This window comes from Miscanthus floridulus, chromosome 8, assembly GCF_019320115.1.
Source record: "Miscanthus floridulus cultivar M001 chromosome 8, ASM1932011v1, whole genome shotgun sequence".
NCBI classification, from domain to species: domain Eukaryota; kingdom Viridiplantae; phylum Streptophyta; class Magnoliopsida; order Poales; family Poaceae; genus Miscanthus; species Miscanthus floridulus.
In genome coordinates this window covers 160,400,431-160,472,519 of record NC_089587.1, presented here as the reverse complement: position 1 = coordinate 160,472,519, position 72,089 = coordinate 160,400,431, and the positions used below count along the sequence as shown (strand labels likewise).

Here is a 72,089-nt window from a genome sequence, read left to right as displayed (position 1 = left end):
CTAGTAGCTGTAAAAATTTGAGCTTCATTTGACTTCTAGACTGCTATCAGATTTCAATTCTTCCACCATTGTTACATGTTGAAAACTGCTACACTATAGCTGACAAGATCTACTCCAAAACCGAAGCATCTCTATCCAATTCTCATGAAATTTGTACAGCATCTTATACCATAAGTCTGGAGCAAATACACCAATTTTTATGTCAATCCAATAAGTTTGGATCACTCAAACATGGCTAAGATCACAGCCTACTCAGATTTTCAATATAGGACAGATTTCAATCACTTGAGCTATAATTCATCAAATGTGAATCAAACTTGAAACTAACTTGTTTGAATACTTTTATAAAATATAAATCCATTCAATCCACTTACTAGATATCATCTTATAAACTTATCCAACACAAATCAATCCAAACTTGATTACTAAGCTATTTATCCATTCAAACATCTTGTAGCAAGCAACATTCCATATTTATCCAATCCAATCAACTCATATGCACCTAAATGAAATGATCAACAACAGATATACCTTGGTTAGCTTATGATCATCTAACTAGCAAGCTTCAACTTAAATATTTTTGCAAGCCATCGAATAATCCAATAAATCACCACAACTTGAATATGATACTTGTATGTTGTAGCACTTTTGGACTTTACTAATTCTTGGCTTGGCATTGGGATAGGATATACACTAAGCTTCACAACTTGACTCAACATACGATGATCAATATGAAATCAATTGAATCAAGTCTCCAATGCCGATGGTACATATAATCAATCATTCACCTTTTGATGGTACCCAAATAATTTTGAGTCCTCTCAAGTTAGGAGCAACATACTTAGGCATAGCCTTAGTATAAGTAGCGGAATGTTTTGCAATAGCAACCATAAAGGTACCATTACCATCCTTCCTAAGCATAGAATTATCATCCATTGAAATACGCTTAGGAGTGTTACCTAGAGGACATGAATATGCCATGTGTCTCCTTTCCCGGCATGAGTAGCACTTTCTCTTTGATTGAGCCTTCTCTTCCTTGCTCATGTGGTGCTTATCATTGCCTTGCCTCTCATGGATTGCTTGAGCCTTCTTCTCAAGCTTGGTAGGACACTTAGAGGCAAAGTGTCCTATACTTCCACACTTGAAGCACTTAATGTGAGCATAATCTTTCTTCTCATCTTCATTCTTGCTCATCATCTTGGCATCTTGAGTTTGCATTGGATGCCTTGCCTTTTCACCCCTTCTTGTTTTCTTCTTCTTTATCATCAAATCACCACCATCTTCATGATTGATCTTGATTTGCTCTTGGGGTGTCTTCTCTTGCTCAACTTGTGGCTTTGGTTGAGGCTCTTCTAGTTGCTTTACCAATTGCTTGGTCGGGCACATTGAGGTAAGATGACCCCATGTGCGGCACTTGAAGCACTTAACATGCCTTAGCCTCTCTTCTTTCTTCAACTTGAGTTTTTCTTCATTTGGGCAACCATTTGCAAGATGTCTCACTTCATGGCACTTGAAGCACATGAAATGAGAGAGCTTCTCTTGTTCTTGCTTCTTCATCTCTCTTTCATATCTTCTCTTGCCGCATCTCTTCCCTTTGATCTTGCTCTTGTTGAAGCCAATGCCCCTCATGTCATTGCAGCTTTCTTGATGATTGACTTTGCTAGTCTTGAAGCCGACACCACTCTTCTCACCAAAGTTTCTTTGAGTCTTCAGCATATGCTTAAAGGTGACTTGAGAGTTGTAGCACCTCTCTAACTTGTTGCTTAATTTCTTCACTTGTTCATTGAGCTCATTGTTCTCCTTCAAAAGGTTAGTCTCACAAGACAGGAGTAGAACAAGAATCTATTTGTGAAGAATATGGGATTCTAATAAATCATCACAAGAGGTGGATACATGATTCTTGCCTACATCATAAGGGTTAGCAACATTTTGCAATTTATCATTTGATCCATGTGATGAGCTCTTATTATTTTTAAGTTTCTTTGTAAACACTTCAATGAGATAAGCATGTTGTTCTCATAATTTATCATGAGATGCAAGTAGTGTCTCATGATTCAATTTTAGCTCATCATGTGAAGATTTATAAGCATCAAGTAATTTCTTATGTTCTTCACAAGAGTTCTTTAGAAATAAGTTTTCATTTTCTAATTTTATTGTTTTAGCTTTCTCATTTTCTAAAGACACGGTCATGCTAGCAAGTCTACTAACAAGCTCATCATATGAATCAACATGATCAACCACATTATTATTTGATACCTTTGTGTCACCTTGTGATATGAAACAATGTGGTATAGTTGGAGAGCTTGTAGTAGCATCATCATCATGGCTTGAGCATGAACCAACATCGTTAAGATCACCACCAAGTGTGCTTGAGGTAGAATCTTCATGTGCAACACTAGTGGCATCATCATCAACCTTGTCAAGTGAACTTGTAGTGGATCGATCATCATCAACATCACATGACCATGAGGTGGAGCAATCTTCCACAATCACCAAATTGTGGTTATGCTCAACACACTCATGTGCCTCCATCTTGTGATCATCCTCCTTCTTGAATTTGCCATCATCACTTATGGAGGAGTCACCGTAGAAGGCTTGGAGTACCATCTGCATATCATGAGCACTCTCCAAGTTCCACACACGTCTAAAAACATCGCCATGTAAAGCACACATTAGATAATAAAGAGCACGATGATCAAGTTGTAAGCAATCCTCTTGTGCTTGGGTTAGGTTGTCCTTATCCAAAGCATCATGAGAAAAACCAACAACAATGATCCACCATGCCTTGGGACCCAATTCATGGAAATGATCAAGCATATGATGTTTCCACCGTGCATAGTGTGTGCCATCAAAAATGTGTGAGCCACAAACAACTTCTAGCCCAAAGTTCGCCATCCTCTCGGGTCGGTAAAGACCACAAATGAGAGACCAACCTCTGATACCACTTGTAAGGTCGAGATGGCGACTAGAGGGGGGGTGAATAGTTACCATACCGGACGTGTCCGGTCACTCCGTGACTAGCACGACTAACTCCTTTTCTTTACCAACTTCTTCTCCTTTGCAAATGTGCCCAACACCACCAAGTGTACACCACTATGTGTATGTGTGTTAGCATTTTAACAAACATTTTCAAAGGATTAGCCACTCAACTTGCCACGCCACTCGATCCTAGCGATGATGCAAAGTTAGATCACTCGAGTGGCACTAGATAACCGATATGCAAACAAGTTTGCCCCTCTTGATAGTATGACTATCTATCCTAAACCCGGTCATAAACTTCTCTACACACCTATGATTGGTGAAATGAAATGCCCTTGGTTATACCTTTGCCTTGAGCATTCCATTCCATCTCCTCCATTGTTGATGCAACACATGCACCAACCAATCACCAAATGATATGATCCACTTCATATCATCACGTGACCGTATTGGTTCATTGATCTTGACTTCACTTGCTTTTCACTATTGCCTTTGTCCATCGGTGCCAAGTCTTGCTCAAGCTTCACCGCCACGTGGTCCATCGCTCCAAAGCCTCTGACTTGCCCTTCACACTTGCAACCGGTCCATCAAGCCAAGTCATGTCTTGATCTTATCCACCTTGATCACATGACTCAATGTCATGTCTCTTGTGCAATAAGCTCCTTCATCATCACATGTGTAAGCTTTGCAACATTTCTGAGCCATTTCCACCTTCATGGCATATGTTGCTCACACACATGTACCTGTGGACTAATCACTTGTGTATCTCACATAAACACAATTAGTCCACCTAGGTTGTCACTCAATTACCAAAACCACACAAGGACCTTTCAGATGAGAGGTGGGAGCTCGGATGTGCACTAATGGCGACCTTGACTCGGTGAGCGGGAAGAACGGATCGCTGCAATTGTGGCTAGCGGGCACATTATTTAGTGCTCTCATGAACAAAAGAGGGAGGAATTCAAAGAATGACACAAGAGACATAGAGCTCTTGAGCAATCCTTTGAAGATAATTTGGCTACTCATGAGGCTCTACTTGACTCTAATGAGAAGCTCAAGGATGATGCTCACTCCTTTCTTCATGCTCAAAGGGATGAGACTATTGCAAAAGATAGCATCTAAGTCACTTGTGATCTAATTGTTGAAAATATTTGTGCTCCTATTGTTGTTGCTAGTAACCTTTCTTGTAGCACTAGCAAAGCTACCCCTTTGAGTGATCCACCGTTGATTCATCTCTCATTATGGAAAATAAGACCCTCAAGAAGGAGGATGATGAGCTCACCCATGCATTGAACAAGGCATATATGGGTGAACCATGCTTGCAGGAATGTCTAGGGAGCCAAAGGTTTTGCCTTAACAAGGAAGGCTTAGGCTATGTCCCTATGAAATGCATGAAAGCCTATGTCTCTCACAATAGTTAGTGAAGAGCAATGGCAAGTATTGCAACAAGTGCAAGCAAGTGGGGCACTTGGAGAGGGAATGTAAGAACAAGACTAACACCATATACTCCATCAAATTTTATTCTTGTTATTTACTTTCCAAGGGTGCTAATGGTGTTCATGCTAGGTTCATTGGTATACATCTCAATTATGCATCACTAATTAGGTGTCTCCATTATTCTGTTTCGGCATAGTGATTGTTAGTTTGGACCCCTTTTTTGATAAAGACCTCAGAAGAGTACTTACAAAAGATGAACAACATGACACAAAACAACCTCTAAAAAATAACAGTATATTAGAAACTAATTTGGTTATCTTCTTTCTTCGATTGTCCACTGAGAGCTTGAAAATCACATTCAAAAGACAATTGTCATGACCCAATCTTGACACACCTAAAATCATCAGCATCGTGACCATTATTGCATTTAAAATCCAAATTCTAGAAACTTGACTGCACTAATATATGCATTTAGTTTGCCCACTGTTGATTTGACAGATAGTCCGCCAGCACTACCGAACTATCTGCCACATCATCTGCACTATCAATTAAACTTCGACACCATTGGATGGTCTGACAGAACAGCGGACTATCTGGTATACCAACCCATGCAACAGATGTGAGGTGTCACTTTAGGATCTCACTTGGCCCCACTTGTCATAACACATATCTAGCTCATAGAGCACCCAAACCAGGAGCCTTACCAGCTCACCCATTCACTCTTGAAAGCATCTAGGCCCCTTGTTGGGTTTCGGTGATTAATGACAATACAAGGTTACTATGACTAACATGTGTTTTGCAGAGGCAATTAAGTTAGGTCATGGTAATGGAGATCAATTGGGCAATCAAGGTTGCCATGCCCCTACGATGGAAATCGTTTCGGTTTTCAAAGGATGGATGACAAGGTTAAGGATGACTAGTTCTAAGTGTCGATTGGAGTTGGAGTAACACTTAGAGTAGTTTAGGACTTTGTTTTTCCTTTGGCCGCACTATTAAGGGGGGTATGGACAGGTAGCTTGACCTAGATGAGTCTAGTGAGTTAGTTGTGGTGCACACTTGTTAAAACTAGCACTAGGTAGCTCCACAACAGCCCTATGATCCTATGGAGCAAACTTCATTCACATATGTTCGAGAGTTGGAAGTGAATGGAGGGTCAAATGCTGATCGGACGCAGGCTCCAGTGCAACCGGATGCTGGCCGCAGGGTCCGGTCAGTTCATTTGATCAAGAGACTACGTTCGGTGTGACCGGACGCTGGAGTGGTCAAGTGACCGAACGCTGGGAGGTGGCGTCCGGTCGACTCCAGTAAGGTTCTAGAGAAGAAAATCTATGACCAGACACGTCCGGTCAATACTGACCGGACCCTGAGGATCCAGCGTCCGATCGAGTACAGTAAGCATCTAGTGAGGGTTTAAAGTGACCGGACGCGTCCGGTCATTGGTGATCGGACCCTGCCAGTGTTCGGTCAACACTTAAACACTGGAATGCGGGTTGAATTGACCAGAGTGTCCGGTCAACATGACCAGAGCGTCTAGTCACCCCGCAGAAGCTCATAACGGTTCATTTTTTAGGCTGCCTTATAAATAGAAGCTCCACTCATGTGTGGAGTTACTTTTGCTCATTCCAACAGCTAAGAAACACATTTGTGAGTGCCAAGAAGAGCAAGGTCCTAGTGAGGTGATTGAGATTCATGAATCCAAGAGAGTAGCCTCATTAGTGAGTCAAGAGTAGCAAAGTGTGCATCCACCGTTCTCATTAGGCTTCGCGTGGTTAAGTGAGAGTTCGTGCTTGTTACTCTTGGTGATCGCCATCACCTAGACGGCTTGGTGGTGATTGGGAGCTTGGTGATCACCCGGCAGAGCTTGTGGGTGACCCAACTCAAGTTGTGAGCGGTTTTGGGTGATTCGTCGCGATGGAGTTTCAAAGAATCAACCCATAGAGAGCACTTGATCCTTGCGCAGATCAAGGGGGAGCTACACCCTTGTGTGGGTGCTCCAACGAGGACTAGTGGGGAGTGGTGACTCTTTGATACCTCGGCAAAACATCGCTGTGGGGAGTTGACCCTTGCTCTAAAGGAAGAAAATAAGAAGTTCAAGTTGGAGAAAGAGCATCTCAAGATTGGGTTGAGCAAGTTTGCTAGAGGCAAGCACCTCCAAAGTGAGCTACTCATGAACACCATCATGAAGATGGATAGAAGTGGCATTGGATATGTGGCAAGTGTAGAGAAGAAGAAGGCTCAAGTTCAACAACAACAATCAAAGCCAAAGCCAAAACCAAAGAGATGTTTTGAGTGTGGACAAGAAGGCCATTTTGCTCATGAGTGTCAAACTCCACCACCACAACCCTTGCCCAAGCATGCTAGACCCTTTGCCTTCAATGCTCACTACATGCTTAGAAAGGATTCTAGTGGAAAGATGAAAGTCATGTTCTTAGGTCCCCCTAACAAGAATATGCCTAAGAAGATTTGGGTGGCTAAGTCACTTATTGAGAAGGTGAAGGGCCCTCAACAAATTTGGATTCCTAAAGCTTGAATCTCTTGTGTGTAGGTGAACTACAAGACCGGTGGAAGTCATTGGGTTATTGATAGTGGTTGCACTCAACATATGACCGGTGATCCTCGTATGTTCACCTCACTAGATGAAGAGGTAGATGGACAAGAGAAAATAACATTTGGAGATAACTCAAAGGGCAAGGTTAAAGGATTGGGCAAAGTGGCAATATCAAATGATCATTCCATCTCCAATGTGCTCTATGTTGCTTCATTGAGCTTCAACTTGCTATCCGTTAGACAATTGTGTGATCTTGGCTTCCAATGCTTATTCACCGAGAAGGAGGTTGTTGTATCCAAGGTAGATGATAATCAAGTGATATTCAATGGATTTAGATACAACAACTTATATCTAGTGGACTTCACCTCCGAAGATGCAAATTTGAAGACTTGCCTATTCACCAAAACAACACTTGGGTGGCTATGGCATAGAAGACTTGCTCATGTTGGTATGAGTTCACTCAAGAAGCTTATGAAGAATGATTTGGTGAGAGGGTTGAAGGATGTGAAGTTTGAAAAAGACAAGCTTTGTAGTGCATGTCAAGCCAGCAAGCAAGTTGCAAATACTCATCCAACCAAAGCTTTCATGTCAACCACAAGGGTGCTAGAACTCCTACATAAGGATTTATTTAGACCTACAACATACAAGAGTTTGGGAGGGAATCTCTATTGTCTTGTGATTGTAGATTACTATTCAAGGTATACATGGGTATTCTTCCTTCATGACAAATCCGAAGTTGCATCCTGCTTCAAGAAGTTTGCCAAGAGAGCTCAAAATGAATTTAAAGTGAAGCTCAAGAAGATAAGAAGTGACAATGGAAAAGAATTTGACAACACAAACATTGAAGCTTATTGTGATGAAGTTGGGATCAAGCATGAAGTCTCCGTAACTTATACTCCTCAACAAAATGGTGTAGTTGAGAGGAAGAACCGGACTTTGATCACTCTTGCAAGGACAATGCTAGATGAGTACAACACCCCCAAAGCTCTATGGGCGGAAGCAATCAACACCGCATGCTATGCATCAAACCGCCCATTCCTTCAAAAGTTCCTTGGCAAGACACCGTATGAGTTGCTCAATGGGAAGAAGCCGGACGTCTCCTTCTTTAGGGTGTTTGGTTGCAAATGCTACATCTACAAAAAGCGGCAACACCTAGGGAAGTTTCAAAGATGTTGTGATATTGGTTTTCTTGTTGGTTACTTATCAAAGTCCAAAGTATATAGAGTATTTAATCATGCCACCAGCTTGGTTGAAGAAACATATGATGTGGAATTTGATGAATCTAACGGCTCCCAAGGAGCACATGAGAATCTTGATGATGTAGGTGATGAACCATTGAGGGAGGCTATGAAGAATATTTCAGTGGGAGACATCAAGCCAAAAGATGATGAAGATGATGTACAAATCATTGATCAACCTTCTTCATCAAGTGTGCCACAAGATGGTAAAAAAGATGAGAGAGTAGAAAATGAAGATACTCATATCTCCCATGAGCAAATGGTGGTACAAGCACAAGATGTTGATGCTCCACAACCTCCTCCTCAAGTGGTCAATAGAAGAAATACACCTCTCCTATAAGATCATCCACAAGATCTCATCATAGGGAGTCCATCAAAGGGTGTAATGACTCGATCTCAAAAACTTACTTCATTTATTGCTCATCACTCTTTTGTCTCTTGCTATGAGCCTACCAAGGTAGAAGAAGCTCTCAAAGATCTGGATTGGATAAATGCCATGCATGAAGAGTTGAACAACTTCACTCGTAATGAAGTTTGGACTCTTGAAGAGCGACCAAAAGGCGCAAGGGTCATTGGAACAAAGTGGGTGTTCCGCAACAAGCAAGATGATCAAGGTGTTGTTGTGAGGAACAAGGCAAGACTAGTTGCAAAGGGGTTCTCTCAAGTTGAAGGTTTGGATTTTGGAGAGACCTTTGCACCAGTTGCAAGATTAGAAGCCATCCGTATCCTTCTTGCATATGCATCACATCATGAAATGAAACTATATCAAATGGATGTGAAAAGTGTATTTTTAAATGGCTTTATTAATGAACTAGTCTATGTTGATCAACCTCCTGGGTTTGAAGAACCTAGATATCCTAATCATGTTTATAGGTTATCCAAGGCACTATATGGGCTTAAGCAAGCCCCAAGAGCTTGGTATGAGCGCCTTCGGGACTTCCTCATTGAGAAGGGCTTTACCATTGGGAAGGTCAACACCACACTATTCACCAAAAAGCTTGATGGGCATATCTTCATTTGTCAAGTATATGTTGATGATATCATCTTTGGATCATCAAATGAAGACTCATGCAAAGAATTTGGTGAATTGATGTCGAAGGAGTTCGAGATATCCATGATTGGTGAGCTTACATTCTTTCTTGGTTTTCAAGTCAAGCAAATGAAAGAAGGCATCTTCATCTCTCAAGAGAAATACACAAAAGATCTTCTCAAGAGATTCAAGATGGATGAATGTAAGCCAATCAAGACACCAATGCCTACCAATGGACATCTCGACCTAGATGAGGGAGGTAACCCGGTTGATCAAACTCTCTATCGTTCCATGATTGGTAGCTTGTTATATTTAACCGTATCTAGGCCCGACATCATGTTTAGTGTCTGTATGTGTGCTAGATTTCAAGCTAATCCTAAGGAAACACATTTAATTGCCATAAAAAGAATCCTTAGGTATCTTAAGCACACACCAAGCATTGGCCTTTGGTATCCCAAAGGAGCTATATTTGAATTAGTTGGCTATTCCAATTTGGATTATGCCGGTTGCAAAGTTGATAGAAAAAGCATATCCAGAGGGTGCCATTTGCTTAGTAGATCACTTATGTCTTGGTCCTCCAAGAAACAAAATAGTGTGGCTTTGTCCACCGCCGAAGCGGAATACATTGTCGTGGGTGCTTGTTGTGCACAAATTTTATACATGAAACAAACTTTGCTAGACTATGGTGTAGTTCTAGAAAAGGTACCTCTTTTGTGCGACAATAAAAGTGCGGTAAAACTTGCAAATAATCCGGTTCAACACTCTCGCACCAAGCACATAGATATCTGCCATCACTTTCTAAGAGATCATGTTGCTAAAAATGATATATCACTAGAAGGTGTAAGAACCAAAGATCAATTAGCGGATATCTTCACCAAACCGCTAGATGAGGCTACATTTTGTAGATTACGGAATGAGCTCAATTAGCTTGACTTTAGCAACTTCACTAAAAATTGAGCTTGTGTTGTCCCTTGCATTCATTGTAATATACAACATGTTTATTTTTGGTAATGCATATAGGGCTTGTCTAACATGGTTAAGATAACCACCAAAAAGCATGTGAAGAAGCTTAACCTTGGATCAAACTTGACAAGCAACTAGATTTACTTACAAAGTATTGCATATGCATGGATGTTGTTTTGTCGTTTTGTTCCATTTGCCCTCTTATTGCCTATTTTCTTAAAATGAATTATAGCCTAAGGCAAAATATTTTGAAAAACTTGAGGGTTTGAGAGAGGTCACTCACATTAGTCCCAATTGGTGTTTATTTGGATCTTATTTATGTTGGGACTTGATTGGGAACAGGCAGCGTGGAGGAACATTAAAGATTTGCTAGAAAAGAGTGACCGGACGCTGCACCGGACTCTGTTGTCCAGCATCCGGTCAGTTCACAGGAGGTGAGCAGAAGCTGAAGGAGTGACCGGACTCTACGTTTGGGCGTCTGGTCAGGAAGGGTTCTAGTGTCCGGTCGATCTACATGGCGTTCAAGGCAACTGACCGGACCCTGCCTGCGTCCGGTCATGGACCACCGGATGCGTCTGGTTGTGATTCCAGAGGGATTGGACCTCTCTGGAATCGACCGGATGCTGGGTGGTAGCATCCGGTTGCTACCACCAGAGCATCCAGTCAGTAGATCTCGTGCGGCTTTAGGACTCTTTATCCGTTTCCTTTCTTGTCGCGTCGGGGGATCTATTTAATCGTGCGGCCGTACCTGCTAACCTATTCTGCCGCCAAGCCCTAATCGCCAATGAGCTCCACTGCCCGCCGTGTTCGCAAGCTTCCCGCGCGCCTCCCATGCCAACGCCGCCGTTCCTCCACCACCACCGCGTCCGCCCTGCTCTTCCCCATGCCAGCTCGCCGCAGTCGCGCCCGTGCATCAACGCCGCATTCGCCCGTGCAAGCTTCGCGCGCACGCCGTCGCCCACTCCCACGCCGCCATCGTGCATCTGCCACCGGAGCCTCCACTGCAGCATTCTTTCTCCTCTCCACTGGTAAGACCATGCCCAAGCACCCACTGTGTTTTGCCCATGACCTAGATAGATTTCAAAGCATTGATTTCAAATCATCCAGGGCCACCGATTCATCGAAGTGCTTTGCAAACCCTAACCCTAGTAGTCCCAGTGATCCCCCACATGACGCTTCTCTTCTTTTTCTTCAGATAGTCGGTTCGTTAGGTAGCAAGCCAATCACTTCAATTTTGTACCTACATTGCTTGCTCTCATAGGGTTTTGCATCTTTTAGATATATTGTATTCACTTGTATATCCATCTATTCCATCGTGCAGCAAGTCGGTGCCGTTGAGGTGACAGGTGTAGTTGTCAGTTAACTCAGAGCCAAGCTCGCGAGTACGAATCGAGGCCAAGCCTCAAAAGTGTCAGTGGACAGTTGATCTTGTCAACGGTAGTTTTTCTCTTGTCAGATTAGATGGCTCACACCAAGAACGTTGGTGGTGGTCCAGGAGATGATGATCGAAGGCCCCTGCCTCGCTTGCCCATAGGAACCAAAGGCAAGGCGATGAAGCAGGTTACATCAAAGAAGCACAAGTACCCTGATGCAGAGACAGCGAGAGCAACAGCAGTCGCTAAGGCCACAGAGCGTGCCGAGAGAGGCGGTGCTCGCAGTGGTGTTGTCATTGTAGATCAGCAACTTACACCAGCATAGAGGGCAGCAGTTGAGGAGGCTGAGTGTTGTCATGGTGGTCCACCTGGGACTATCATGATGGCAGGATGTCGTCTGGCTATTGAGGAGCCTCAGCCTTAGGGGGAGTCCTAGTAGGAGCCACAGCAGTAGCCCCCACCAGCAGAGCTTCAGCCAGCTTAGGAGACTCAGGAGGGCCAGCAGGCCGAGGAGGCCGAGGAGACCGAGCAGGCACCCTAGCTACGCCACTCTGGTCGTACCCGTGTTCCAGTCTCACCGAGGCCGCCGACACAGCGGAGGGGATCGCGTCCACCGCCTAGACCACAGGGTCCGCCTCTAGTGGTACATCTTGACTTGAGGGCCGCCATGGCCAGGCAGGTTCGGCAGCTGAGATTTGTAGAGTTTGAGGTGTGGTTTCCTCTGAGGAGGGATGAGAGAGCAGTAGAGGGTTTCTACATGCCACTGCAGGAGGATTTCTACAATGCTTATCTCAACAGTGGGGCAGTGTTCAGATCTCAGAGAGTCTGCATTATTGAGGCTATTGTGGCAGCAGCCGGAGAGCATATCTGCCCTTACTTATCATATTTGCTGGGGCTAACAGATCTGATTGGCCAGACAGGATTTTATGTACCATCTTGGGTTTGGCAGTTCTATGCTTCACTCTACGTTGACCCGTAGCATAACTTCATACACTTTGCATTCAGAGGCAGAGACTACAGGGTGATGAGTTTCAGGGCCAGGGAGATACTGAGGCTATAGGAGTAGCCTATTAGATTACATGAGGTATGTTATGGACAGCAAGAGCCTCCTAGGCATCCTCATGGAGGTATGGTGCCCCCTATAGATCTTGTACGCCATTGCTTCAAGGAGCCCTTTGGTGAGGGGTCGAGGAGAAACCCCAGTGACCTTACTCCTACAGCTCGTGTGCTAGAGGCTATCATCAGGAGGACACTACTTCCCAGGTTGGGATACAGAGAGGGTCTGACTCGCCTATAGCTCTGGCTCCTCAATGCCCTGATGCAGTAGACAGTGTTCAATATTTGGGACCTCCTTCCATCAGAGATGGAGGATACTATAGCTGAGGGCTTCAAGGGTCGCAGGCAGCTTCCATATGCACATTGGATCACTTTCCTGATGCTTAAGGTTGTGCAGGTTAGGACCCCTAAGATGGTTGCAGAGTACAAAGGTGCCACCACTGAGTTTCCAGCTTATAACATAGCACAGAGGATCAGGCATAGCACACCACAGGCTCCCACTCAGCCTTGCCATCGTCCAGATGTACCTGAGTCCACAGCTCAGTAGGACAAGATTATTAGAGGCATAGCCGCTACTGAGGAGGAGCATCTTGAGGCTTAGGAGGAGAGGACTGAGTCTAGTGATAGTTCAGATGATGACTACCGGCCTATCCCTCAAATGACTCCACGCAGACACGATGCAGAGGCCGGTAGTTCTAGCTCAGCTCCACTTGCACCGCAGATGGACCCCGCTTTGATTGCTATTCTTGAGCGGATGCAGCAGGATCAGGCATGACAGGCTCAGGAGACCGCTGCAAACTTTGCACAGTTTCAAGGCTCATTAGGATGAGTTCCAGCGATAGCAGCAGATCCTCCAGCAGCAGCAGTAGCAGATGCATCAGCAGTAGTTACTCATGCAGCAGCAGCTTATGGGATTTATGCAGCATGTAGTAACAGCACTTGGGGCTCCACTGCCACAGCCTTCACCCCAGCTTGCTCAGCCTGCCACCACTTCGATGACTCCAGCAGTACAGCCCAGTGGGCTTTAGAGTTAAGGATAGCCTACAGCTCCGTTTGCTTCTCCCACAGTACAGGTGTCCCAGTGGTTGTCCTTGCTAGTAGTAGCCCTGCTGTTCACACCATATCATATAGGCTTCTCACCGGATCAGTCATCCTCGCTATTTGTGCCTAACACATCAATCTCCAGGAGTCTTGGAGCATCCTTCAACAAGTTGACAGGCATGCCTACACTGCCACATATGTATACCGTCGGTCCTTCTACAGCAGCCCCTGTCACCGTGACTACTCAGAGGCTCCCTTCATCTATCGCCTCTTCAGATCCTACGACATACGTACCAGCAGCATCACAGGCTGCACCTGCCTCAGCTCAGACCTAGACCACTTCAGCGACACTTCCAGCCATAGAGGGTCAGTCAATATAGAGCTCAGGGTCAGATGATGATGGTGCCCAGTTTCATCTTGCTCCTCGTACCTTAGTGCCCGGCTCGTCCGCTGCAGCCCCGCCGACCGACCCTTAGGTTTTGGTGTTTGATGCCAAAGGGGGAGAGGGTTCGAGTATGTAGACTCAGGGGGAGCGACTTTTAGGGGGAGCTAGTTATCTAGTATTAGCTTATTATCTATTACATTTGGAGTTTCTATGTGTGTGATACATTATGCATATTATTATATCTATGTGATTGTGATATATGACATGTGTGCTCTCTACTTTGTATTCATTGGTATGTCATATCACTTGTGTTATGCTCATTTGCTTTGCTTTCGCATTTATACTCCGATGCAAATGAGCTTTACTACTTGTACTCATGCTTATTTCATATCTTTTGAGTACATCGTGTTTGCTTGGCTCATATAAGTTTGCCTAACTCTTTTGTTCTTATTGACAAAAGCTTATATGAACCAAGCATAACAAAAACCTCACTCTTTCACATACTTGAGGTGGTATTGTCATCAATCACCAAAAAGGGGGAGATTGAAAGCATCTAGGCCCCTTGTTGGGTTTTAGTGATTAATGACAATACAAGATTACTATGACTAACGTGTGTTTTGTAGAGGCAATTAAGTTAGGTCATGGTAATGGAGATCAATTGGGCAATCAAGGTTGTCATGCCCCTACGATGGAAATCATTTCGGTTTTCAAAGGATGGATGATAAGGTTAAGGATGACTAGTTCTAAGTGTCGATTGGAGTTGGAGTGACACTTAGAGTAGTTTAGGACTTTGTTTTTCCTTTGGCCGCACTATTAAGGGGGGTATGGACGGGTAGCTTGACCTAGATGAGTCTAGTGAGTTAGGTGTGGTGCACACTTATTAAAACTAGCACTAGGTAGCTCCACAACAGCCCTATGATCCTATGGAGCAAACTTCATTCACATATGTTCGAGAGTTGGAAGTGAATGGAGGGTCAAATGCTGACCGGACGCTGGCCGCAGGGTCCGGTTAGTTCATTTGATCAAGAGACTGTGTTTGGTGCGACCGGACGTTGGAGTGGTCAAGTGATCGGACGCTGGGAGGCAGCGTCCGGTCGACTCCAGTAAGGTTCCAGAGAAGGAAATCTACGACCGGACGCGTCCGGTCAATACTGATCGGACCCTGAGGATCCAGCGTTCGGTCGAGTACAGTAAGCATCTAGTGAGGGTTTAAAGTGACAGGACACATCCGGTCAGTGGTGATCGGACCCTGCCAGGGTCCGGTCAACACTTAAACACTGGAATGCGGGTTGAACTGACCGGAGCGTCCGGTCAACATGACCGGAGCGTCCGGTCACCCCGCAGAAGCTCATAACGGTTCGTTTTTCAGGCTGCCTTATAAATAGAAGCTCCACTCATGTGTGGAGTTACTTTCGCTCATTCCAACAGCTGAGAAACACGTTTGTGAGTGCTAAGAAGAGCAACGTCCTAGTGAGGTGATTGAGATTCGTGAATCCAAGAGAGTAGCCTCATTAATGAATCAAGAGTAGCAAAGTGTGCATCCACCATTCTCATTAGGCTTCACGTGGTCAAGTGAGAGTTCATGCTTGTTACTCTTGGTGATCGCCATCAGCTAGATGGCTTGGTGGTGATTGGGAGCTTGGTGATCACCCGACAGAGCTTGTGGGTGACCCAACTCAAGTTGTGAGCGGTTTTAGGTGATTTGCCGCGACGGAGTGTCGAAGAATCAACCCGTAGAGAGCACTTGATCCTTGCGCGGATCAAGGGGGAGCTACACCCTTGTGCAGGTGCTCCAACGAGGACTAGTGGGGAGTGGCGACTCTCCGATACCTCAACAAAACATCACCGCGTTCCTCTCTCTCCATTTACTTTGAGCATTTACTTTGAGCAATTCAATACTTGTCTTTACATTCATAGAATTGCCATGCTAAAGTAAGTTTGGAACATAGGTTGAAAGTTCGTTGTGCGTTAGATTAATAGAAACACTTTTCTAGGCACAAGGGGTTAATTGGGCTAACCGTAGGATTTAATTATTGAAAGAAAATTTAGAATTAGCCCAATTCACCCCCCCCCTCTTGGGCATCTTGATCATTTCAACTCTCACACTCCCACTCTCTCTCTAGTTCATCCCTCTCTCTCTCTACACTCTCTCACACACTCAAGCAAGGAGAAGGAAGGGAAGGAGAAGGAAAGGAGGGGATGATTGGAGTTGCAGCAGTAAGATATGGCCATGGAGATCACCTAGAAGCTCTCATCCACAAGAGTTTGGGGTTGGAAGAGGGAGGAGCCCTCTCACCCTCACCACAAGGAGCTAGGAGGAGAAGGAGCCAAGAACAAGAAGATTTTGAGTCACCAAGGGAGAGATCTAGCTTCTCCAACATCTTGGAGAGCATATCTTCTTCCTTTTGTAGCCCTTGGTATGAATCAGACCAAGCAAAACCTAGATTTCACTTTCATGAGCCAAAACCTAGGAAATGTCAATTTGTGACCTAACTCTAGTTTGCAACCAAAGTAGATAGATTCACCTAGCTAGATATGCTCCATAGAACACTAGAAACATACCCTAGTGATGGTTTACACATGCAAGTACCATAGGTGAAGATTTAGATTTCGAGTTGGTAGAAATGTTCACTATCAGTGATATGAGGGAGAGTCTGATGCATTCGCTAGAGTGTCTGTCAACACTGAATGTCTGTAAGTCTGCACTTAAACCAAACACATTATAATTCACCGGAGTGTCTAACATATTTATCGGAGTGTCTGTTGCATTATGATTCAGAGATAGAGATCCTAGGCTATAGACTTGGTACAACGGAGTGTCTGTCGATTTCACTAGAGTGTCCGCTGAATTATTAGCCAGAGTCAGTAAGAAACCCGAGTGTGACTAGTTCCTATCGGACAATTCGTCACCTCTGGTGGAATGTTCCGATGAACTTGAACACTTAGCAACACCAACACCCTATAGACCAAACCTGATGGATGATCTATCACCCTGACAGAACATTCCGTTGAATTATAGCGAAACCCAGAGAGAATTCTCAAAGATACAAACCTAGTAACAAAGAGTCCGTGTTTAGTCGCGAAGAGTTCGAAGGACCCAGTGCTCTATTCTCACTAAGTCCCTGAACCACCGGACGGTCCGATAGTTACACCAGACTATCCGATGATTCATGCCGATAGTCCAATGATGTACACTTGAACACTTACACATACATAGTCAAACCTTAACTAAGTAATATCATTGCATGACATCCCATAGCATGTACCTTATGCATTTGCACTCATCGAGCATCATGCATGTATAGGTGATGAGATTCCCATGGAGGCCGTGGTTGAGGAGGAACCTCAAGCGGTGGAAACCAATGAGCCAAGCGACAAAGTCCAAGACAGGCCCCTATGCATCCCTATGCTTTGCTAAATGCATAATGAACTATGGTTATCTATTGCATCAATATGTTACTATATGACTAGATAAACCAAGAGTTACCTACTTGAGCTATCATACCTTGTTGATGCCACAACACTCAACCATTGCTTGAATTTCTTTATTAATTCATGCTTAGTATGCTTAGATCCTAGAGTTGAGTTAATGATGGATTTCACATTACTCGCGTGATGTTAGGCATGATCGTCCACTAAGCAACATTAATGGAGAATGATCTAAAACTTGACCAATGATGAACTTATGTTGATGAATGGTCGGCGAGGGGTTCGATCATGGCAAGAAGGTGGTGATCTCTTGAATGACATAGCTCGCTAACCGATTAAGGACTGTGTATCCGTGATAGTAGGTAAGAAAATAAAATTGTAGAGACCACTTGCCATTTATGGGAGTGGCAAGCCAAGTAACTGATCATGACCGGTCTATCCATGGAACTGGCAAGAAGGCATCACCGGTTAGATGGTGGTAGAATTAACTAGGAACCAATCAAACCTTTCATGTGATATTCTGGCCGGGTTAGCGGAAGGTGGAAACATCGAGGTATCCCTTTTGTACCGACAGGTCTTACCAACGATATCCCTTGTTTTGAGTGGGTTAACTTGTACCGCTCTGCAGAGTGTTTATTTGAAGGCAATAAGTTCTAACTTCTATATGCGGACTAGTGTTGGTTTTGGAATTTAGGACTCGTGGGAGATCGAGTTCCAACTTGCTAATTGCTTAGTTTATTTACCTATGCTATGCATGCAATGCTAAGTCTCAAGATTCACTTGTGATTTATGATTCAAATGCTTTTACGCAAAACTAAGCATTCCTTGCTACTACCCAAATGCATGATCCTTGTTTACTATATTGGGTAAGTCCTGCAGAGTACAATTGAGTACTCGTCCTATATGATTTTAAGTTTTGTAAGTGATGTAGCTCCCCTGCATGGTTTTTCTACGCTCCTGAGTCCTAGCCGGATTAGGAGTGGTGAAGGAGTTCATGTTCCGTAGATGTGTGGATGTAGCACACCCATGCATCAGTTACTAGTAAACTATGTTATGTTAAAAGACTTCCGCTAGACTTCGATGTAGACATGTGATTTGTGACCATGTGTGATGAACTAAGGCTTGTAAACTTAAGTACCTTTGAACCTATGATGTAACCTAAGCTTGGTTGTGATGTACTCTCTCTCTCTTGGGTTGATCCTGGATGACGGCTGGTTGCTATGTACATCTTATGGAGGTGTACCAGGATGACCTACTAAGGGGCGTATCCAGTCTAATAGTCCCTGTTGGACTATCATATTGGGTACTCACTTAGGAGGGCGTTGATCCTGACAACAACAAAGAAAAATGATACATGCAAACACCATCGCCATCCAAGGCTTTGCCGCAAAGCCACACATCACGAACAACGAGATCTAGTACTCATAAAACATTGGCTAGAGGAAACCCCTATGGAATGCAGGCTTACAACCCTTCACCATTAGAATAGAGTGTTGAAGATGCCAGACCTTGCTATAGAATAGACCAAAAGAAGAGATCAGAATCACCGCATTGAAAGCCTTGCTTCCCATGAAAAACACACCAATTGCCAAGATCTAAAGAGAACCAATAGATCTGACAAACCATACACTTATTGGCCCCTCGCCGACACTGAATCGAACATCATCGAGGTAGGAAGAGACCAAAGAGACCTTATTCCAATACACCATCATCGTCACCACCTCATCAATGATTCTAGAAACTAAACTCTAGATGAACAAGGATCAATAAAAAACTAAATCTACGAAGGGGCTAGATTATGCTTCTATGTCCACCGATGGGTCACCGATTGGAAGAGAGGACGAGAATCGAGGCACAGTGGCATGGGAGTGGCGGCGGCGGTTGTGTCTCTATCTTGTTGGTGTTTTAGATGGACATCTTGTTGGTGTTTTAGATGGACGCTATCAACAAGCTTAGCCCCTCCCCCTTCAATTTGGGTAGTATTGTACCTTGCTCACGCACGAAAAAGGAAACCCACACAAGCCAGTATGCGTCATCATGCAAATAGAAGTTTAGTTAAACAACAAACATGTTTAGTTTAATTAAACATTGATCATGTTTAAATAGTATTGTATTTGTAAATATACATCAAGACTAGATCATCGGAACATGCTCTACAAACAATTTGCTTATGGTGTCCTTGATGACATGACTGTTTGTGTAAGCATCATCTTGCTTGTACATAAACTCCATTGTTCTTGTAAGGTTGAATATTCTCTCGAGTAACTCCTTCGGCACGTGATTGTTAGTGTTGAACCATTCCTCGTTAAAATCTTTCCATGTTTCCTCTATCATGTCTTGTATAATCTCACGTGCCACATGAACTGGTACTTTATGCTCTTTCATGCAGCTCTCGATTGTCGAAGCAACATGACAAGTCATTTTCTCTCGCTGCATACAAATCAATGTAATTCCTTGCTTATACTTCTGGGAAATGTATAACAACAATGCATATACCTGGTATCATATTACATCACTTTATGATATGGTACGGTAAACCTATTTCTAGTATTAGTATAAGTGAAACTGTACTTTATGAAAAGCTGAAACTGAAACTTTACTTTTACGAGCAAGTTCCAAAGGTATAGTATAGATGATGGTAATAAGGAACCCCAAAAAAAGATAGATATTTACCTCATATGATTTCAGATCATCAGAAAGTCTCAAAATAATACAGAGCGTCCTCACCAATTTAGGTACATTAGATACCCAATCAAAAGCTTCTTTTGTGGCTATATCTGTCATTCCAACAAACGATGCACATGACAATAAGTGACAGGCACCGCTTCTTGCTGAAACCTGCAAGTGTTCGTCAACTGTTGCAAGGGACATACCCTTCTTCACGCCATTTGACCTCGTTATTGTAAGCTCTAACTAGATCTATAATCTGCATTAGTGGTACCTAGCTATTAGTAGGGGTGGTTAACGAGCAAAGAAGAGAGTGTAGCTTAGTCTATTTAAAAAACTCAAGCCTTTGTTAGTCTTGCTACAATGGCGGACCTCCCTTGATTCAAGGGTATTATGTTCATTTGAAGGCCCAAAATTTGTGGCCATATGCATAGAACTTTCTATTATTAACTTATATTTTTTTTATTAGAATTCTTGTGTGATTTAGGATGTTTGAATGCCCAATGTAGAAATCCTGCTAGGTAGCTCATCATAGTTCAATGTTAGTATTAAGATTACTTAAAGTAGAGATGACATTAAGCAGCATGTCCTAATTTCCTCATCTTATAATATCTAAAATGATAATTCGTGATGACATTACGTAATCACCAACATGATTCAACGAATTAATTAGAACATAGATGTTTGTAGATTCAGATAGATTTTAATACTATATTTTACTTAGCAGTTTAATGCCATGTTTAATTGAACCAGCTTGTAATGCAACCATAATACTAAAGAAACTAGAGTTTAGTATATATTTTCATATTTGTCAGGCTCATTGAGACAATCGAATACACCACATGTTGGTTCTGTTATGCTTATAAAAAGTGGATCTAGGTCTTTGTTGAAGAACACCTTTCAGATTATTTACTACATCCTTGGCACAATTTTCCATGAGTATGATAGTAATAAGAGCATGAAATTGGCGCACCGAAAGGGATAACTTACAAAGTTTTTTAGGTAGGGCATGCGGTACTTCTCCTCAGGTGATAGCTCATTCTCAATGCTTTGATAGGTATCCATAATTTTCCCAAAAATGAACTTCATGTTCTCTGGGAGACCATCAGTCACCATACGGTCCCATCTGGACAAAAGTCACTTGCATCAATGATATAGAATTTACCATTCAGATCCACAAGTGATTGTTGGCAAACTACTTATTTGTCTCATAGTGTTTATTAATTAAATCACAATGAGCAAGCATCAATGAATGATTACTGGACAAGAAATCCATATTACATAAAATTGTTCCAATAATGTTACCATAAAAGATAAAACAATGCGACAGAAAATGATATGAGATTAAGTATACATACCTTTCTACACAGCTTGTAAATAACTCACACTCTTGTAAAGTTCCATATACATCATAAGTGTCATCCAAAATGGAAACAATGGCAAGCACTTTTGTCAATATTATTCGTCCTCGTGAGTAACTTGGTTCATAATATACTCCTACTATCCAAAAATAGCATTCCACAACTCTATCACGAGCAAATGATAACCTTGATTGAAGTTCCAGGTCCTTCCACCACCTGGATATTTGTTAACCACTATCTTAAATATGAATTGTCATGTCCATAAAGAAAATTTGGAAACACAGAGTAAGCTCTGCCTTTTGTGTGTTGGGTACTTGAAGATATAAGTTGTTTTTAATTAATGCCTTTTGTGTGTTGGGGATACTTGACAGATATAGATTAGTTTTAATGAGATCAGTAACTTCACCTCGTAATGATTCTGAGCTCTTGCTGATATTGGAGTTGCATGATATTAGAGTTCAACTTCGCAAGTTCCATTATCACTTCATTGGCTTGTCCATGCACAGATATGTAGTACTTGGCTTCATATATTCTTACCCTTCTGGGGAAAGGTATCTCAAGTGCAGACTTCACTTCACGGGCTAATGGCCCTTGTAGGTTGGTTAATACTGATTCTAAACTCCTTTTGGTGAATGAAACAACCTCATCAAGAATTCTCTCTCCATTAGTCCTTAGATATGCAGCATTGTAAAGGCTCAGTACATCCAATGGATTGTTTGCTGCAAAATTCCCTTGTTCATCTGTGAACTTTGCAAAGACATCTGGAGCATGAAGGAGAGTGATAACATTATATCTTTATTTTTGACTTGTTACCATTTTTGAAGGTTGTAAAGGGTAGTCACTCAAGCATAAATAAGTGATTTTTGGGTATTGTAGCTCAAAAGTGGAATGAGCATATTTGTTACAATGAAGACTAGTGGTCAATGTTTAGAATATAGGGGGTACTACACACTTAACTAGGAATAAAATCCATATAGGATATGCCCATTACCTGGAGAAACCTGATATCCATGTTTACGAAGTAGATAGAACCACAAAGCAGTAGTTTGAAGATCACTCTCACTAACTTCATTAGTTTTGTAAATTTCAGACAGTATGACATTAATCTCCTCTTTGAAAAGATGATCCAGGCAGAGACGTTCCAAAACATTAATGAGTTGCATCCTTTCATACAGGCTACAATTACTTGAAGCTGATATTGTCTTAGACACATTTCTCGTCAGATGATTCGCTCGTTCTATCATCCTTGTCAGCTGAGAAAATAAATATTGAATCAGCACATGTGAACTAGAAAAAGATGGCGGTTTTGAGTAGCTAATTGTCCTTATGCATGATTGATGCAATATTCCTTGTCATATAATATTATTATGCATATGAAATATGACACGGTGGCAAATGTTATAAGCACGGCCCCCTTGTTGACCTTGTCATATAATATTATTTTCGAAAAGCACTTTGCGAAAATAAGTTAGTAGCTGGGTATGACCTTGTTGGTACAGAGGCCCAAGCTAAGCTTAATGATCTACCTAGTCATTTTAGAAGCGGTTATTTTCTGCCCGCAAAAGGTCGTGTGATATTTTCTAATAATTCCTCACTTGAAGCGGTTATTTGCAAATAAAAAGATAGCCAAGATGTTGGGGTGCATGCTGAAAAACGCTTGAATGATGAAAAGCTCAAGCACCCGTGGATGGATCTCATAGTAGAGTTATTAATAACTTCAAATACAAAGTTGTTTGCATGGAATCATACACCGATCATGATGGAGAGCTCAACACCACCAGATCATAGTCTGAGGTGATGAAGAGCTCATCACTGCCGGATCATAATTAAGCTAGATCGGCAGTGATGAAGTACTTTCACCATCGGTTTTGAACATATGGTTATAACCCTGCTTATCATTGCCCACTTTCACTAACGATGGTGAAACAGCAGTGAAGGGGCATCTAGGACCGGTGGCAATGAGGTTTCTGAATCAATGAACTATAGGGACACCATTTTTAATGATGCACATCAAGTAGCTATAAAGATTTTCATGTATTTGTTTGGAGAAAATTTTGTATTTGACCCTAAAAATAATGCTCCTTTCTTATTTGACATCGAAACTGAAAATCTTTCCTATATGTCCTGAACTCGAGTTTTTCTTTCTTATTTGACACTTCCGTCAGTTTAGGTTGTTAATGGTGTCAAGTCCTATGTGAAAAGTCCGTTTTACCCCTAGAATTTTTTACTAGTCCTGGCATTCCATGGTTAATATTGCTATCTTTTATGAATGTTTTTATCTTAAACTGAAACATTAGGAAAGATAACAATATTAACCATGGAATGTCAGGACTAGTAAAAAACTCTAGGGGGTAAAACGGATTTTTCACATAGGACTTGACACCATTAACAACCCAAACTGACGGAAGTGTCAAATAGGAAAGAAAAACTCGAGTTCAGGATATATAGAAAAGATTTTCAGTTTCGATGTCAAATAAGAAAGGAGCATTATTTTTAGGGCCAAATATAAAATTTTCTCATTTGTTTGTCTATGCTGATGGGTGTAGGAGTCACTACGCTAGATTTGCACATCACTGTCGGCATTATCACTACCATATTTGTGAGAACCGGCAGTGATGTACCTTCACTGCCGGTTATGAGCTTGAAAATGAAAAAATGATTGGGGCTGGGCTAAAACTGGCAGTGAAGGACCACATCACTGTCGGTTTGTGGCTTTAACCGGCAGTGTTTTGGCGGCCACTCATCACTGCCGGTTTAAGCCAAGAGCTGACAGTGATTGGGCTCTATCACTGTCGGTTCTAGCCAAGAACCGACGGTGATAAGCCTACAACATAAAAAGACTGCAGCCGTCCTCTCCTTCCTCCTCTCTTCCATCCTAAGAACAGAGGCGCGCGTTTGGAACCTTCGCTCCATTGCTGCGGCTGCTCTTCACCATGAAGCTAGTGCTTGGATTTTGAAGAATGGCTTGATCTTTTTGCTTTTATGTTAGTAACAAGCATCCACTCCTTTGATTGTGTTGCTTAATTAGCTTCGTTTTGATGGCTACATTGCTTGATTCCCATTCTAGTTCTTTCTCCATTCTAGAGAGCACTTTTCTAATTGGACATTTATGCAAGGCTCAAATTATGGTGAATCCATCATCCAAAAGGTTGGTGTCTATGAACACATTTAAATTCCTAGCTAATTATTCCATGGTGGTCAAGATCATCATTGTTAGTATGTGATGCTATAATTAGTTCTTAGAAGTAGAGTAGAATAGTTGTTCTTCAATATTGTGCAATAATTGTTTTTTACTACGATTTTCAATTTACAGGGCCGGGGCTACCAATTTCAATTTTTCAATAATTAGTGTACAATAATGTTTTCCAAAAATGGTACTTTCGAGCTACAATTGTTGTTCATGAAGCTCGATTTCTTATTAATTCTTTGTAATTACTGTCTCAGTATTTTTGTGTGCAGAGATGGATCGAGAGTGGATGCATCTGTCCCGAACGGACAAGCGATACATGCATGGCGTCAGCTAGTTTATCACCGATGCCAAAGCCCATGCTGGGAATGGGAACCCTGTCTTCTGCCCATGCAAAGATTGCAAGAATCATAGGAACTTTAGCCAAATTGAGTCTATACGATCGCACTTGATTACCAGGGGGTTCATGCCAAACTATACGATATGGACTATGCATGGCGAGGTTGGTGTGAATGTTCTGCGGGAAAATGATGATGATGTGGACATGTCTAACGTAGCCATCCACGATACTGATGAGGAACCCGGTGTCAACACGGAACCTATGGCCACAGTTAATAATGTGTTTAGGAACACGCTAGCTGACGACACCGAGGATAACAATGGCATTTCTCAGTTGCTACGTAATGTAGAGACCAGATGTCTTAGTGAAAGACAGTTGAGAAAGCTAGAGAAAATGAGACAAGATGGCAAAACACCATTGTATAGGAATTGTCTAATGAGCAAACTGGAAGCCGACATCATATTGTTAGAGTTCAAATCGATAAACGGATTGAGCGATAAAGGCTTCAATTAGTTGTTAGGTATAATAAGGAAAATGCTCCCAGAAAAAAACGAGTTGCCAGAAAAGACATACTTGGCCAAGCAAATGATCTGCCCCATCGGCCTCGAGGTTGAAAAAATCCATGCGTGTTCCAATGATTGCATATTGTACCATGGAAAAAATACAAAGACTTGGATAAGTGCCCCAAGTGTGAAGCTCCACGGTACAAAGAAGGGCCGTCAGATGAGGGTATCAAGACCAGAGGAGGTCTTGTAAAGGTCGTTTGGTATTTCCCTATAGCTCCCTGGGTGCATAGGCTGTTTGCATGTGCAAAGTCAGCCAAGCTGTTGCGCTGGCATGGCAAAGAGCATAAGAAAGATACAATGATGAGGCACCCCGCCGATGGGCATGACTGGAGGACTTTCAATACTATGTTCTATAAGGACATCGGTGGAGAGGTATGGCACCTTTGGTATGCTTTGAGCACGATGGGATGAATCCTTTCGACCAGGTTAGAAGCAATCATAGCACCTGGCCAGTGATGCTCTGTATATACAACCTTCCACCTTGGGTCTGTATGAAGCGGTCGTACATCCAGATGCCACTACTGATCCAAGGGCCAAGACAGCCTGGGAATGACATTGATGTGTTTCTAGAACCAGTGATCGATGAACTAGTGAAGATATTTGAAAAGGGTGTGCCGGATGTTTGGGATGAGTACAAAAGGAACATGTCACGATCAAGGGAGTACTTATCGCTACAATCACCGACCTGCCAGGTCGAGGTTCATTGTCCGGAGAGAAGACAAAAGGCTATACTGGATGTGTCGAGTACTTGGACGACACCGATGTGGTAAATCTGCCAAATAACTCAAAGATAGTTTATATGGGACACCGTAGGTTCCTACCTAAGGATCACCCTTACCGTAGGAACAGAAAAGATTTCAACGGTACTATTGAGAAACGCTTAGCTCTAAAATATCGAGATGGGCCTGCGATACTTCGAGAACTCAACAAACTAGAGGTTGTCCTTGGGAAGGGGGACAATGCAGTAGCAGCGCCTGATGGGAGCGTTTGGAAGAAAAAATCGGTTTTCTGGAAACTACCTTACTGGCCATTTCTGAGTATACGCCACTATCTTGATCCCATGCACATCACTAAAAACGTGTGCGCTAACACTCTTAACACCTTGATGGACACCGGGGGGACATCGAAGGATTCACTAGCCACACGCCTGGACATGCAACACTTGGGAATCAGGAAGGAGCTACATCTCGTGGAGCTAGAGAATGGCTAGTTCGAACTTCCGGTTGCATCATGGACATTGAAGAAGGAAGAAAAGTGTGCGCTTATTTCTTTCTTCAATGAACTCAAAGTCCCGATGGGCTACTGTGCGAACCTGAAGAGGCTAGTGAACATGAGAGAACTCAAGTTCAACTATGGCCCTATGAAGGCCCATGATTGTCATGTCATTATGACTCAGCTACTCCCTGTTGCCCTGCGTGGTATCCTCCCCCCAAAGGTCCACGCCCCAATCATAAAGCTTTGCTCGTTCTTCAACGCGATCTCAAAAAAAGGTCATTGATGTGTCCACACTAGACCAGCTGCAGCGGAACATAGCCGAAACTCTCGTTAGGCTAGAGATGCATTTCTCGCCGACTTACTTTGATATCTCATTGCATCTGCTCATTCATCTTGTTGACCAAATTAGAGCCCTTGGCCCAATGTACCTACATCAGATGTTTCCTTTCGAAAGATTGATGAAAGTTTTCAGGAGGTATGTTAGGAACAGATTCAGGCCAGAAGGGGGCATGGTTGAAGGATGGTCAATGGAGGAGGCCATTGAGTTCTGCACATATTATCTAGACAATAAAAGGGTCGGAGTTCTAGAATCTCATCATGAGGGAAGACTACGTGGCAAAGGAACGATCGGGGAGAAATCTGTTACAGTAGATGACCCTATTTCTTTTAGACAAGCACAGTTCGCTGTTCTCCAACAAGCCAAGGGTGTGATGCCATACATTGATGAGCACAGGCAATCGCTGCAAACTCTGTATCTGAGCAGGTCACAGGCTTGGCTGGATAAAAAAATAAGGATGAATTTGTCAGCTGGTTGCGACGTCGCTTGCTTGGAATAAAGTTGGGTAATCAACTGGATGCCTTAGCCAAGGGACCTTCGAGTACATATCTTAAGTACCAAGGGTATGGGATCAATGGATTCACATTTTACACAAAAAAGCAAGCTGGAAAGAGCACATACCAAAATTATGGTGTTCGTTTTGATGCTCACGACGAGAACGGCAACATGCAGGCGACATATTATGGTTTCATAGAAGAGATATGGGAGCTAGCCTACGGTCCATTGAAGGCAGCTCTTTTTCACTGCCAGTGGGTCCGGCTCAAGGAAATCAACACTGACAGTGAAGGGTTCACTACTGTTGATCTCACTAAGACCGCATACAGAGACAACCCCTTCGTCCTTGCAAGAGATGTTATGCAAGTCTTCTATGCAAGGGACAACAAGACAAAAAGAAGGCTAAAAGTAGTCCTAGAAGGGAAAAGAAAGATTGTCGGTGTCGATGGAGTGACAGACGAAGAAGACTACAGGGGCTATCAGGAAATGCCTCCATTCAGGGCGAACATACCCCTACCTATCCTTCAAGAGGGTGACGAACCTGCTTACGTACGAATTAATCACAATGAGGCCCTCATTGTTGATGGACCTAAAGATAGTTAGATTATTGTTAACTATGTAATCATTATGCAGACGTTGTATCAATAATTCACACTAAATATTTAATTTATATTTTGTGCGCATCTCTACAATTTAATTATTGACTATGTAATCAAATATTAAGATGATGTTCACAAACACTATTATTTAATAATTATAGATCATTAATTCATTATCATAGAATTAAATAATCAAGATACAAATTTTTGTGTTATTTTAGAATATAAACTAACTGCATTATTTCTATAAATAAAGAAAGAAAGAAAAGCAAAATAAGTGAACTCCCTATTCTAGCTCAGCGGTTAAGGCCACGCACTCTGTACTCTGAGACCCGCGCTCGAATCCCAGGCGGTCCAAACTTTTTTGATTTTGCATTTATTATTTAGTAGTGCATTATAATGAGATAAAAGAAAAAATAAAACCATTCTAACCGAACTCCCTATCCTAACTCAGCGGTTAAGGCCGCGCACTCTCGACCCCGTGACCCACGCTCGAATCTCAGGCGGGCCAAAATTTTTTATATTTTTTACAAAAGGCTGCAATGGCAGGCTCCAAACCGACACTGTTTTTTTATATTTTTTTACCTAAAGTTGGCGGCAGGGCCCTTCACTGCCGGTTTTGGTTTTAAAACCGACAGTGATAGCTTCTATCACAGTCAGTTGCTCAAACCAACACAGAAGGCCCTATTCACTATTGGTTTTTAAACTAAAACCAACAGTGATGTGTAGATGCCCCTCACATGCCAATAGTGCTCCCATGACCACAACCGTTGGAACACTGCTCCCACCTACCCCGACAACTTTAGTTCAGAAATAAAAATGTACCACGACTGCTAGCCCCTATAAAATAGCCCTCGGTCGGGAGCTAGCCTCTCCATGCATGTTGGTTTCAGCCCGGCCTTATCAGCCATGATACAATGTTTTCCTCTCACAACAAACCACAGATATCGTTATGCATCGTAGTCCACCAAAATGGTGCACACATGAGGTACTAGAAGAATGCTACTGAAGATAGAGCAACGTCGAAGATTGGAGATGCCATGAGGTTCACAGAGCCATCTGTTGTGGTGCCGAGCTGAATCCGATATGCTCTGGACTGTATAGCAGAGGCATGGATTCATCGATGCCACCGTATCATCTCCAACCGGTATAGCTCATAGACAACCTCGGTGCTATTGTTTGACCAGAGTTGGTGCTAGAAGAATGCTACTGAGGTGGTTAAATTATAATGTGTTGATACACATTGATGGTAACATTGACCTGTATGCAAAAAGGTCTTTGTTATCATTTATATAATTTTAGTGTAAGGTCTTTGTTATCGTATATGTAACTTATTTCTAATTTTTTGATGTATTTTATTACTATCTAAATAAATATATCGTTGTTGTTAAAACTTTTCCACTATAGTATCTAAATAAATATAGATTCACATATATGCACCTTCACTGTCGGTTCTATTTAGAAACCGGTAGTGATAGTCACCTTCACTGTCGGTTCTATTTAAAAACCGGCAGTGATAGTAACTTTCACTGTCGGTTCTATTTAAAAACCGGCAGTGATGTCTATGCCCCCTATATAAAACAAACTGCCAGCCACATACATCGATCCCACCCACCCACGAACTCTCTCAGTCTCATTTTTCACATTTCACTCTCACTTCTCAAGACATCCACTCTCTCTACGTGATTTGGTCATGCCTCCTGTATTTTTTAATGGTATTGATATGTTGTCTTCTCCAATATTCTATCTATATTCATTTGATCTATATTTATATTTGTGTTTCTTTGCATTCTACATTTATATATATTCTTATTCCTTGCATTCGATCTATATTTAATTATGTTGCCACATTTTACTTGGAAGAATTTTTTGTGAATATATTTTATGTTTATATTTTTTTGCATTTTATCGATCAGGTGGTATGAACAATGGACCTCCCCCACCACAAGAACCAGGTTTCCACCCTGGCGATGAGCCATTCGCTTTAATGTGGCCATTCCACAGTTCCCTGTTCCAGCTATTGTATGAAATATTTTCCAACATCTTTTATTTTTTTATGCTAACAAATAACAGTAATTAGTTTAATATCATTGTTGCATGCATATATGTCGCAGACTATATCCCTAATAGATTGGCTGCGAACAACACTTAGCTAGTTCTTTATCTCGGACATCGTCGAGCACACGGCATCTAATGCAAGTGGTTGGCTATGGACGTGTGAACTCAGTTTTTTCATCCCTGTGAGGGGTTCAAATCATCGGAACCATATCCACGGGATGGGAATACAGAGCCCAAATGTGATAAGCGACCAATTAAGTGCCTTGCACATTTGTTTAGAGGCACTTCGACGTATTTGCTATGATGTGCCTGATTTCTCGCACTTCAAGGCACTTGCTTTGAATGCTGGTGATATCCCCGTCCCGCAAGCAAGCGAATGGTTTGTGAGCTACAACCATGTGGATGTGGTAAATTGGTCACTTATACCTGAGTCGTGGTTATTTGTTGTTTATTATTATAATAACATTCTCTACTTTTTTTCTTTTTCTCCACATGCAGATTGCGCTATAGGACCTTATCTATGCTGCATGTGGCTTATAGGCCGTTCTAGACCAGGCTACGGAGCAACTCGGGTAGGATTGGGACTTCTACAATGGAAACCTCGGCCAGCTCACTATAGAAGGATGCCAGTACTGCATAAGGATTACTAACAGGGGCAGTGGCCGTTCAGTAGGTTACATCTATGGCCGACCATTCTTTTGGTATTGTGAGGCACGAGAGAGTGCACTCATTAGGCCATTGGACTTCATCAATACAAGCAGATACATAATCCGTGATATCAATTACCATATATGGCTATAGAGGCATGTTAGTGTGCGTGGCCCGATCGATCCCAGCAGTGATTCCGATAGTAATTAATGTTTATTTAGCTAGGTTTTCAAGGTCGTAGTTTAATTGGGTTCTAATTTTTATATGTACGGCTTTATGTGTTTAATTATTGTCATGCATGTAATTCGTGTAACATTTCCGGTGTCGTATTTGTCTCAAAATTATTCTCAGGCTTGCACGTGCCACGTGTGAAGAAAACACCAAGTTTGGGATTTTCCGGAGATGGTTTGCTACTTTCTGAGGTTTAATTGAATTTCCGTGCGACGACACCGTTTAATTATAGGTTGAACTGAGTCTACCCACGAAAAGATCCGGAATGGTACCAAACTTTTACACAAGCTCTAATGTGCCCTAGGGATAAGAATTTTGTGGAGGTGGATGAAAAAATCTATTGGGTCCAAATGAAATTCACCCTCTTTTATCTTATTTGGCACAGAGAAAAATATAATAAATAAAAAAATGAACAGAAAAACCTAAGATCCTACGTGGGGTCTTAATTTGGGTGTACATGCTTACCAAAAAAATTTCAAGCCATTTTGACATAGGCGAAGTATACATTCTTCACAGAGGTACATGTGCCCTTTCATCGAACTATGACTACACACATAGGTTATCAAGGTTTATGTGGTTCATAGGCATTTCGGTGTTGTATTGGTCTCAAACTTTTTCTTAGGCTTGCACGTGCCACGTGTATAGGAAACACCAAGTTTGGGATTTTTCGGATAAGGTTTGCTACTTTCTGAGGTTTAATTGAATTTTCGCGCGATGAGACTGTTATAATTATAGGTTGAACTGAGTCTATCCACGAAAAGATCTGGAATGGTGCCAAACTTTTACACAGACTCTAATGTGCCCTAGGGATAAGAATTTTGTGGAGGTGGATGAAAAAATCTATTGGGTCCAAGATGAAATTCACCCTCTTTTGTCTCATTCAGCACATAGAAAAATATAATTAATAAAAAATGATTAGAAAAACCTAAGATCTTATGTGGGATCTTAATTTGGGTGTACACGCTTGTCAAAAAAATTCAAGTCATTTCGACATAGGAATACATATGCTTCTATTTATTCAGTATATAAAAGAATTTTTTTAATATATATAAACATCACTGTCGGTTTCAAGAAACCGGCAGTGATGAGAAGAAACCGACAGTGATGCTTGTTATCACGGTCGATTTATTTTGAAACCCGGCAGTGATATATAAAAAATTAAAAAAAAATTTGTGCCAGCCCTCCGGTTTGAGCTCGGGTCTCGGGCTACAGAGTTCAGACACTTAACCACTGCACTAGTATAGGATGTGTGCCATGGTTTATTTATTTTATCGTTTTGACCTTTAGACCGCTTAATAAATTATAAAATTAAACCAAAAAAATTGAGCCGCCCGGGATTCAAACACGGGTATCGGGGGCTAAGTTGCGGGGTCTTAACTATTGAGCCAGTAGGAGGTGTTCGAAAGATGTGGAAAAGATAATTACTTATGCTGTAATCACACACGGAAATCACTGCCGGTTTAAAGAATGGCCCAGCAGTGATGTGATAGATGATAGACATGCTACAACACGGTATTATCTAGAAGAGCAACAGTCCTGATCGCCCCCTCGATCTCTAGTACGTAGCATATCATATACTACGGTCTTCGTGACAACGAGGTAAGCAAAACGAGGTCATACAAAATGCAACATCCAATATGTAAGCAAATAAAATGAGAGGTCATATGCAATGCAAAGTATCAACCCAAGGTGATGATGATCAAACAAAGGATTCGACGACACGGTTTTTTTCAGCACCAGTAAATTATTACATCGACCTAAGGCATTGATTAATCACTGTGCTACTAATTACTGTCGGTGCTGTCGCATGCGTCGTCCCCCTGCTGCCGGTGCTCCTCTCCGCGCTTCTTTCGCTCAGCCCTGCACTGGCGCCGTTCCACGTCCATCGCGAGACGCGGCTCGGTCTCCTCCTCACGGTGGCGCTCCTCCTCCTCGCGGCGGCGCTCCTCCTCCTTGGAGATCTCGATGACGCGCTTCAGGATGCAGTCGTCGGTCTCCTTCTGTGTGATGGCATGGAGGTGCCGGTCCTCCTCCTCCTTCTGAGCTATCTCCAACGAGTTGAAGACGACCTCCTCCACCGGAAGAGGTTTAGATTCCTCCTCCGATGCGGTCTCACGGTCTGGATCATCCTCGAGGTCCGATTCGGCCGACAGCGTCGGTGGAGGCGTCAGGGGGCGACGTGAGGATGACGGGTTCAGCTTCGCCCATGTTGTCTTCAAGCGGCGAGGCATTGTGCGTGGCGACAGGTCGAGGGCCGAGGCGAGGTGTGCGTGGGAAGGGCGGTGCTTCGCTTTCTTGACGTGCGGTGGTGTGGCGGCCGACTGTGTGCATGGGGGCCTAGCTTATATATGTGTGTCGGCGGTGGAACTAATCACGGTGCAATAACTCGCACCCCTCGGAAGACGGAGCGCGCCTTCGTTGGGAACCGCAGTTGAACCGCCATTGCGCCTGCGTTGGGAAGACAGAGCGCGCCTACGTTGGGAAGACAAAGCGCGCCTGCATTTGGGAACTAGCGCGAGCAGCCGATGGATGGGTAAACGCAGCGTCTCTTCGTGGGGAACTGAAGGGCTCTTCATGGGAACCGTGCTTCATGGATCGGGTAATTAAAACAGTGGCTCTTCATATGGGAACCGCGCGACCAGTGTGGCTGAGGAGTTGAAGGGCCTACGCGCAAAGTAGGGACATATAATCACTCAAAGGAATAAATTCCTTCAAACTTTCTAAAATCAGGTGATAGCCCAATGGTTTGTCTGCTGCTCTAAAACTTATAGGCTTCGGTTCGATTCAGGGATGCAACACATTTATTTTATCTTTTTGACCTTTAGACCGCTTAATAAATTATAAAATTAAACCAAAAAAATTGGACTGTCTGGGACTCGAACACGGGTCTCGGGGGCTAAGTTGAGGGGTCTTAACCGTTGCTCCAGTAGAAGGAGTTCGAAAGAAAACAGAAACTTATCCTACTTAACACCTAAGTTAAACCTAACTGCTACACAACATCATTGCCGTTTTAGGGAATGACCCAGCAGTGATGTACACCATCACTGTCAGTTTCTAAGCAAAACCGACAGTGATGAGCTATTTCCCAAAATAAATTAATAATTTATAAAATAGAACAAAAAAATTTGGGCTGCCTGGGACTCGAACACGGGTCTCGGGGGCTAAGTTGAGGGGTCTTAACCGTTGCGCTAGTAGGAGGAGTTCGAAAGAAAACGAAAACATATCCTACTTAACACCTAACTGCTACAGCACATCACTACCGGTTTGGGGAGTGACCCGACAGTGATGTGCCCCATCACTGTCGGTTTACAAGCAGAACCGGTAGTGATGAGCTACTGCTATAAAAGTGGTGCAGGTTGAAATTATCCCAATTCATTTCAACCTCACGCCAACCCCTCCCCCCGCACTGCCGGAGCACCACCCCGCGTTGTCCACCGCCCCACGTCGGAGTAGCGCCCCACGCCAGAGCACCGCCCCAAGCCGGAGCACCGCGCCATCCATGCTAAGCGGGAGCACCACGCCGTCCAGAGCACCGCGCCGTCCGTCCCACCACCAAGGCCTTCAGGAGCATATAGACGGCTGCTTTCCCACCCCCACGGTGAGTGCGTGGCTCACTGCCCACTACGTGTCTGATGAAATGTCCCATAGCTGCTTACTTGAATCAGTTTGATCATGCAGTGTGTGCTGTCATATAGTTTGATCATGCAGCTATGAATGCTAGAACCTAGGTTTGCCACACAGTGTGTGCTATCTGTTTCTTTGTGTTTCTGGATGCATTGCTAGTAAGTAGTACATTGTTTCTGGACGCATTTTCTTTGTGAAACAAACTTACGTTTTCTCTATGAAACCATCTTGTGCATCATTGGAGCTTGGCCGGATACATATGTGAAACCAATGGCTGGCCTCACCTTGTAGCTTGCCATTGCAACTGCGCTCCCATCAGGCGGGTACTCAATGTTTTTGGAACTATGCCACCGATGCTCAATGTTTTTGGATGTGAGAATGGAGTATATATACTTTAGACCTATAGAACTAATATATGTCCAAACTTGTCATGGAATTCTCCATGCTATCAGCATAAAGATGCATAATTATTAACTTATGCAAGATTACAAGTAATACATAGTTATGTAGCCTTATGCATTAAACTGGGAATATTTTCCAACAATCCTATCATATTATGAGTTTTTGCATGTCACTTTCCTAGGATAGTATGAGATGCATATTTGCCCCTACCAACCATGTAAGTTTAAGATCAAAGTATCACTAATTTGGAAAGATGCTTACCTGCACTAATACTTGTGAAAGAACCTCGCGCCGATGGTTGGGGGATTTATAGTGAGACTGAAGACTTTTAGACATCTCTAGGAGTATATCCAAAAGTCTTAAACTGGCTCTCTAAATCATCATTTGGTTTTTAATGAATAAAAAATATTCTTTATATCTTTCCTACATCTAACAACTATTACTAAGGCACGTGAATAGCTACTTTCTAAACACTCCTATCTATGCAATGGTCGTGTGTTATTCGTAAATATATTAAATTGTATAAGAATACATCATGTTTGAATGACAACCTAATTTACTTAAATGTATAGGCAACCATGGCATGGTATGTAGTGCATGTTGGTCACATGATTGGGATTTATCGAACCTAGAAAGATTGTTATGCTCAAGTCAATCGCTACCCTGGTAATTTGCACAAAAAATACAACATAGAAGCTGAAGCTTTGAGGGCCTACTATAGTCATCCGGCCTACCTTGCAAACCATGGGCAACCGGCCTACTATGGTCCAATGAATGCAAACCATGGCCATCCGCTGGCACTAGAGAACGAAGAGAAGCCACCCGCCGGAGATGTGAAGATTAGGAGAATTACTCCTTGGTCTTGGAAAGATGTCATGCTTTTATTTATGGCTATGGTCATCGCTTTTCTTATTTAGAAGTTGATGTAGGCTTAGTTTCGTAGAAGAGTAGGTGGACTTTGTTGTGTGTGGTCAATCAAACAATGAATTTGTTCTAGGTGAACATATGCTATTATTTGACTTTGTTGTATGTGGACTTATTATTAGACTTTGCATTAAACATATTATATATATGAACATATGCTATTAGTAGTTGTCTGCGGCCAAAACTAACCACGATCGTGTCATGGTCATAACATTTCGTCGCCTGTTACCCCGTCGCCGAAGAAATGATCGGCAACAAGAAGCGGCTGATATCGCTGGGACGGGAGAGCCGCATGATCCGACAAACGGTGACGGTGTCAATCAGGTCGGTGAGAACGAGCAGCCATGGACCCTGTCCGGCCTGCTTGATCTAGGTCAAAATGACCAAGATGGCCACGCAACTTTGGTATCATGTCACTATGTAGCCACACACGCTAATCAATTGAGAGGGTCATAGCTTACTTAGTGTCTCTAGTAGGAGCCTCCGTCGGCCGAGGAGCTAGAGGGTTCAGGTAGCAGAAAGGCTAGATCCAAGCGAGGCATGTCAAAGATTCCTATTGGTAGGAATGCACACTGGCACATTATTGAGTTTGATGAATTCGGGGATCCACTCTCACCACCTATAGCTTTGACCAAATACAAGACTATCCTCGGGTTACTTGTTAGGGACTTCATCCCGATTAAGTACAGGAAGTGGATTGGGAAAGATGATGACCGGTGGAGGGTTCCCGAAAGCGAGAATGATTATATATGGGATGTCAAGATCCCAGAGTATTTCACTTTCCCAACCGAGTATGATAGGGAGTTAGTCAAGAAAAAAGCAAAAGAAATCATGGGGACATGCTTCAAGAATTTCAAGGGGACATTGTACAAGAATTTTGTCCTAAAAAATAAAGAGCCAGATTTCAATGGTGGATAGTTTAGCAAGTAGAAGGACTTCTGGTAGGATTTCAAGGAATACAGGTTATCCGAGGAGTACTTAGAACTAAGCAGGAAGAATAAGGAGAATTCGGAGAAAGCGACGAATCCTCATCATCTCAGCTCTCGTGGCTACGCCAAAAAGATGCCAGAATTTGAAGCAAAACTTTAAAAGATGGATCGCCTTGCTGAGGAAGGTGTTCAGGTTGAGACTACCGATTGGGAGCCTAGATCGGTATTATACTATATGGGGAGAAATGTACGGCATGCCGAGGATGGGAGCTTTAGCTCCTCAAATCAACCCATGAGCGAACTCATCCAGAGGATCTCCTAGGTAACTGAGGAGGTGAGGCAAGGGACTCGCACTTCTAATAGGGAGAAAGACGTGCTCACCCAAGCACTCAGAACCAAGGAGCACCCTAGTCGCACTAGAGGAACCGGTGTTGTTTCTTGGAAACTAGCATTCCCCCAAGAATCTAACACTTACCGGAGCCGCTCGAGGGGTAGAGCGGAACATGAGGCAGAGTATTTGAGAAGACTAAAAGAGATGGAAGACAGAATGGAAGCACGGATTGAGGCGACCGTTGAAGCGCGAGTCGAGCAAATTTTGCTGTCCAAGGGGTCAGTAGTACCACAAAACCATACTCCTAGTGCCTTTAGCCCACAGTTTAGGGGTCACAGCTGCGGATCGACCCCGCTCGATGAAGAAGAGGCGAATGTGCCTCATTCGGTGGACGACATCACTGAACCCATCAATGTTAGGTTGTACATCCGTTAGGAATGGACAAAGGACAAGGTGGTGCTCGGCCAGGCCTGGCCTACGGGAGACGGAACAATTAATGGCCGCCCAATTCCACTGGGGTACGCTCGTATCACCATTGACAGAATACTTGATAAGAAGTTTAACAAGATACCCATTGAGTACCTCGTAGCGAAAGATAGGCCGAAACTTGGTCAAAACAAGGGCTCTCAAGTGGCCTAGCGCAACCGCTTCATTAAGCTTGACCATCAATTGGCCTCTAATGATGAGGACGACTGCGAATCTTCGCCCACCCCGATGATCACTCACCATCTCCCAACAGAGATCACTCCCCTCCTCATCTGGAGCCATCACCCTTGAGAAGACAGAGGTCTTCTTTTATTCCTCCTCATTCGACTCCATCTTCATCAGCCCCGAGAAAAGAGACTCCTCCTCCCCCTCCTCCTCCATCTTCATCAGCGCTGAGAAAATAGAATTCTCATCGTCATCCTCCTTCTCCACCTCAGCCCAAAACAAGATCAAGGACATCCTCGCAGTCATAGAAAAGGTCCTTGGATTCGGTTGCTAATGCTCCCAAAGTGGACCAACAGAAAAGAAAGAGGCCGTTCAGTGGCAGTGTTACCACCTTGATGAAAGAAAAATTTGCAGCACACATCTCGAAGGAAGATTGTGTTATTTTCTTCAATCTCTGTGCCTCACTGCCTTCGTATATGTTGAAGTCCAAATTTGAAAGGCAAACACAGAATAAATATGCTACAACAAGAGACGAAGAAATACACAATAAAGATTTAAGGAACATACAGAAGTACGTCGAAGACAACCCAGGATTAACCATGGAAGAGGCCGTGAAGATCTATTATGATGTACAAGGGACGGGAACACCGGCAATGAAGTATGAAAGGGGCAATCTTTTGGTTCCCGATGATGAGTATAAAAATCTAACAACATATATGCGCCAGTTGCATGAATATTACATGGCTCAAGCAACAGAGACGGATGACTTTGGTTTTAAGGTTATTATCCGTTCGCCACATGTTTTCCATTATCCCAAAGAAGAGAAGTTCGATTTTCGAGTGGGAGTGCTTGTTCCAGCTATACCAGAAATGCGATCTCGATGTTCAAATGTTGACGTTGTGGACTATGTAAGTACCCTACATGCGCGATATTACAATTAACTACTCTCTCGAGATAAATTGTTAACTTTTGAGCACTTCCCATGATTTTATGTAGGTGTATATCAAAATTTTGTATTGTAAAAAGCAAATGAGATTACATAGGCTTCTTAGACCCCTTGCGAGTCAATGAGAGGACATGTCTAGGCCTCTATGGATGTGACGTGGAAGACCTAAAACAGAGATTGATTGCTGTTTTCGATGAATTCACGATAAAGAAGAAAACCCACATACTTCTAGCCTACAACTGCGAGTATGTGTTCTCGGCTTTTAATTTTATGCTTCTTTTTTTGTTAAGATTATTCGATAATTAGGATTCTGTGATTATAGCAACCATTTCGTCTTCATTTGTGTCAATCTTGCCAAAAATCTGATCGAGGTGTGAGACTCAAAGAAAAAACCATTTCATCATCTGGATGCACTGGTGGTAGTGCTGAATTAGTAAGCGATCCTAATAACATATTATTTTCTAGTCACACATACCGTTTTCTAATGTTTCTTCCTTTAATGTTGCTCAGTGTCCGAAAAAGACATATCGGTGGGAGGTAGGTCCCATTCAAGGTTGTCGAAATGGAGAGGAAGTACCTGTTACAACCGGTGGGAAACAATGAATATGGGTTTTATGTAATGTGGGCAATGCTTCGCTACATCGGCGGGAAATCGGAAGAAACTGATAAGTTGGTGTGTATAATCCCCATTTTATTTATATCTGTTAATAATTCAACAAAATGATTTACTATTTCTCTTTGGATATCATCTATTTTGAACGACAGCGCAAGAAATATAACCACCAAAGGCTGTTAGACATGGAGATCATCGCACTGCAATCGGAGCTCGCAAAGTTCATCTTAGCCGAGGTATTAGAAAAAGATGGAGTATTTTCTATTACACAATCCGTGAGGTACAAGGACTAGTATGGCTCAGAGCGACTCGCCAGATTATTGTAAGAAGTCCGAGAAGCATTGCACATTCTGTGAAGTCCGAGAACATTTCTTTTTTGTTTTGAGGGATCGAGATCTGGATAAGAACATTTGAACTATAACCGTAACATTTGTAATGTTTAATATTGATGGACATGTCATCTACGTAGCGTATATAAAATGAAACCCGATTCCACAAAAAAAATATAAATTAAAATCAATTATAAAATAATAAAATGCCAATGGGCCATTACTGGCGGTTGGCAACGAACCGGCAGTGTTGTCTTGCTCAACACTGCCGGTTTGAGCCATGAACCGACAGTGTTGTCTTTCTCAACACTGCTGGCTTGAGCTATATGAACCGACAGTGTTGTCTTGCTCAACACTGTCGGCTTTAGCATGAACCGACAGTGTTGTCTTGCTCAACACTGTCGGCTTGAGCCATGAACCGACAGTGTTGGATTGCTCAACACTGCCGGCTTGAGCCATGAACCGACAGTATTGTCTTGCTCAACACTGTCGGCTTGAGCCATGAACCGACAGTGTAGGCTTGCTCAACACTGTTGACTTGAGCCAAGAACCGACACTCTTGAAGCAAACATCACTGTCGGTTGGGACTACAAACCGGCAGTGTTGTTCAACTAGACACGGTCGGGTGTAGCCAGGAACCGACACTGTTTCACTGTTTCCTATAGATCAATGTCGGTTTTTAAGAACCGACAGTGATGTCAACCCCCCATCACTGCCGGTATGTCATTGTCGATTCAAAATCCGGCAGTGAATGGGGTTTTTGAACCGACAGTGATGTCCAGATCTGGAGCAGTGAGTGGATCCACAAGCAACTAATAGTTAGTTTGCTCGTAGCTCAGAACTAAAATTAGCGGGCTAATTCTTAGCTGCGAGGTGTTTGGATCTCATTAGCTAATAGATGGTTAGAGTGCTATTTTATAAAAATACCCTTTTTTACTATTGCACGGCTAATAGTTAGTTGTTATACTTTATCAATAGGTGGGCACATATATTTTGGTTAACGTACCATCAATTAGCTGCTAATATATTAGCTAGGTTCGCCAGCTAATGAGATAGCTAGGTGTTTAACGTACCATCAATTAGCTGCTAATATATTAGCTAGGTTCGCCAGCTAATGAGATAGCTAGGTGTCTAGCTAGTTTGTTGTCCTATTAGCTATAGGCAAGTTTAATCCACCCAATTAATTTTTAGCAGCTAATTATTAGCTAGTTTGATCTAAATAGGCCACTAACTTGAAGGGTACGAGAAGAGCAGGTAACAGTGATACCGGTAGCAACACTGCTACAAGGTAAGATGAGTTAAAATTTGTTGTCCAACCGAACGAGTGCAGAGGAGGTTAGAGTTGGATTGCTGATTTTTCTATTGCGTGGCCCACCTTCTTACCGGCCCGATGTACACTGCATGAGTAGGGGAACTACTACTACCGCTGTTCCTTGGTCCCACCTTCACCTTCCTATCGAGGCAGTGAAAATACATGGCTGATGCTCTCAGAGCAAGACTAATAATATAGCCGGCTTGCTGGCTGTAAGGTTCCTTGTAGTCTTCTCTCAGCTCACTCATACAGTAGTTAGCTCTTTACAGTTAATACATGGCCCACTTATTTCTCTCACAGACTTTCTTGATTCTTGTGCCCAAACCGACTATAAGCTTACAGCCTGCTTCTCCTCTCTCTCCTCTCCTCTCTTCTCCACCTCAGTATTTAGTCGGCTTTCAGCCTGCTATTATACTTGCTCTAAGCAGTTAGGTAAAAACGTACCTGTTCGGTGGAGGAAGCCAAAGGACTGGAGTAGGTGAGGAAGAAATCTCCCCAGACGGAAGGTTCAAAATTTGAGACATTCCTCCTAATAATTTGATGTCCCTCTTCGTCCAGAAGGTCTTGACGTGGGGTAGTAGCGGCAGTGGCCCAAGTCCGAACACGGTGGCTCCACGAAAAACACGGGAGTCGCCGAGCCAGCACCGGCTTGGACTCCAAGACGCCGCCGATCAGTACCGGCGGTGGTGCAGCGGCGGAGGCACCTGCTGCTTTGTGGTGGCTCCCCTTGGACCCTACCTGCTTCGCGGGGAGCAAGGCGAGACCGACACACGCGGTTGTCTGCATCTCCAAACTTTGTATAATTTTGCGGCTCCTTGAGCACACGATACAACTTTGTGGCACACTTGCAACGTTTATATATAATATAATATAGAGGCCACACGTACGTACGGCCCTCCCCTACCACTTTACTTCTTCTGGCATTTTCCCTCCACTGCCACACCGTTTGCATACTCTTGTTTCACCAGTACATATATTATGTAATGTATACTTGGGCCTCGTTCACTTTGCAAATTTTTTGAACCCGATAAATAGTACAACTTTTGTCTTATTTGGTAAATATTGTCTAATCGTGGACTAACTAAGCTCAAAAGATTCATCTCGTGATTTCCAACTAAACTGTGTAATTAGTTATTTTTTTTACCTACATTTAATACTCCATGCAAGCGGCTAAAAATTGATGTGATGGAGAGAAAGTGAAAAAACTTGGAATTTGGATGGCATCTAAACAAGGCCTTGTTTGGAACTTTGTTATATATGTATTGAAATCGTGTCAACCACCAGCTTGTTTGAATTGGTGTTTATGGACTGAAATCGTGCGAGCCGTCCAAGAGATGAATGAAAATATGTCGCTCGCTCGCTGAGATCCACACATTTGTTAGCGCACACTGATTGGCTTGCTTTGCTTGGTCCTACGTTGTTAGCACGTCCTGCCCAACTGCTACAGTCCTACAGTTGTGTCGCACTTACATGTTCTATGTAGCTATAGCCTATAGGCTAGACCTCGCGTGCGGCACCGCGGCTCTCACTAGTCACTATCCCTCTCAATATTAGCCTTCTCACAACTAGCAGCCTCTTAAAATTTATGCTTACACGTGCACATGCTTTTGTTCGTTTCGTTAAAATTTAGCTTATGTCAATGCTTATGCTGATTTGTTGTGAGAGAAAAACACTGTTCGATCGCTGAAAAGTACTGTTTGAGATTCAAATAAGATACTTGAACAAGTTGATAATTTGTAGTTTTGTTTTGCGAGAGGTGTTTTGTAATCTTTATAGGTAGGTTGTTGTTGCTCAAAAGTAATTATGGAAAACACAATCCATATCATACGGCATGTATTTTATGAGTATATTTGAAAGCTTAACATTTCATATGCACTATCTTGTCTTGTTCAACTAGCTTGCAAAACGTAGTGGTGCCAACCTTTCAAAAATATTAAGGTGTGTTCTTCACCTAGCTAGCTAGCATATTATTCTCAACTAGTAGCAAGTACTAAGAATTGATCGTGCGCTGTAATTACGAGTTAAATTTACAAACAGTAGTCAAGATAGCAGACATATCCGGTTGCTTAATATAAAAATGCCCCCATTAAAATTGAAACGAAAATAGTACTGCCGTTCAGGCTAAGCCAACTTCAGTTTTGGCCTAGACAAGCTTTGGGCCCGTTCAGCCATGCAGGGAGCACGCTTGGATTGGTGGACGTAACTTAGGCCTAGGCTAACTGCTAATTCGGCCCAATTAAGGATGACGTAGAACAGATCAGACCTGTCGGTAGGGCCGAATTTTTTACTATTGGACCCGTTTTTTGAAAGTTTCTCTCAAATAGACCCTTGGCGGAAAGAATTTCAAAAATGAACCCTTGGCTCGGCGTCACGGTCACTGGCGCCGAGGTCCTGGGTACGGGGAAATGGCCTGCTAGGGGCTCGGCGCCAGAGTGAATGGCGTCGAGCTAGGCGCCGTAGATCTTGGCGCCGAGCTCGGCGCCATAGTGAATGGCGCCGAGCCACCTGCATTTAACCCAGCCTGCACTTCTTCCCCGAGGGTTCTTCCTCTTATTTCTCCTCGGGTTTTTTTCTCGCCACTTCACCCTACCTCACGAATCGACATATTGGACCTTGAAAACCTTGATTTGATCCGTAGATCTTCGAGAGCAAGGTATACTCGCTCATCTCCTTGTTTTACTCGCATCGATTCGGTACATATTAGTCGGATTTTTGAACCTAAGAATCGTCATCACTTAGGGTTTCATTGTATCCCTCAATATATGTATTATACAACCGTAGGTTCATTTCAAGGCGTGGAAAAAGCTAGCAAACCAAGCCGCATGTAGTTATGTTATGGGTTTATTGTTGTGGATGAAATGAGAAACCCTAGGTTTAGGGTATAATGTTAACTGCTTTTGGTTCTTAGAACGAAATTGATTGTATTGTAGTTATGGTTCTCATTGATATTTTGTTGTGATGTTTTTATCTATGTTTGCTAAATTACATCCTATTTGTTAGATGCAAGAAATGTTTCAGGAGAAGTTTTGGCGAAAATGGGGTCGTCCTCGAGAATTATACCCCGACGCGTCTAGCAAAGATGCCCCCGTTCCTCCTGACCTTCCTGTCCCTAACTATGACTATGGTTTCCTGGCCCATGTTTTTCAATCGAAACATCCGGACACAGCCGCGCGTTGTTTCTACACATGTAGTTGGTTTAATGTAAGAAATTGTTTGTACTATCTTTTTTTTTTATTTGTTTAAGTATGGTACTAATATTTTATTGGAATCTCGTTGTGTAGGACCATGAGAGGTGCTTTTTCTTTTAGTGGATTGATGGTGCGGACAAGTTTGATCCTAGGTACCTCTTTTTCGACAATTGGTTTAGAGGGAGACATCCACGTGAGCACTTCAAGCGGTGGGTTCCACCCCCCTAACCCTCCGGCAATGACGGCTAAGGAGAAGCACCTAGCCGTAGTTAGACGACTCGAGGAACCTCCTCTGTGCGATTGCGGAGATCGAGCTGTAATAAATCCTAAGAATACGTTGGAGTTTGTGTGTCCAAACAAGCATGAAGTAAGTGCAAAGTGTATGTGTTAAAATCTTGAGCTATATGTGTTTATGTACTAATGTCTCATTATTTAGGTGTATTCAATGGCGAAGTGTCGTTTCAAGGAGTGGTTGTATGGTCCTAAGAACCAATGGCCAGAAAAACCGCGGAGGGTTAAGGAAAAGAAGAAAGAACGGGTAATCTACAAAGCACCTCCTGTCATGTGCGAATGTGGTGTAAAATCCAACTATGACCTAGTCCCTTCGGAGCTTGGAATAGGTCATTATTGCGGCCATGTGATTGAGTATGATGAGGTTCGTTATTTTTCTGGTAAACATGAAATCATATTTTGTTTGTTTTGCTAAGACATATATGATATAATATTTATTTTGAACAGAGCACTAGGAAATACAGTTGGGAATGTTATGATGGTCAAGCTAAGTTCTTGGATGAACTAAAGAAGAGGCAAGTAATTGCACGGAAGAGGGGATATGGACCTGACTACGTCAACCTATTCGTTAAACATCATAAAGAAAAGATGCGTGAGTTTGCTAGACAGCGCGGTATTTGTAACCCGATCGATGTTGGGCTTAACAAATGGGGATTGGAGAGGCAGATGACGTTAGAGGAGGAGAGGGCAAGGAATGAGGCAAGGGAGGAGACAAGAGTACAGATGCAGGTCTTGAACGAGCATGTTGCTACATTATGTGCCAGTGAGTGCTTGAAAACCTTTTTTCGTTGCCTGGTTTTAAATGTAATATTATCGAGTTGCTAACTGATTGCATTTTATACATCAAGGAATTGGTTGCAGTGGGGAACATGCTGCAGAGGTGGCTCGTGCAAGGTATGAGGAGAAGAAGTTAGATGGCCATAGATCACGAGCTGGTCGCACCGTTCAATCACCGATTGTGCTATGTGATGATGGAGACGAGGATGAGGACGACACTGGCAGACTGAGTGAGCTCATTGCTCTAGCAGAGGCGGGCATACAGGCGCAGGAGGCTGAGGACGACACTGGTAGACTGAGCGAGCTCATCTCTCTAGCAGAGGCGGGCATTCAGGCGCAGGATGCTGACGACGACACTGGCAGACTGAGCGAGCTCATCGCTCTAGCAGATGTGGGCTTACAGGCAAAGGAGGATGATGACGCATTCTTCACTCAGGCCGTAGCGGCCGCAAATGAAGCGGAGCCCACTTACTACAAGCAACAGGCAGGTCAGAGCAACGCAGTTGAGACTAGCCACAGCAACAGGGTTGTAGTAGAGGACTGGTACTCGGATGATGAGTTGCTTACTCAGTACGTTTCAGATTGAGGATTTGGAAGTGCATTTGCCCCTTTGCCTCAGGAGCTTCTAGGAGCTCATCATCACGTCCTTCTACAAACACTAGATCAGAATGAGCAAGATCACAAAACTCATGAACTCTAGGATCACGGCGGTCGGGAAAGATACGCCTCATCATCTCAACATCACTCTCCGTCAGCTCTCCAACAGGACGATCATCATCAGAATCAAGAGCCCTAGCCATCTCATATGGCTCTAAATCATTCATAATTTCAACATTATTGGAGCCACGAAATCCATCTGAAAAGTGCACTTGCGTAGCAACATGGGGCACATCCATATTCTCAGGAATGTCTCCTGCAACGTCATTACAGAAATGAGGAAAGAATGAAAGAAATAGATGTAAGGAACGGGATAAGCTCCCAAAAACGATACGGTTAAGACACTTACTCGGATGATTCTGTGTCAAAGGGATCTCATAAGGAGGATCTGCCACAAAAACATGAGTATGACAACCATCTCCAAATAACACATTAGGGGCAGATTGAGCATCAGGAACCGTATGCGCAATCTGCACATGCAGGTAAGGTTCCGGAACAGGAGGGTCGATGTGTGCCGGATGATCCATTACTGGGGTAAACCCATGAGGGATTAGATCAACTAACACCCGACGAACAACCACGTCCAAACATTGCAGCTGGCTCTTCATAGCCGATCTCACATAGTTGTCCCACTGATCCACACAACCAATTGAGATCATTCGCCTGAAGATGTTCGAAGGACAACCTAGGTGCTGTACACCATCAACTGCAATATCATCATCTCCAAAGCAATGCAGCTCCTCCCGAGCCCTTGCAACCATATCACTAAATGAAGGCCTATCATTGAATAGCACAGGCACGCTTTGCAAGTCAAGAAACTCAACATATCCATAACGATCGCTTTCAACCATGCCTCCATGATATATGGTCACTAGGTTGTCCATCTATTTCAAAAACATAACGAAACACATGTCCTTTAGTACAAATTAGACGATAGATAGTACCTAACAAGTACTTTCTAACTACAAACTAAGTAATCATGATAATAAGTACGCATATATTTATAGTGTACTCACTAAATAGCAAGATCATATGTAGTTAACTACAAATATAACTACATATCTAAGTAGCTATCTAACTATATCTATTTACTAATGTATCTATGTTTCTATCTATCTACATATATATCTCACTAAATCAACTAACTAAGTCATCACAGTATAACTAGTAAATAACAAACACCAACTAAATAGGTACATTGCATATTCATATTTTTTACCTTTCCGGGTCGACGAACGATGGGCGTAGGTCAAGGCGAAGATCTGGGCCTGCGGTGGCGCGGCCAACGACAGAGGTGGCGCGCGGCGGTCGCGGGGTGCCCGGTGCTCCGCGCGGCGAGACCGGCTCGACGGGCGCAGGAGGCGGGGCGAGGGCGGCGGTGGACGTCGGCAAGGCGGGGCGAGGCCAGCGGTGGAGGGGGCAAGGCGGGGCGAGGCCGAGGCCGCCGATGGAGACAAAGGCGAGGACGGCGGTGGAGGGCGTGGCGGCTCGGCGCTGCAGCCAACCAATGAGGAACAGCGCGAGGGCACGGCGGCACGGTGTGGGCTCGGGCGAGGGAGCGGAGGCGGCGGCGTGGCGTGGGCTCGGCCGCTGGAGCAACAGCGGCGCGGGCAGGCGGAGCAGCAGCGGCGCGGGCAGGCGTGGCGCGGCGCGGGCGGGCGCGGCGCGGCGCGGTGCGGGCAGGCGCGGCGCGGGCTCGGCGCGGGCGCGCGCGGGCGGGCGCCCACGGCACGGGCGGGCGTAGGCGTGGCGGTGGAGCGGCGATGGCACGGGCAGGGGCGGCTAGGGCGAGATGGAGAAGAAGGACTGGCCGGTAGATATTTAGGGGGCTCGGCGCCAGAGTGACTGGCGCCGAGCTCGACGCCAAGATCTACGGCGCCGAGCTCGGTGCCAGTCACTCTGGCGCCGAGCCCCTGGCAGGCCATTTCCCCATGCCCAGGACCTCGGCGCCAGTGACCGTGGCGCTGAGCTCGGCGCCAGTCACTCTGGTGCCGAGCCAAGGGTCCATTTCCAGAATTCTTTCCGCCAGGGGTCTATTTGAGAGAAACTTTCGAAAAAAGGGCCAAATAGTGATGGACTCTCAAATATACTCGTGCTTTACACTTAAATCAAATAGATTATAAGGTTTGTAAATAGTGCTACGTGCAATAAAAGATTATTCTCGTATTGGAAAGTGATCGACTGGAGATTGGTTCAACCTAGGTCTTGTTTGGAAGCATATGTATCCACTTCAATTCACATTTGTTAGAGTGAAATAGAATGGAATTGAGTTTAATTTCACTCCAATCCACATCAACACATGTGTATTGAGATAAATACATGTGCATTCTTTATATGGATTGATATACTGCACCTTTGCGAGGTTAAGAAACATGGCTAGTGAGCCACATGTGCGCGCGTGCTCCGAGTCACAACACTCGTGGGCTCGGACATCCAAGCCACTACACGAGTGGTGTGCCAACACCAAAAGTTTTGCATCTCCAAACAGTGATAAAATCAACGTCGTTTTGTATGGGGATATAGTTTATTATCTCTACTGAGCCTCAACCTCTTGTAATGGGTTTGCGTTTTCCATATGTGAAAGCGAGAAAGGAGAGTAAGGGATAGAAGCAGAGGTGTGGGAAGGGTGGGAGCAAGGGACAAAAGAATAGGTTAAAAATGATGGGAGTGAGGACAAAAAAATAGGTTCAAAAGTGAGAGACAAATGGAAAAGAGAAAAATTGATAGACCAAGACGGGTAGGACCATGAGAACAATAACCAATGTTTGTATCAGAGGTGGATACAATCTATCTCTATTGAGGTTGGACCCTTGTCGCCGGTCTATTTTTTCATATATGAAAAGTGAAGAAGGGTAAGGGTGAGTGACAAAAGAAAAGGTGTGGAAGGATAGGTTAAGGGATAGATGAATAGGTATGGGAGTGAGAGATGGATGGATGGGAGAAATAGTGACTAGACCAAGAGAGATAGGATTGTGAGAACAAAGGGGGGCAAATAGATAGAGGAGAGAGTGAGGAAGAGACAGCAAAAATTTGCTCCTTATAATATTGGGTATGTAAATAAGCAGAGAACATCTAATTTCAATATATAAATTCGGTGGGTGGAAACTTTGTTATGGATTGGAAATTTAGAATGGTGTGAGCCACGAACTGATTCAAATAATTCAATTGATGAAAGTATGTTGCTTGATCGCTTGCTTATGTCCACTCAAATTATCCCAAGTTGTCTTGATTAAATATCTTTTCTTTCCACAAGATAAAATTGTAGCAGTGGAGCTTGTGCTTTTGTTAGCGCACATTAATTGTGTTGACGACTCAAATGCTAGATTGTGTGTACCGTACAAATGCGGTGATGGTTGACGAAGTTGTGAAACCTGGTCTAGTTGAGTTTGGAACCTAGTGAAAGTCTCGGTTAGGTTTTGGTAATTGATGACAATCTTAGGTGGACTAGATGAATAAGGTACTTAGTCGATAGGTACACTAGTGTGGTCAAGACATATATAGAGCCATGGTGGAGAGGTGGCTTTTGAACATGTGATGATAGGGCTCAACTAGTGAAGATGAAGGAGCTCATTGCATATGAGACATGACATGGTGTCATATATATGGATAGGTGGAGAAGATCAAGAGGCGAGGCTTGGCGATGAAAGACCAGGCTGCGAGTGTGAAAGGGCAAGCTAAAGGCTCGGGCGCGATGGACTGTCGAGGCGCTGAAGCATGAGTAGAGGGCTTGGCACCAATGGACCAAGACAATGGTGAAGAGCAAGCGAGGCTGTGATCGATGAACCAATAAGGCCATGCGATGCTATCAAGTGGATCATATCATTCATAGAAGATAAATTCAAGTGTTCATTTGTGCCGGTGGCTTTGATGAAGAATGATGAAGGAGCTTCATGCTATAGGCAATGGTCAAGGTAGCATGGTTAGCTACATGAATGGATGACAATTGTTCAACATTTGATGAACATGGAGGTTAGATGCTAGTGTAGCATCACTGACGTGAAGATGGAATGGAATGCGTAAGACAAAGGTATATTTGTAGGGCATTTTATTTCATCGGTCCAATGTTAAGTAGAGAAGTGCTTGACTAGGTTTAGGATAGATAATTGTACTATCAAGAGGGGCTTTCTTGGGAGCTAAATGGCTATTTAGTGCCACTAGGTGAGACCTAACTTGTGTTGCATTTAGATCGACTAGCATGGAAAGGAGCAAGAGCAAAACCTATAAAATACTTTTGAAAATGACAACACAGTGATAAAGGTGTGGTGGTCTTGTGGGACAGCCACTACTACAAAAATAATTTCGTGAGACACTGCCCAATCATTAACGAAGGTGGTCACAAAACTTATGTGTCTCCTAAAATAGCTGAGGATTTTCGAAGGCGGTCATTTTATTTACAGAGGCGATCACAAATTGTCCATCTCCTAAAATAGATTTATGGAGACGGTCAAAAAGTAACCATCTCCTAAAATTGATTTACGGAGGCAAACCTCTTATGAGGCCCGTCTCAGAAAAAAAAAGCCTAAGGTCCAAAATTGATTTACGGAGGCACCTCCGAAAATGGTTGGATGCTCATCATCTCTCTCAACTGTCTCTCTCTCTCTCTCTTCTCTCTCTGGTGTGGGTGTTACATAGTGCGAGGCCCTCACGCCAACGGCGTGCGTGTGGGATCTCCCGTCGTCGACCGCATGGTGGGGGCCTCCTAGCGGTGGATCCACGGCAAGCACTTCCTCGAGCTCCATAGCAACTATCGAACCACCACCTAATCTGGTGCGTTGAGCACCTCCTCCTCCTCTGGCTCTCTCCTCTCTCCTCGCATGGGCCTATGACAGCGATGGCGTGCAGACCCTCCGTCAGCCTGCACACGGCTCCCTTCCTTCGGCCCAGCGCAGATTCACCGAGTGGAGCAATGAGCGACAGTGATGATGCAGATCTAGTGAGCGGCGGCGACACGTGATGGGCCTGGTGGGCCTTATGGATGGACTCATCATTTTTTTGTTTTTTATTTTATTAACATAGGCAACTAGGCGTCTGCCTGTGTAAATATTGATTTACACACATGTTGAATGGGGGCCCACCTCCAAAAATCATTTTTGCTCGTCCGGAGAAACTCTTACTGTAGTATTGACTATTGGGAGTTAGCCATTTGAAAAGAGATTTGAGCGATGAGTTCGGTGTGTTGTTTTCAGGACCATTGGACTTATGAGGTGCCCCATGACCGGAGAAAATGCTTGGACACACGTGCACTATGCCTTTGACTTAGGGCCAGCTATTAAAGCATAACCAAATAACTCGGTGTTGATATAGCGGCAACACCGGAGAACAGGCTGCGAGGCTGAGTGTTAGGCAGTGCTCGAAGAGGCACTGAAATGCTGGTGCTAGGCACCGGACATTTTTGGTGGGGCAAAAACCTTTCTGGTGGCATCAGTTCAGAGTGCCAGGTGAAAGGTTCTAATAGCTAGGGGGTTGAATAGCCTAATAAAAATTTCCACAAAATACTAGAGCGAGTGTTAGTCAATTAATAAGCGAAGTTTTTTTTGCTCTAGCTCTACAGAGGTTCTAAACCACCTATTCCAACAATTCTAGTAGATTATGATCTTTAGGCACATACAAAGAGCTAAGTCACTACTCTTACTCTAGTTAAGCTAGCTAGCAAACTAATACAACTACACAAACTAGTCTAGCTAAACAACTAACTAAGCAAGAGAGCTACTCTACTCAAACTATCACTACACAAGATAAAGAAGAATGTAATACAAGTGATAGAGATAGTTACCAATCCCAGTAAAAGACAATCGATCAAAGAATACCAAGTGATCCAAGGAGACAAATGACACAAAGATTTTTTTCTCCCGAGGTTCATGTGCTTGCCGGCATGATTTGGCCACACGTGTGAAAGGTTAGGGACTTGAGGCAACCCTTACTCAGACATGGGTATGGAGGTTCGTCGTCCTAGTCTTTAGTGTGGGTACAGTTATACACCTCTGTAGAGTTTTCTTCGAATACTTGAAGTGCTCGAACGAATTTGGTTGTTTTTAGTTCTAGATTCAGAGTAGCTTGTTGCGATGAAGGACTAAAGAAAGATCGAGCTTCATTTATGCTTAATGCTCATACTTGCTATACTTTGCTATGTTTACATGTAGATGATAGACAACATTTACCTTAAAAAGTTATTTAAGCAACCCAACTTTTATTCCTTGCCAATGGCAAATGCATACTCCTTTGTTTCGTGCGGAGTACAATCCCGTACTCACGGTGCTGTCGTTAAATTGTTTTACAAGTATCTAAAGGACATTGGTGGCCATGTCATCCCACCGATGCTGGCAAAGTGGGTGAATGGTAGAAGTCGTCTAAGATATGGTGTTGACACCTATGGGCAAGGTAGCAACTAGTTAGATTTAGGGTGCCTTTGGCTAGGCTTTTGGGAATTGATTTTGCTTCCGAAAAACCAAAAGCCAACTAAAGAGGTGGAAACCAGAAGCTGCTTTTTTATAATCAACTACTTTTGGGTAGTACAGTTTTGAAAGCACAATAGACTATGCTTTTGGCTTTTTGGTTTTCTGTCTTTTGAAATGGTGAAAATAGAGAGTTGTTTCACCGTTGTTTCAAGGAAAATAGAGATATGAGGTAAGTTTTATATTTGTATGAACCAAACAGCTTACAACTTTTTCCAGTGCCCATAACCTAAAACAATTTTTCACAACCCACAGCTCACAAGTAGCTTTTCAGAAGCCACAGCCAAACACACACACTTAATTCATAGCATAGGGCTTTCAACCTAGGTATAGCATGGCAAGATAAGCCATCAGGTTCTCACTACACATAGGTTAGTATGTATTTTCATTAATATTGTACAATTAGTTTATTAACTTGGTGAGATTTGTAATACATGTTTCCACTAAATTATGAAATCTTGTGTTGAGATATGATCTTAATTTGTGGCGGCTATATTGGTTTGATACGCAACCAGAATCCAATGTCTTGATGTAGTGGAGATGTGGATGACATCTCCTAGGGATCACAAGGTTAATTTGATTAAATCAGATCGGTCAAGTACATGACACTCGATTTAGGTATATTAATTAATATAGTAGGTCCCTATCGTAGGGATTCTTCAAAAATATTCTTAAAGTATAATGGTAAAAAATAATCAAATTTTTTACGTTGAATTCTTGTTTTTTATAGTTGAGAATCCACTTACCAGCGGAAACAAATAGGTAGCCTGTTCGTTTGGTCGTGTTTGACTTATAAGTCATGACTGAAAGTACTGTTAGCTGATTTGGTGTGAAAGAAAAATATTAACTGAAAACAAAAAAAAAAAAAACAAGTCAAACAAACACAAATGAACAGGACGAGGGTCTTTGCCCCCTTAAAAAAACAATCGTATCCTTTCCTAGCTTCAGTTGTCACCGGGATTTCCAAGGAACAAGCACGAGAGAAGTTGGCTCCCGAGATGCCGGTCCACATCATTATCCTGGATGCGTATTCCTTAGGCCCTTCCCGTCCTCTCGTGTCTCCACTCAAACTTTCCACCGCAGGTATGTGAACTCCGGAAAGATGCAGAAATCTTTTTTCTCTGTAACTCCTCGAGTTTTTACTCTCTGCAAGCGTGCTCCACCACGCTGCTGAGCACGAACTGATGCCAAATGGCTGAAAAATTGGACAGAAAGTGGATCAGCGGGTAAAAAATAGCTTCAGCAGGCAACAGGTGAGCCCAAATCCGCCGTGCCTGCTCTCTTGTTCCCTTGCTGTTTTTCTGGAGTATCATCCAGACGGTTGCTTCCGCTGCAAAACCTGCGCCTGCATTCCTGGCTCGTGCTATGGTGTTTCATAATTTTTTTACTAAAAAAAGATAGAAAATGGAATGGAATGACCTGGTCATGGTTGGGCTTTGTCCTTCCTTCCCATTCCCAAACTTCTTCACTTTAACTACCATCTCATCTCGATCTCGTGGTGTTCCTCCGCTTGGCGGGGCCGACCAGAAAAAAAGCTTGGACGGTTGGCTCCGGATGCGTCTCCGGCCGTCCGCCGCCGCCTGATTTTTACTTGCGTTTCCATTGTTCGTTTCCACAGTGCGAATCACCTCCCAGTTTTTAGTCAAGAATAGCTGCTGGAGCCCATGGAGGTGCAGGTGGCGACGACGGAGGAACCGAGGGGCCCGTTCTTGCCGCTGCGGTGGGAGAGCACGGGCGACCAGTGGTGGTACGCCACGCCCATCGACTGGGCGGCGGCCAGCGGCCACTACGACGTCGTCCGGGAGCTCCTCCGCCTCGACCCCAACCTCCTCGTCAAGCTCACCTCCCTCCGCCGCATCCGCCGCCTCGAGTCCGTCTGGGACGACGACGCGCGCCTCCACGACGCCGCCACGAACCGTGCCGCCGTCGCACGCCGCCTCCTGCTCGACTGCGAGCCTGCCGATAAGCGCCACCACCTTCCCCGCGGGGGACGAGGCGACGGCAACGCCAACCGCCTCCTCCGGGCCGGATACGGCGGATGGCTCCTCTACACGGCCGCCGCGGCCGGGGACGAGAGATTTGTGCGGGAGCTGCTCGCTGCGCAGCCGCTGCTCGTCTTCGGCGAGGGGGAGTACGGCGTCACCGACATCCTGTACGCCGCGGCGAGGAGCGGAGGCTCCGAGGTGTTCCGCCTCCTGTTCGATGCCGTGCTGTCTGCGGCGTCGTGTCCGGCTCCGGTCGGGGGTGACGAATTTAGGCGCGAGATGATGTGCCGCGCCGTGCACGCCGCCGCGAGGGGAGGCAGCCTTGACGTGCTCAGGGACCTCCTGCGCGGCTGCTCCGACGTCGCGGCCTACCGGGACGCGCAGGGATCAACCATCTTGCACGCCGCGGCGGCAAAGGGCCAAGTTGAGGTATGTCTTGCAGTTGCAGTTGCAGTTTTTTCCTTCTCAGCTTCATTCTTTCTTTCAGGATGAAATGAATGTACATTGTAATCTACAGTACTATGTATGTCCCGCGAAACTTCAGTCTCATGGAACATTCAGTCTTTTTAACTTTTTCACTGCTTCATTTGAAATTACTCGTGCGGCCTGATCTATATAGCCTAGTAATTCTGTACAAATATATGTTGTCTTTCACTTGATTCTCCTTGTAAATTGACTCGGAACATTTTAGCCAGGTTGTCAGCAGTCTCCTTCACAGATATCCTTGTTCTTACATATGTTCTAAATTGCATAGTTTAATTGAGTGGGAAAAGCATGTTGATCATTGTCTCCAATTCATTTAGAGTCAATACTGCTTCTCTGATCTGTAATCTAAGAATTGTTTATCCCGTAGTGTTTGATATTATTCCCACTTTGGCCCTTAAAGTTGATCCCATGCACATGCTTGCCAGGTTGTTAGTTGATCATTCAAATATGCATTAAACTTGTGGTATGTCTTGATTAAACTAATGGCTGTACTTGTTGACACTCACATTATCTTTTAACACTGGATTGGAGTTTCATAAAGGTTGTCTGCCATCAAAATTCCACAGCAAAAGAGTACTTAAGATTTGCTTGGTAGCATGTGAATTTAGAGTTATGACAATGAACACTTTTGATTTTATTCATTGATGCTTTGGCAATGGAAATTTTTGTTCACGTGCCTAGTCATTACATTAATGTTGCTCGCATGGAACATTTTGTGTTTGTTATGTTCATTGATTGAAGGATGATCATTCGAGATGATTCTTCATCATTAGAGGGGTTAATGACCTTTCCTTCAATCTGTTGCTCCACTGTTAAACCTTGGAATGGGCCCTATGCTTAATTTTCTATGTACAGACGGTTTACAAAGTACTAAACTAAATTTATGACAAAACACTGCAGGTTGTCAAGGATCTCATTGCATCTTTTGATATAGTGAACTCTGTAGATGACCAAGGGAACACAGCATTGCATATAGCAGCCTTTCGAGGCCATCTTCGAGTGGTCGAGGCTCTCATTACTGCATCATCATCTCTCATATCAGCAACAAATGAAGCTGGTGACACGTTCCTTCACATGGCACTGACTAGCTTTGGGACTCCTGAATTCCGAAGGCTTGATCGTCAGATGGAACTTATTAGGCAATTAGTTGGTGGAGCAATTGTGGATATCAGCAGTACTATCAATGCACAAAATTATGATGGAAAGACAATTCTTCACTTAGCTGTGGTTGGCAATCTGCATACAGACCTTGTTGAACACTTGATGAGTGTGCCTTCTATTGACCTCAACATCTGTGACAATGATGGCATGACTCCTCTGGATCTACTCAGGAAACAGCCACGAACGACGTCATCAGAAATACTGATCAAACAATTGATTTTGGCTGGTGGGTTCACAAACTCAAGGGACCATGAGACTAGGTCAGTTATCGCTTCTCAGATAAAGATGCACTCCATTGTAGGAAGCCCAGGGACATCATTCAAGATATCAGATGCTGAGATCTTCCTCGATGCTGGAATTGACGTGCCGGGCATTAGCGAAAGAGCAGTATCATTTTCCTCCATTATTGGCAGGGTAGATGCTGACATCCTGAGACCCAAACTGAAGAAGCTGAATTCTTTCCAAGATGCAGCAAAGCATATCAAAGTCCTACTCAGATGGCCTCACCGCAAATGGAAGAAATCAGGCAGCGGCCAAAAGGATCTGGATGATGATGCCTCGTCTGTGGACTCTGCCAAGACCTGGAGCCATGAAGAGACTTCGACACCACTGAGGCAAAGGTATTCCAGGATCAGCTCCCTGTTCAACAAGCGGACCTATGTGGGCAAGACTTCACCTAGCGAGGCAATCCAGAAGAGTGGAGTGGTACAGCCTGATTCTATTCCAGCTTCTACATCTTGGTCATCGTCATCGTTGGTTGACAAGATTGAAGCTGCCCATCTGGACAAAGATCAATCTCCTTATGTCAGTAGGCTGATCAGGCATACACCTAAGAAATCTGGATCGCTGAACAGTAGACTTATGAACCAGTCCTTGCGCCTCAGGGCATAAGACCTGCCCAGGAGTCGACCTCCGAGCAGCATTCGGATCTGATATTCAGGCGATCACATATGTTACTAGCCTGATTAAAACATCTGTTAGCAGATAGGCACCAACATTAACAAGGCTTGCTTCCCTCACTGGTTACAATTTACAACTTCACTGATACCAGATAGATGATTCTCAATATCTAGCCGCCCTGCCACAGCAGGCAGGTTTGTATCTCTGTGGTTGCCGGAGAGTGGTTTTGAGTTTAGTTCGTGTTTGTGTGTAACTATTATTGAGATATACAAATGTGATACACTTACAATGCAAATGTAGTTTTATACTGGACTTGAATTTAACTTAAATCATAATAAGACATGATTTGACTTCGACGCACACCACCGAGAGATGGTGTCATGTTCTTGAGCGTTTCATTTATCATCTCGCATTTGCGTTTGCATTGTTTCGGCAGTTTTTATTCTATATACTCAAAAATGATTGTAAATCATCCATTTAGTTAGATCTAAATGGTAATTGGATTTCACATTTAACCCCATTTGATTTGACGTAAATGTAACACGTGACAATCTAATTAAGTTCACCTTTTAACGTGACATGACAAACTAATTCAGATAACTAACATGTACTCCACCTGATAACTAACATGTAATCCACCTCCACCTTTTAACGGACAACATGATACGTTTCGATCAAACTAATCAGAGAGTAAATCGAAAAAAAAAACTAATCAGAGAGTAAATAATTTTGTTCCTCGTCTCTTAGCTTGGGCCGGATCTCCATAGCCCATTCCCTCCTCTCTGGACAAAACAGCAGGCCTCAACCAACCCCTCTCCATCTTGGGCACTTTTCGTCTCCTGGCCCACACAGCCCAGCAGTTATGTAGACTTCAGCGTTCGAACTCACACGACACGTACGATAAGTAGTAGTAGTACCTTAACTTACTTACTGTGAGTAGGAGAAAATCTCAACCCCAAACTAGTTATTGAGAAAGAGCTATAATTTTGTTTTAAGGGTTTTAAAAAGCTTCATCTTCAATAGAACGAGAAAATCTCAAACTCAATATCTCCCCTGACATGTGGGGCCAATTTATCATTTATGAGACCATTTCTTCTATTTTTTTTTCCTCTCCCCACCTGTTTGTTCTCTCCCCGACCTCCGAGCGCCGCATACCTCTTCCGTCGCCAATCCCCTTCGTACCCTTCTCCTTGACCACCTCTCCTCCTCCTCCGCCGTCAGCTTCGTTTGTTGGGCACGTCGCCAAGCCCCATATGGCCGACCTATGCCTCGTGCTGCTCGTCGTTGCTGACAATGGAGAAGACTCCGAGACCACCACTGACTTGGAAGACGCCAAGTGCATGCTACTGCTCGTATTGAGGGTGGATTTTCTAAACTCTCTCGACTTTTGAAAATCGTTCACTTTTGCACCCCGGTGGTTTTGACAGTAGTTTTGCTAATGTGGCGCCACGTTAGACGGGGTAAATCAGACGAAGTTGAAAGTTCAAGAAGATAAATCAGACTAGAAATATTTTTATAAAAATATCTAAAAATTAATAAAAAATTCAATTATTTATTCAAACATATTTTTACATGGAAAGTTCTTGTAATTAAAAATCCTAAAAACTGGTTTAATCTTGAAAATTCATAGAAAATTTATTTCAGCTTAGAAAATTTTGAAACTTGTTTTAAATTTTCTAAAATCATGCTCTATGTTATGGTGCCAGGTTGAAATTGTTTGAATCTTGATGGACCCATTTTGGTGCTTATTTTCTAGTACAAAAAATTCCCGTATCTATTATAATTGGTCGATATTGATCATCCGAGCTACACAAAAGCGCTAGTAAAGCATTGTTAGGACTGTAGTGGGAAATAGTTCAGTACCCTAAATAATTTTAAAAGTATTCGTGTTAGCCTGCGCGGCTGCATACACCCTGCCACGCACATGCATGCATGCGTGCACAGGGGTCATGATATTTGTACAGATAGAATCAAGTGACATGCGGAAATAACTTTTAAAAATTTATCCAAATATTTTTCTAGAAAATAGCTAAAATTAATGAAAATCTTATTTAACCATAGAAAATTTGTTTTTACTCACAAAAAATATGAAACCGGTTTTATTTAAAATAATCATGCTCTACATTTTTGTTCCTTGCCTAGAATTATTTGAATCTTATATAGCATCCTAAAATCTAAAACTAGGCCAAATATGAAATGAGGGATGCGTCAATTCCTTGAAGACCGCAGCGCGCGCAACCCGCCATGCAAACTGCAAATAACATTTCTTCAACAACACATCTTTGCTTAACCATTGAGTCATGCATGGAAAATTCTAAATAAAGAATTCAATGCTGTTCTATAGCACTTCTGCCTTTTCAAGGTTATTCTGCATTTCTGAAATATCAAGGATGGATCAAACATGGAGATATAAAGAGAAGTCATTTTGGATAGCGATATGGTCTTCAAAGCATAACTTTGACTTCTTATTTTTATAAAATATATTTTGAAAAATGATATATATATATATATATTTATAAATGTATTTTTTAAGACAAATCTATTCGTATGGTTTTCACATTTTCAAAATCAACAACTTAAAAGTTATTCATGATTTATATTCCCAATATTTCACTCAAATCTTTTCCAAAACGACTTCTTTTAGGAACGTAGAGAGAGTACTATGGACATATAAGACTACAACAGCCCAATGAAAGCCTTAATTGTTGCATGCTATGAAACTTTACAAATCCACAAAGAATTATTCAAACGAGTAACAACATTAATGAGAAAATATTAAGCAGTGCCTGATTTGCTACTTGCCACTAGGAAGCCATGAAGCATCAGATCCTAAGGTTGTAAGAACTTCTTAGCCATAGATACAAGGATAACGAATCATCGACACGGAGCCGCACATAGGGTTACGCAGCAGCCGCCACCACCGCTGCGTCTAGGGCCCCTCTCCGTCTTCCTCTCCGGTACATCGGCCGGGGACAAGAAGGGGAGGGGACCCATCGTTTTTCTTGTAGTTTTAATTTTCATATCTAGTTGCTTAGGTTTTAGTCAAGTAAATCTTCCGGCAAAATCAGATGAATTTCGCCTAGGATCATGTTTCCAGCGATGACTTTAGCGATTACCACGATGAGATCGCCGTTGCAGGTGTCGATTTCATCGGTAGGCTGCAAGGGGAGGGGTGCTTCTGGGAGCCCCCTACGAGGACAGCGACTCTAGGGCATCGATCTCATCATCGATGGTCGCGAAGAGAAAATCAGGTGATGAATATGTATCCCATGTCGTACCTGATGCTGCAACTGCTGATATTCTTTTAATGATTTAGATGCATTTTAGACTAACTGCGAAATGTTGGATTTTGTAGCATGTCCAATGTTTTGGGGTTGGTCGTTGGATTTGGCATGAGGACTACACTTTAGCTCCGGCGTTCGAGGGAAGCCATTAGGGAAGAAGACGATGGAAGAATCTGAATAGATTATTATGTATTTTTTATTTTAGATTTTTTTCATGTGTAGTTTGGGGATGTACTGTGCCAAGATTTAATATAAGTCCCCTTTCCCTTAAAAAAACAAAGATCCTAAGGTTATGACTACAAAGAACTCTAGAGTATCTTTAACATAAAGATGGAAAGCAAGAGTATATGACATTGCTCCAATTGGTGAATTCAACAATAATCCAAGGACATCCCTACATCCTTGAGACTTGAGTAACACTCAATTTTTTGATTTTGTTTTCTTCTGAAATGATATGAAAGGCAATGAAAACCGAGAATACAGCAGTGATGCTGATCACCTATAACACAAATAACTTAGATAACATAGAAATTTGATGAATAATTGCAAACTATTTAAGTTGCATTTGCTAAGTAATTAGAAATCAGAGTAAGCTATGTGGACAGTGGAGTTATATACCTTTACACGAGTAGTAGCTAGGAGATGCACAAGGCTCAAATCATTGATGAAAGGAAGATTAGTCTTCATATCTATAACCATGCATCATCATAGCATGTTAATCGAAACCTTTTGTTGAGAAAGCAAGCAATTTTTAAATTAAAACCATAAGGTAGTGTTTGGATGTAGATATTGGAACCCAGACATTGGAATTGGAATTAGGTTTCCTCAATACTGCTATTTGGATGCACATGGAATTGAGATTTGGCATTAAAGACCCAATTTCTTGGTATTGAACTATAACTGAAAGGGGCATATCCCAATACAGAGCCCGACCCCTCCGTATTGAGTGGAATCGGACCTGACTGCCTCTTCACCGTGCGTGAGCGCCCTATTCTCCATGGCCGGCGAGCGCCCTCTTCCCCTCGATAGCGGGCTAGTGCCCTCTTCCCCGTTGGTAGTGGGCGAGCGGCGGCGTGAGTGGCCTCTTCCCCGTCGCCGGCGGCCAACGCCCCTCTTCCCCATGGCCGGCAAGCGCCCTCTTCCCTTCGGCGGCAGGCGAGCGGCGGCGCGAGCGCCCTCTTCCCTATCGCCGTGGCCAGCGCCCCTCTTCCCCGTGGCCGGCGAGCTCTTCTTCCTCTTCCCCATGCCTGGGGAGCTCCTCTTCCTCTTCTCCATGGCCGGAGGCACGAGATCTGCTTCCTCTTCCCCCCTGGATGACGGTGCGACCTCCTCTTCGTCTTCCCCATGGTCGACAACCTCCTCTTCCTCTTCTCCATGGACGGCAGCGCGAGATCCGCTTTCTCTTCCCCATGGATGGCACCACGGCCTACTCTTCCTCTTCCCCATGGCCAGCGCTGCGAGGTCCACCATGATCGGTGGCGCGAGATCCGTCTACCATGTTGGTCGGGGTCGAGGTCCCCTCGTCGTTGCCGGGGTCAAGCTCCCCCATGGCCGTAGTTGAGCTCCCCTGCCATGGCTCAACATTTCAATTCCATTCTTTGGCATCCAAACAGAAAACGGTATTGAGTTACTTGCTAGGATTCCAAAAGCCAATTCAATGGTCATCCAAACAATAGTATTTGAATTGCAGCCAGTTCAATACCATGGTCGCTTTGGTATTGAACCCAATTCAATTCTAGCTCCCCCAATATCTACATCCAAACAGACCTAACATAAATCACGACAATCTCAGATACTAGTATAAGCATTGCTCGCATACTAGTTAAATTAAACGGTATGAACACAAATACTAGTATGAGCATTGCTCATATACTAGTTAAATTAAACAGCATGAACAAGACTACTAGTATGAGCATTGCTCGCATACTAGTTAGATTAAACAACATGAATGACAACATTGGATCATGGGGTGTGTACCTCTCACCTGCAGAGGGAGACGATGCTACTGGTGGTGGAGACACTTTTGTTGATGGTGGTACGAAGTCGCCCATGAGTAGCGAAGGAAGAGCTTGGAGCAGTTGACGATGAATATGTCAGGACATAGCGTAGCCTGACTTGGATGGAAGATGATCCGTTGTGGAAGCTATAGGAGCAGCTGTGCGAAGAGCGCTTCTCAAAGACCTCCTCTCCCAATGCAGGGTCACAAGGATGAGGGTTCTAGAGACCTACTTTCCTAATCATCGGTGATGGAGGCGCTCAGGATGGAGAAACTATGGTGGCAGCGCACTATGAAGTCATTGATGAATGGCGGAGGAAGAGCTTGGAGCAGTTGATGACGAATACGTCAGGACGTAGCGCTACCTAACTTGGATAGAAGACGATTCGTCGTGGAAGCTAGGAGCAGCCATGCGAAGAGCGCTTCCAAAAACCTCCTCTCCCGATGCAGGATAGCAAGGATGAGGGTTCCAGAGACCTGCTCTCCTTGACTTGGATAGAAGACGATCCATCGTGGAAGTTAGGAGCAGCCGTGCGAAGAGTGCTTCCCAAAATCCTCCTCTCTCGATGCAGGATCACAAGGACGAGGGTTCCAGAGACCTACTCTCCTGATCGTCGGTGATGCAGGCGCTCGGGGTGGAGAAACTATGGTGGCAGCGCACTAGCGAAAAGACACAAAAACCTTAGCTCAATTAGATGAGTTTTGGCATGGTGAATAAGGTTGCTTTATATAGGTCTATCCAACCCGATCATGTGTCGTGATCACGATCTAAACCGTATAGGATTCTCAGAAGGCGAGGAGCCGGATTTCAACAAACTATTCACACAGGTTGCCTGTGCCCTCGCGTGTGAGCTTCCTTTCTCCTCCTCACACTAGACTTGAGGAAGTTGAGAGGACTTTCATATTTAAGCATAGCTACCTCCACTTTCCTAAACAAGGTGGGACTAAAGGTTCTCACTCTCCCTCTCTAGCTCACGTGAATGGACCTTTAAGATTTTCTTAGAAATTTCAGAAATTCTATTTTGTAGTCAAGATGATGCATGAGAGGTACTAGAAGAATGTTTGTGAAGATAGAGCCATGCCGGATCCAAGGTGACCTGGTAGCTATATAATGCTATTCAGCGCTCCGATAGGTTGTTCGTCTGCGTTGAACCAATGGCAGCCAATTGCTAGAGGCATGGCTTCATCATGGCTCCAAACCCTTATGCGCCATGGTTGGCTCTCTCCAACCCCTCCGGCATACTCTTGCACCTCTGAGATCTCACTCGGGTGCTAGAAGAATGTTTGTGAGGTGGTTATATTGTAATAGGTTGTAGACTTCAGTTTTAACATTATCCTAGTTATTAAAAGGTTGTATGTTTGTAGTATTTATATTGTGTTTGTAGACTTTGAATGATTCACAATTTTTAAAGATTAAATTAATTTCTACATGTCGCGCCTAGCATCACTGTTGGTTTACAAATAGAACCTATAGTGATATTATCCCTAAATCTTTCATAATTTTTAGAATTATTTTCTATGATTCTAGCTACAAACTTGGATAGATATACACTAGATATTTTAAATTGGCACTAATACAAATATGTAACATAATGTTTAGAGCCTAGATACAATGTAGACAATTCCAACTAGCACTAAACAAACTAGACCTACAATGCACTTCAACGGAACAAGGATTCCTCCTCCAACTCCAACTAAAAGAGACAAATTCTTTTCCATTTTTTCATCCATGGGCTTCTTTTGATTCACCTCTTTATGCACAGGTGCACTCTCAGCCTCCTCTACCAAAATTTTCAATAGCTCAACACATTCTTCCTCCTAGTACCAGCATGGCCATCCACTTTCATCACATTGAAAGAACACCAAAACATGAACTTCGAATCAAAATCATCACAAAAATGGCTAGAAATCAGATAAAAACGCTGCCAACAAGACCTAACCTTGCGATCTGGACACTTCTAGAAGATGCGATCTAGTTGGGACCTTGCTTCTTCACCTTGGACTCCAACAAAGTGTGTTGTTGTTGCACGTAATGAGAGGGAGGTCCAGTCTCAATCGCTTATCTTGCGAGGCTGAGGACCTGGATAGGGATACCATCTATTCGACAAAACTGACTGCAACAAAAAGGAGTTGGCTGCTCGGCTGATGGTGACAAAGGCTAGAGATTAAGGATGAATTGGCTGGGAACTAATAAAACAATGTATACATCTACAAATATAAAAGCTTAGACCGGAAATCATTGCTGGTTCAAACCTTCAAGCTTTCACTTGGCAGCGATGTCCTTACCATATATATTGGAAATTTATATTTCCAACCCTCACGTTTGTCTCTCTAGCTGAGCAACCCCAACCGGAGGAGCCCCAAGAGCGTTGACGATGTCTGTCGTCCCCATCCACCGGGGACCGTCCCCATCCTCAGCCCTAGCCCCAGTAGCTGTACACCGTCCCTGTCCCCGTCCTCATCCTCGACACCATCGGCCGGCCATCGCACGCCACCCTCATCCCCAACCCCAGCCCTGGCAGCCGCGCGTCATCCCCATCACCGGCCTCATTTGAGCGCATCATCCCCAACTTCCTCCTTAGGCACCTGGATTTCTCCCTGGAGCTATGTCGTTCATGCCAACTTTATAGAGGGTACAATTCCCATTTTTGACCATAGCAAGCACTAGTAGAGAAACAGGCTGTACTCCCAGTTCTCAACCCCCTTCAGTCCCGGTTTTGAAACCGGGAGCACGAATCCGGGACTAAAGGGCCCCTCCTTTAGTCCCGGTTTCGCGTCCGGGACTAAAGGTCCACCTTTAGTCCCGGTTGGTAATACTAACCGGGACTAAAGAGGCCTCCCGGCCTGGCCACGTGGTCCGGCCCTTTAGTCCCGGTTGGTATTACCAACCGGGACTAAAGGTTTTCTTTTTTTTCTTTATTTTTTGTTTCTATTTTCAATTGATGATTCGTTTTGGTTTTTGAATAGGTTTTCGAATACGCATTCTACGCTGCTAATAATATACGTATTCTACATGTTTATAATGTTCGAACATTTTGTACAAACTAAAGTATGAAACTAACGTATATATATATATATATATATATATATATATATATATATATATATATATATATTGTACGTTATTTTATGTACATATAATATGTATATATACATATATATATATATTACAAATAAAGCTTGCATTGTATATTCTATCATATTCTTGGTATAACAAATTCACTCCATCTGGTTTGGCTTCCATGTTTCGTTCACGTCAATGTAGAACTCGCCGGCAGGGTTTTGGACCTGGTCATTAAGAAATCCTGCTATGGTCTCTTGAATTGCTTTCAGTTGGTCACGTCGTATGACTTTTTCCTTCAATAATAGAGTCTTCAATAAAAGTTAAAGGAAAAATATTAATATATATATATATATATGTGTGTGTGTGTTGGTCACGTGATTACTTATATATATGAGCAATAAAAGAAATTCGGAATATATGAATATATTTATATAACGTACTTTGAGGTTCTCTTCAGGAGTTCTTTTTGAGTACGCCATGATGAACTCGCAAACATAGTATCCGCAGTAGTTGTTCCCTTGTTCTTGCCTCAGAACCCACTTTTACGAGAAAAAAGATCCGGTGAATTGAAAGCATGCATGGTGTTAATTGAATTATATATATATAAATGTAGCTAGTACTTACTTTGTGTGCGATTACATCCAGTGGCGCTTTGTAATGTTTCATGTGGTGTTCCTCAATGAAACTTTTCCAAACACTGTGCCCAATAAAATAAAAAATTAATTTGGCCTTTAATAATTGTTGCAGTTAAGAGATCGAGGTATATATAGTTGCTAGAGAGACCAAATTATCCTTGGATAATATCTATCATGTCTTGATACTCTGTTTGCTCTTTTCTTAACGAGTCTAAAATGCTCAACCGACTATTGGCCATATCGATGACCATCAATATTCAGTGATTGTTGCATATGTTTTTATATACAAATATGATCGACATTAACTAGAGTCAACATATATATATATGGGAGATAGCTTAGCTAGTAAGCAAATAACTGAACAAATATCCATATGATCGACATTAATTATTTAACACTCACTTGAAGTTATAGGGGAAGAGTATGTCCTTGTTTTGTTGGTTCACTAAGAACCTCATGAGATTTTTCTCGAATTCAGCTTTTCATTGAGGTGGGGGATTAGGGTGTTTGAATACGACATTTGGATCAACGAAACCAACATCATTATCCTTTCTCTTTCTGAGTTCTGTCGTCTCATATCTGCATATATAAAAATATAGTGTGAGGATATATAATTTATATATATACATGTAGCTTTATATATATATATATATATTTTAATAGTAGAAAATAATCACACTTATAGACAATAGCAGCTAATGAGACTTTTGTCGAGAGAGTCCAGGTGGCATAGTTGGTGTAATTCTGAAAACTCGACATATATAATGTCATCGCCATGGAAGTAATGCTGGTTTCTAACTCTAACAGAAATAAAGGTCTCTCCCCGTTCACACGCCGCCATGTACCACTTGTTTAGCAGGTACATTTGTGTACCCAGTTCACCTAAGGCCTCAGGATTGTATAGACTCTTTCCATGTTCAAATTTCTTCCAAGGATCCACTTTCGGAGCAGATGGTCCTTCAGCGAGCACTTGGGCAAGGTCCAAACCGGTATCCTCGTAAAACTGAGCTAGGTCCTCAAAATCGACGTCCAGTACGTCTAAGTTTAAACCATATTCATTAAGAATGACAAGAGGGGGGACTGATTGTTGCAATTGTTGTCCAAGTTGTGCAACATCTTTCCCTGCTCTAGTCTTTTTCTGCTTCACCTCAAATGACTTGGTGAGAGAGCGGTCGTAGTCCAATTTTGGCAGGGTCTTTTGAGATTCCCTCTTTTTCTGGTCCACCTTCTTTCTTAGAAGATCTAGAGGTAGGTACAAGTACGGTTTCTCTGGGTTCTCCCTCGCTTCTCGTTGCTTTCTTACTTTTTCGAAGAAACTGCTTACATCTTTTTGTACTGCAGCATTTAATTCCTTTTTACTTTTCTCGTAAGCTAGTTTTTGGGGAATAACTGGATTAGAGGAGGCTTTCTTCTTTGCCGGTTGGTGGACCAATGGCTTCATTTGTGGGGCGGACCTCTTAGGAGCTGGCTGCTTCTTGGTCATGAAGGGAGGTGGGGCAGCCATTAGAGACCTCCTTGGAGGCATTGGAGACCTCCTTGGAGGTGGCGGCGGTGGCGGCGTTGCATAATCATTGCCTAGAGCACTATGATGATCTGGAGATTGAATAATTAGACTTAGGTTGGTGGAGGCCCTGCTGTGTGAGTACAAAAAAGAATAATTAGGTATAAGAAATTGTTATTATTAATCATGCATGTCAATAGAAAATTAGTGAAAAAAATTGTTTCGTTCACTTTTGTTCGCACCTATTGTCTGGTAGTTGAGGAAGCGGCGGTGGACTAGAGACCCTAGGAATAATGATGTAGTGCTTGCGCCATAGTATGAATGTCTTCTCTGCTTCTCCTAGAGTCTTCTCTCCATCACTTCCTGGAATATCAAGAGTCAGATCACTAAAACCTTTGTTAACTCTATCCACTAAGATGCTAACATATCCAGGTAGTATTATTGCCTCATGGATTCTTGGTGTCTTGGTAGGATCTGGAGGAGAAAAAACACTAAGAGCCACCATGATTGTGGCATTTCCTTTTGGAATATGTAGCTCACATGATGTAAACGGTGCAGTGATGTCATCCACGGGAAAATGTAGCATTACGTCATCTTGATTTGGCAACTCCATGGAAGCGCAGCTGCTTTTCAACTGATCAGAGGGGCTAATATTAATGTTGATTCCTGGATCTGATGCCTGCCTTTAGGCACTCATTGCTATTTGCACTTGCTTTATGATTTTGTCCTACATTCTAGCTTGCATGTCTTTTTCGCGCTCCTGTGCTTGAAGCAACGCCTCCCGTGACTCACGAACATATTCCTCCAACCTGTTGATCCACGCTACTTCCTCATCCTTCCTTCTCTGCTGGCTGCTGTAGGTATCTCTATCGTTAGGGAAACCATGCTCCCAAGAAATGTTCCATCCTAAACCTCTCATTCGACCACTGTGTTCAGCAGTCCCGATGGCATACGTCAGTTCATCCTTCTCTCTATTGGGCCTGAACGCACCAATAGCTTTAGCTTGTAGAGCATAAGAAAATCTTTGTGTTGTTCTTTTGAGTTTTGGGCCATGAACCAGCTTCCCAGTCTCTAGGTCTAGTCTTCCCCCATGAGCGAAAAACCAATTATTCGTATGTTTGGGCCAATTGAGTGATTCTGGTGTGATACCCTTGGCAAGAATGTCCGCTTCCATTTTTTCCCACTTGGGAATGGCAGTCGCGTAGCCACCTGATCACATGCCATGGTGATATACCTTCTGTTGAGCATTCTCTTGGTTCCTTCTCACCCGTTCATCACCCTCTTCCGATGTCTTGTACTGTACAAAATCATTCCAGTAGGGCCTCAACTTCGCGAGCGGGCCACTAGTATTGAAATTGGGCGTTAGGTTCTTCTTGACGTATTTCATGTATAGGGATTTCTTACAAGTCTGAAATTATGTGGCCATCTTCTTCATAGCCCACTTTCGAACTAGTTCCTTCAATTCATCATCGTTGATAGCATCATAATCATCCGCTTGCAACATGAAATGTTAAAGGATATCATCCCAAATTAAATTCTTATCAAGATCAGAGACAAAACTAACATGAGGCTCGGATCTTTTGCTTCCATTCATGGGCACTGATCGGAAGTCTGTCCCTTATAAGGCACCCACAGTGTTGCACGAATTTCCTTGCATGTGGACCAAGTGGTTTGCCTGTCTCGATATTGAATTCCGATATTATGTAGCGCCCCTCCAATGGCTTTTTCAGGCCTTGAATATTTTTGCTTTTCACCGTTGTAGTCGTCGATCCAGAGGGCTACGTATAAAAAAGAATAAATAAATATCATGTGTACACATAATAGATGCTAGATATTCAAATATATATATATATATAATATTCAAATATGTATATAAATATATAAACCTTGCTAGTGTTTTCTTGCACAATATTTTCTTGGTTATCTTCAAGAGCCAGGTATTGACTCCCATCATCTACATCCTGCTGGTCACCATCGGCCAATTGAGTGCCGGTGTTGATAATATCCATCATTTCTTCATCCATGTTGTCTCTCGGGGCAGCCATCTAGCTTTTACACCACTAGATATATCTATAAAAAATAAAAACTATATCTATCAAATATCCATCAAATTCTAGCTCAAAAGCATGTTTAAATAAATAATCATCCGTACTAGTTGACCTTGCTTACGTGACCATCTCGGCAAGCATTTCTCCACCGGACGGCACCGTACTTGGCCACAGAAGAGCTCCGATTCTACGAGGAAGGGAGCACAGTCTTCCACAACCGTTGCCGCTCTCCCTCGTAGAATCAAAGCTCCTCCTTGACGTCCATTACCGCTCGGTAGAGAACATGCTAGCCGAGATGAACACGGTCCGCCTACGTGATCAACTAGTATGGATTTTCTACAATTTTCTAACTATTTTCTAAGTTTTTCATTTCATAGAAAAATTAATTCTAAAATATAAAGGCATGATTTCTAAGTATTTTATTTCATGGAAAAATTAATTCTAAGTGACCTGCTCGACATCGGCGAGCTCACAGGCGTTTCATTGAAAAAATAATTCTAAGTGACCTGCTCGACAAAATTGAGAAAAAACACACGCTCTCATGACCTCACACATCTTCTAAAATCACGTAAGCTTCCGTACTAGTTGACCTTGCTTACGTGATCATCTCAGCAAGCATTTCTCCACCGGACGGCACCGTACTTGGCCACGGAAGAGCTCTGATTCTACGAGGAAGGGAACACGGTCTTCCACGACCGTTGCCGCTCTCCCTCGTAGAATTAAAGCTCCTCTTTGACATCCGTTACCACTCGGTAGAGAACATGCTAGCCGAGATGAACACGGTCCGTAAGTTCAACTAGTACGGATTTTCTACAATTTTCTAACTAGTCTGCGCCAAGGAGGCGGAGGTATGCCCGCCCGAGTATGAGAACTACGTGCCCTGCTACTACAACATCACGGACGCCGTCGAACGTCTTGGATCTGGGGGCCAGCGTCGTCATAAGCTACCGCGCAAAAAGGAGGAAACAACGAGACACCGGGTCACGCCCGTGCTCCACTGAGCTCGATGGCTTAGCGTAAAATCGCATTACAAGATTGCCGGCATGAGGGCTCGGCACACGCATCCATCCGATTAAAAAAGGTTGGAACAATTAATCCATCATAAACGGATTATATATGGTGGCGGCGGTGGCTCACATCCAAGGTGTCAAACGCGAGGTCCAGCTCCTGCAACCAAAAAACATGTTAGATACTTAGACTTTACTAAAAACAGTAATAATCTGTTTCATTACAGGCCGATGGTAAATATGGCTGCCCATCCATTTGTACACTTCATCTCACAGAGCCTAGACTCCACATCCAACTAATCATATAATATTACTACCTAGCAGGCTAGCACTCCGTAATGCTTTTATATTGGCAGTGAGACTTGCCATGTAGCAAACAAGGTAACCATCGCTGTGACATGTAATATTCTATATATATAACTGTGGCCATATATAATCAAACAAAGTTGTTGTAGATCTCTTCTTTTTTTAGAAGTTTTCTATTTTACAAAATGGCTAAATAATGGATTTTGTCAACTAATTTTAGCCAAACTGTTGAGTGGTGAAGTCGAAACGAAAAATGCAACAAACACAAGATGGAGCCGAGATGACGGCGTACAGAATCCCAACAGAATGCAGTCACATGTAGCGTGCAGCGAAGGACGCAGCGGAGGCCTGCGGCCACGGCATGACTCGATGCCAACCACCCCAGGCAGCCCGCACCGACGGGCGCCTGCCTTCTCTGACTCCTGGTGGTGGTGTGCGTGGGCAGTGGACCACGCCACGCCACGACGTGTCAACTCCGATGAAAGCGAATCCACCAACGAACAATCGGGGCAGGCGGCGGTCGTAACGTATCCAGTGCCATACAGCAGCAAGTATGTCGCCCACATTCTAGCACCAAGGAGCCTAACATATAAAGAGAAGTATGCACCAATTGCAAAGGCTACTAGCTAGCACCAAATCGAAGCGATACATTCATTGAGCGACGGCACTGATCAACAAGTTGGCCATACAATAGCAAGAGAGTGCAGAGGAAGAGGGAGACCGGGCCAAACCTAGAGAAGACGTGCTGTAATAGACACCTCAAAGAACCTTGAACCGCTTGGGGGTGAGGTGGGCCGGGGACGAGGACGACGCGAGGCGTGCGCTAGCTGGCTGGAAAAGAAGTGCGCGTGCGCGTGGGGCCGGTGGGGGCGGCGGCGCTGCTGGATCCAGTTGGAGAAGATGAGGCGACGGAGAAGAAGGCTTTGGCTACTGGATCTGGTTGGAGAAGAAGGCGGCGGAGACAGAGAGGAAGAGAACTAAGGGAGAAGGGCATGGTTTATAAAGGGGGACCTATAGTCCTGGGTGATTGTTAGAACCGGGACTAAAGGTTCTTTAGTCCCAGGTGATGGTTATAACTGGGACTAAAGGTCTGACCTTTAGTCCCAG

At 43.4% G+C, this 72,089-nt stretch overlaps 1 protein-coding gene and 2 pseudogenes across 1 annotated transcript; 2 read left to right on the top strand and 1 right to left on the bottom strand.

The window, feature by feature from the left end:
- Positions 1-19,570: 19,570 nt before the first annotated feature.
- LOC136473852 (alpha-terpineol synthase, chloroplastic-like) lies at positions 19,571-42,103 on the bottom strand (annotated as a pseudogene).
- Positions 42,104-45,592: 3,489 nt separating this feature from the next.
- On the top strand, positions 45,593-48,002 carry LOC136470078 (glycine-rich cell wall structural protein 1.0-like). Its single transcript, XM_066468044.1, has 3 exons — positions 45,593-45,617; positions 45,821-46,026; positions 47,406-48,002. Exons 1-3 carry the CDS (start codon positions 45,593-45,595, stop codon positions 48,000-48,002), a joined length of 828 nt encoding a protein of 275 aa, XP_066324141.1.
- A 5,554-nt stretch (positions 48,003-53,556) lies between these two features.
- LOC136477441 (uncharacterized) lies at positions 53,557-57,501 on the top strand (annotated as a pseudogene).
- Positions 57,502-72,089: the final 14,588 nt, after the last annotated feature.

Coding starts and splice junctions, on each gene's coding strand:
- LOC136470078 (XM_066468044.1), top strand. CDS start 45,593: ATGCTGCAGAGGTGGCTCGTGCAAG. Junction 45,618..45,820: donor GCAGAGGTGGCTCGTGCAAG/GTATGAGGAGAA, acceptor TCTCTCTAGCAG/AGGCGGGCATTCAGGCGCAG. Junction 46,027..47,405: donor AGACTAGCCACAGCAACAGG/GTTGTAGTAGAG, acceptor CGATGGGCGTAG/GTCAAGGCGAAGATCTGGGC.